The sequence below is a fragment of the Trematomus bernacchii genome, unplaced genomic scaffold (assembly GCF_902827165.1).
Source record: "Trematomus bernacchii unplaced genomic scaffold, fTreBer1.1, whole genome shotgun sequence".
Lineage (NCBI taxonomy): Eukaryota > Metazoa > Chordata > Actinopteri > Perciformes > Nototheniidae > Trematomus > Trematomus bernacchii.
Genome location: NW_022987547.1, coordinates 10177725 through 10249813, shown reverse-complemented (window position 1 = coordinate 10249813; position 72089 = coordinate 10177725). Strand labels below are relative to the sequence as shown.

At 39.7% G+C, this 72089-nt stretch overlaps 3 protein-coding genes across 4 annotated transcripts; all 3 read right to left on the bottom strand.

Annotated features, from left to right (window-relative positions):
* Positions 1-20412: 20412 nt before the first annotated feature.
* LOC117476319 (TNF receptor-associated factor 2-like) lies at positions 20413-29163 on the bottom strand. The gene is made up of 11 exons (XM_034122753.1): positions 28979-29163; positions 28279-28488; positions 27691-27769; positions 27080-27178; positions 26828-26989; positions 26626-26700; positions 25975-26049; positions 24958-25533; positions 24224-24401; positions 23950-24098; positions 20413-23374 (listed from the first exon to the last, which is right to left on the bottom strand). Exons 2-11 carry the CDS (start codon positions 28464-28466, stop codon positions 23156-23158), a joined length of 1800 nt encoding a protein of 599 aa, XP_033978644.1. The 5' UTR covers positions 28467-28488; positions 28979-29163; the 3' UTR covers positions 20413-23155.
* A 2537-nt stretch (positions 29164-31700) lies between these two features.
* LOC117476774 (GRAM domain-containing protein 2B-like) lies at positions 31701-42795 on the bottom strand. 2 transcript variants are annotated; one of them, XM_034123508.1, is made up of 14 exons: positions 42571-42795; positions 42107-42232; positions 37794-37881; positions 37632-37701; positions 37457-37560; positions 37284-37379; positions 37133-37204; positions 36472-36561; positions 36189-36312; positions 35693-35809; positions 34664-34736; positions 34416-34520; positions 34197-34281; positions 31701-32655 (listed from the first exon to the last, which is right to left on the bottom strand). In XM_034123508.1, exons 1-14 carry the CDS (start codon positions 42657-42659, stop codon positions 32617-32619), a joined length of 1278 nt encoding a protein of 425 aa, XP_033979399.1. In that variant the 5' UTR covers positions 42660-42795; the 3' UTR covers positions 31701-32616. The 2 variants fall into 2 exon arrangements, with proteins under 2 accessions (XP_033979399.1, XP_033979400.1); XM_034123509.1 differs by having other exon boundaries at positions 36472-36552; positions 42571-42794.
* Positions 42796-54225: 11430 nt separating this feature from the next.
* On the bottom strand, positions 54226-58653 carry LOC117476258 (zinc finger protein 703-like). The gene is made up of 2 exons (XM_034122653.1): positions 58083-58653; positions 54226-57179 (listed from the first exon to the last, which is right to left on the bottom strand). The coding sequence occupies exons 1-2, from the start codon at positions 58311-58313 to the stop codon at positions 55671-55673; spliced, it is 1740 nt and encodes a 579-aa protein (XP_033978544.1). The 5' UTR covers positions 58314-58653; the 3' UTR covers positions 54226-55670.
* Positions 58654-72089: the final 13436 nt, after the last annotated feature.

The window sequence follows — 72089 nt, the reverse complement described above, 5'->3', positions numbered from 1 at the left end:
ATATGTCCCTATGAGTATTTGAGATTTTAACCCACTATACTTTACGGGTTGTTTTTAGCATCAGATTCCGTTTGCCTCAAACTACAATGAATCTGGAGAACGTGACTGCTGTCTCTAGAACCATGGTGAGGAAAACACAAACATCTCAAACAGTCAGAGTGATGGGGCAAAGCTCAGCGGAGCGAGGGCCTCAACTGTGGATGTCGTCGCTCTAAACCAGATGTGCCGACAAGTCAGCCAGCTGCTGTTTTCAACAACTTCTAAACAAAAGTCAACGTTTCATTACAGCTGTGGGCTACTTGTCCCTTTCATTTTATACTTTTAGAAACTTAAAAAAAACGTGTTGTAAAAATTGTATTATTTGACTGGACATAGAGAATGGATATTGGCTCTTTTCCTTACGTTTTTTCTTCGTAACTGAATTTAAAAAGTCAAGTGTATACTGTAGATAAAATAATAAATGTTACAAGAAGGTTTACATCCACTCAAAAAAAACTCAAGTTTCCAACTATCCAAAAGCAAACAGTAGTGTCAGTTAATATTTGACTTTAATACAGAAGACATGTTGAAAAAAAGATGGTCCAGTTCAGAGTATACGATACAGTAATGTAGTGATCCATCAACATGTAGGTACGTATTACTGATCACTATCACTTACTATTACTATCACTGTTGCAGCTATTAAGGGAGGTACTCATTTCAAATGACTTTATATACTGCTAGATGGCATAATTTAAAACAATACATCCAAATATATGAGGTGATTCACATGTATAACCTGATGCTGCAAATTAGCTAACTTTTGCTGTCAAACGTAGAGGAACAGAACTAAAAAAGAATACCATGTTCTATACATAATATCATATTTGAGTAATATAGTTAGACTGGGGATATCCATACACTTTCTAGTTGGTACATCTTTTTTGACACAGCACTGACCACATTTATTCTCCCAGATCAATGGCATTACTACACATGCTAAATTAGACCAAAACATAAGCGAACAGCCAGTAATTTCTTAGCACTTACAGTTTAGAACGTGTGCCCCTTGTTAACTCCGAAACAACTGCAGGAGATGAAATGGGTCCTGTAGAAGAATCCACCATCAATAGGTGACCACAAAAAGCCCAAAGCAAGTGTAGAGTTAAATCCAAAAGCATCACTCATAATCCATAAAAACTGAGCATTCAGTAGCAAAAAGCAAAAAAAGATATTGAAGTAAACAATGAATTGATCTTAAGCAGAACAAATGTGTAGCGTTTGTTGGTGTAGCCAACAGTAGCTGATATGTGCATCTGCCTCACTGCAGGAAGTCTGTAAAAATAAAGGAGCCAAAATCAATACCGGTAATAAGCCATCAACTGAACAAAAGAGGTCAGTGCTTCCAGACAGAGAGGGATTAGAGCTGGCGTGCTCGTCTGGGACCGCCGTCTGAACGCTGCTGTCCTGCACTTGGATGGAAGTTTTACTACAAAATGTGTCTACTCTTCTGTATAATCTACTGTCTCCATGAGTTAACTGCAACGACTTTTAAAGGATAGGGAATTCACTTTATCTGTTTACTCGTTTTGAAATCTGTTTTTGCAGGTTGTCAAATACACACATAATAATAATAATAATGATAATAATAATAATAATAATAATAATAATAATAATAATAATAATAATAATAATAATAATAATAATAATAATAATAATAATACATTACATTTATAAAGCGCTTTTCCTGGTGCTCAAAGCGCTTAAAACACATTACACATGAAAGGTTAAGACCCATTTCAGGGCTGGTCAGTGAACAAGAGCATTTAAATTGATTTGATTTAATCTTCATTAAATCTGAAATGCTACACACAGAACATGTATTTGCCTTGCTTCTTTTTAATGGCATTTACAAAATCTATTTAGCTATAATAGACATGTTATCACATTTTTGAGTCAATTATGGTTTCATTATTACAGTAGCATATTGCTGCCACCATGACTAAGCATCATCTTGCATTGCATTAGTCATGAAATGAATAACCTGAATTTCAAATTATGAATTTTAACTGGAAACAATAAAAAACCTTCCTTGAAACATTTATACTTAGTTTTTTTCGACATTAAGACTAGGGTGAACATCAGCTAATAAAGGGTTGGGTTGAGTTTAAATGATTTATGGCAAAATAATTGAAAGAAAAAATGTTTTACAACACCAGCTGACCTTAGGTTTATTTACAACCTGCACAGTATGAAAACACATAACTCTTGTTTCTCTGAAGCGAAGTCATAGGAAGCACAAGGTCCTGTGTTAAAGGAATTCTGTTGTAAATATTCTGTGTTCGTGTTGTGAGCAGGTCGGAGGTAAATCAGACATGGATACCCTCTTATTGGTGCCTTTGATCCATGTGCTTACGAGTCAGCCTCAAAGGAATTCTTTGAAAGCAAATCTTTTACCGACTGATTTATATTTCTGGTCCTAACAAAACAACACAAAACTTTAGTAAATCCTCCATGCTGGTTGGACAGTGATAGACCCTTATGTAACCTCAAGGACCAAAACAACAGTTCCCGCTCTTTCACTGTAAATGTTGGTTGTGATTCCACCTCTGGGGTTATGTGGAGAAAGACAGTTTATAAGTGTATCAGGAAACTTTGACCAGTTTTCCTGTCTTTCTCTGAATCTGAGTGTTAAATGTTTCCTCAGAGTATCATTACTTTACTTCATATTCCTACAAGGAATACATGGACTATTTTAACTGTATTTCCATGCATTAGTCATGAGACAGATGTGTTTATCAGGCCCAAAATCAGAGACTGTATATATACAATTGCCCAAAATACTACCCCAGGGCTTTTTATAGAAAAATATAGTATGAGGCCACTAACGTCACTTCCGGACAACATTTCTAAAAATAATAGTTTCTTCTTGCCTAAAAGCTGCTGGGTCATATTTTGCACCTCAAACAACAAATAAAACTAGAGTTACGGTTACTTTGCTTCCTCTACAGAAAAAAGGACAGTAAAAGAAACGATCCAATTCAGAAATCCCAGTTTAAGTGTAAGCCTGCTGCCTGCCACTCGTCCATCGGCAGACCGACGGACATCGATCCCCTATTTATTCAGAGCTCCGTAAAAACAAAGCTGTCTCTGCCATCTGACGGTCCATTTGACACGAGTTTCATATTTTTTGAGTAATTATACAATTTTTGACAAACAGAAATATGGTTTTCTGGCATCACTTTTAAATATAAAGGGGAAAACCAGCATTTTGGTATGAGGGTGCATGCCGAAAGTCAGAGGGCGCGGCGCCCCTGTTACCCGGTTTAGACATGACCCTGCTACCCAATGATTTCTCCATCACTGCAGCTACAGTAATACTTAAGAGGCTTAAAAATGCACCAACAGCTTAGTCATATATTAATTGTATTGATCAATTAAGACACAATACTTGCTTTAATTTGACAAACATGCAATTGTTACGGCTTTTCAAAAGAAAACTATGCTGCCTACTCAACATAAAATGTTTGAAAATGCACAGTATAATGTATGTCACTTCATGACTGTAAGTTTGACAAAGCAAACTATTTGAAAATGTCATCTAACCAATTCTGACATTTTCAAATGTTTCAATTTTGGTAAGGCAGTGTGCATTAGTAATATGTAACTTCAGCAGTGACCCAATGCCAAGAAGAACTGGGATCTCCCCCGTGAGAGCAAATCATGAAATTGTCAAAACCGGTTGTGTTTGGCCTGATTTCACTGATGACTAGATACTGGGAACTGGAGACCAGAATGCATCATTTAGGCTAATATTCTCTATTTACACCAGACTTCTTTTCACTTGTAATCCAGTCAGTCATTTCTCGTCAAAGTCCTTTTGTCAATCAGATAGCCCCGAAGGCTGATGTCTGTATTTTCTTTAAATATTTGGTTTCCAGGGAAACCACTGACAGACCATCAGTATAAATGTGTTTTGAACAGACCTCTCACTCTGCACTTTTGGCTCATCAGTACATTGTGAGTCCAACAATAACACTTGTTTTGGTTGAAATTAGCAATATTTGACTAGATGATGCTAAGCTCTTAGTGCTGTTCCAATAAGTCATCCATGGCTGGAGCCAGCAGTAGCTGTTGTATTGCAGATGTTTATTTTGGCAAAGAACAACTGTAATTTATAACTTTACATGCAACACCAGAATTGTACTTTAAGAGCTAATAAACTAGTGCAGTCAAAGGCAGAAATGTAAGCAAGTTTTTAGAAAGGTGGCCGAGGCCAAAATAAACCTCATTATAAAAACAATCTTAGGAATCAGGTTGTTGTAGGATGAGAATGTCACTACGGGAAGATCAAGCGTGAGACAATTCTGATGCATTACTGGATAGTTTCTCTTTATTTGGGTTGCCAGGTTGTGTTAAACTCTCTTGGTGTTTATCCTCTCAATTATTAACAATTTCCGTAATGATGTAAATGCAGGTAGACTGATAATTATTACTCACTTTCTCATTAAGTCTTCAGTTATAAAAATGGAAAACTAAATGAAATATATTAGGTCTGCACAACACTTTTACCCTAAATAAATACATTCTAATTTAGAGAAATGTTAAGATTTAAAGAAAAGGATGTACACCAGTCGATGGATTTTCCCCAAACTAACAACCCAAAAGTTGATCTCATTAATGATTGATAATAATAAAGCAATAATACAATGTTTATTGATATGAAGGCTATTTTTCTTTTTACTATTTTTTACCCTAATACATTGGTTAGAATATTTAGGATGGAGGAAGTTATCTAAAATCCCTACTTGATTTAGTAATGTATTCCTCTTGAGGAATACACTGCAGTTAATAGACTGCAAACGTTTGTCGATATGATAAAGTTAACTAATATTGTAAAGCTTTTAATAAAAGGTACTGTTTTTCTACCAAGTCATGGACGGAAGGTTTTCTTGCCCACTGTAGACATTTACCAGGCTATCAATATATATCTCTTTGTCTGACTGTGGCAACCTGATTCATTATGTAATGGATATAAACATTTTCCTCTTGTCTCCAGGAGTCTTTCCAAAAAGAACAAAGAAGCCACAGGAGGCCCTGCAAGATCTCAGACCCTGTCAGGAAGTTGTTGAACAAGACTACTTCATCCAAGTGAACACTAATAAAACTATCTGTTCGCAGGATGTCACTTTTTTGAGAAGATGATGGCTTTTAAGATAATAATACTGCTAAATTGAACAACAACTATTAAAGTTTAGTATTGATCATATTCAATGATAATCAAATTGCTCGGTTATTTGATTCCTGACAAACATTATTGATTATAGGCTCAATCTGATTTAGCCTAGCAGTTAGCACATTATTTGACAGAGAGTGGAAAGCGGAAACAAGCACATCCAGTAGTGTCAATAGGTCCACTGGAGCCCAGCAAGATGAGTCATGTGGTGAAAAAAAGAAAAGAAACAGTAATGAAATGAAATGTGGAATTCTTGACTCATAGTATAGTAATAGTTGGCCATTTCTGTCAACTAAATATATCTACTTCAATTATTAAAGACACAGTAACTCAATTCCTGTGTTTTTTATGTTACTAATATAAATAGTGGCACTATACAAATGGCAAATACAGCTTACTTTAAGTCCTCAAAACTCCAATTTACTCAACAGTTCGACAAGTATCACCTCTTGGGAGAAAGCCAATCAGATTTGTACAAGTAAAACAAATATTAAAACTAAAACCGTTGGCTTAAATGTTAATTTACATGACTTTATCTAAACGGATAAGCCACTCTCTACCAAATGGTTGGGGCAAAAAAAAAATCAAAACACAAAAAGTGAAGTATTCAAAGTAGGATCATAAGAACAGGTTAATAGTGAGTTAGATTGATGAGTTATAGTTCCACAGCAAAACAGAGAGATGGACTGCAAGAGATAGTATTTAGAGAATGAGCTCACATACATCAGAAGTAATTATTTAGCTTTTTGTATTCCACTTTCATGAGTAATCATAACATATTTGTATGGCCTGAATGTCTTGAATACTTTGGAAAACATGTTTTTAGTTCAAGTTTACAATGACGCTTCTTTTACAAATGTCCTAAAAGATAAATAAATGTTTTAAACATACAGTAGGACTAATGAACTACCGTGCATGTTAGCACAGCCCCCTGACACCACAGTGGTTCATTTTGTGCAGTTAGCGTGACAGTATCCTCTCTTTTTAATTAGTATTGACAAGACCCCAGGGAGTGACCTGATTTCAATGCAAGCCAGCCAATCAGAGTTCTTGTTTACTGAGTATTTTCCGTGGTTGACTGAATGTTTTAACAATAAGGAAAAAAATCTGAATGACGTTTGTGATTTTTAAACATGAGACATTAAGGACGATTTTATATTCTTTATATAGTCCTCAAAAACGGTCAGTAGTCAACACACTTTGTTTGTCAAAGGATTAGCATTGCGATGTATGAGTATTGATTCACAATAATCTATGGTACCATTAAACACTGAAGTGTATATGTCATGATTCTTATATCTATAAATCATGAATAGCTGTTGATTTTCTCACAGAAACAAATAGCACAACAGCTGAGGTATTTTCATTGTCTTGAAACATGCTACAAAACTCTGACCGCAACTCACTTGGCTAAAACTCAAGCAATAAAAAGCATCCAGGACACGGAAAAGGAAACTGTGGCTCCTGTAAAGTCTATCTATAATTGTTTTCAGGTTTATCTCCCACCGCAAACTCCCAACATATGACCATTTGACTTGCTTTTATATTTGTTGACTCATCTACAGTGGTTGTTGGGTTTCTCTAGTCTAGATATCTTAATGTCCAGTGGGCCGTACAATAATTTAATATTGAGGCCATTTTACTTGAGTGCACTGCTTCCTGGCAACAACAGTGTCCAGTGCTTTAAAGACAAGGACTTGAAATATGACTTTCAAAAGTATGAAGACTAAATAAACAGAGGAATTGCAGGTGTTACTTCTAATCCGCCTTGACTAACTGCCAACAAAGATTTGAGACAAGGCATGCCATCACTATCGTCATTATGAAAATATGTCTTCATCTCAAGGGTGACGAGTGCAGCTTTTCATCAGCCATGAAAGTACAGGTAAATGTTTAGAGAACAGAGGACACTTAAAGCTGAAGTAAACAGTAATATTCGATTATAATTTTGGTTCGTATAGAGGTAATTTTGATCAATGCATCATTCATAAACAATAATGAATATAGCGCCCACCACTTGGTATTTTTTTATATAAACTCAACACAAAAAGTAAGGATATTTGTGTTTGGTAGATTATTTCTTTGTGGTAGCAATGCTTCTTGGCAATACATCTTAATAAAAAAATGCTGGTTGAAGAATGGGATGCCACCCAGCGTTACCGCCAGGCGGGCGTCTTGCCGTCATTTGAAAAAGAAAATTCGAAAAGATAGAGAGTTTTTATCGCTTGAAATGACGAAAAGGAAAAAGGACAAGGACATCCCTCTGTTGGAGGGGCAAAGGAGTCTGGAGGGATTATTTTCGCTGCCAGCAAAGCGTGTTCCTGTGACGGAACAAAAAAAAACACCGCCGCATTTTCCAAGGACCATGCCAGGAGGGGTGTCCGACGTATGGCACATTTCCACCGCAGGCCTCGCTCGACTTAGTACGGTTTTGTTAGGCCTTGTTAGGCCCAGCTCACTTTAATGCTGCGCTTCCATTACAGTTTAGGAACTGGGGCAGTAACTATAGTAGCGCAGTGTAGGCGGAGCCGTGACGTCATCTTCAATGAGCACCCCAGAAAAACAACATCAGCCGTTAGCTGTTAGCACTCAAGCTCACAGCTCCTCATATCTGTTCAGAAACTAGACAAAAGTTAAACAAGTACACACCACAGACTGCCTGTGTCATGGCGAATACAGTCGCTGGTTTATTTATGTCTGTAGGCCGTTGTTGTGAGTGTGGACGTTCGGAGCATATATTGCGTTAGCTTAGCCGATCTCCATTTAGACAACGCGCATTTTAAAAGGTTTTTCGCCTGCCGTCTGTCTGCAGACTTGTCAAAGCATTAATTCATGGTTTTTACTAACCGGTATCAGTATGTTGTTACTTCGCATCATTTTGAAACGTGTATTATAATTAAATCACGGTCAAATATGTTCATCTTGTTGTAGTTGTAGCCCCCTTGCCAGCGATTCTCTCTCTAGTTTAGCAAACTCAGCCCGACTCAGCCCTGTTTGTTGGCCCCGATAGAACCACGATTTTGTCGGGCCAGAAAAAAGGTGAAAAAGTAGCCCCGGGCCGGAACTAGGCATAGTGGAAACGCAACCAAAAACGGGCCCAGCACGACACGGCACGCTTAAACCGCGCTCCGCAACATGGTGGAAATGCGCCAGTAGAGAGATAGTATATATAAGGGATGGCGCAATTCAAAATTGTGTGTGTGTGCATACGTAAAGAGATAGTATCTATAAGGGAGGGCTCAATTCAAAATTCAAGTCACGTGACACGACGGGGTGGACACCCTCTCCGAGGTTGAGCACCACTTGCCTCTCAGCCCTGGTCTGGCGGAAACACTGATGCCACCCCACCCCACAACAGAGTGTGAGCAGGCTGGTGACAGCATGAGGAGGAGAGGCTGTGTGGCTGTGTTTGGTTCTTCCACACACTACTGAGGCTGCTTGTTAAATGAATAAATTGTTAATAAATAAATTGTTGACAATATGTCTTTATTTATCAGACTTCAATCATCCAATCCAGAATCCACCAAACAACACCAAACAAGAGTCAGCAGCAAAAAAAGCTGTTTGGCATTGGCAGAGGAGATTTGTCACATTTTTCATGGGCTCACCCCACATACTCAGCTCTGCTGCTCATCCCACAAATGCTTGTTCCACACAGATGTGGTACCATTAGAAAGGTAAGAAAACAGGCTTTCCAACAGTATAATATTGCCGAAAAGCATTGCTACAACATATCAAATCATGTACCAAACACACATTTCCCTACTTTTTGTGTTAAGTTTATATCGGCATATAATAAGGCAAAAGGAGGAAAAACTTGAAAAAGAACAGAGATAGTACCATCCAAATGCCAATCCATCTTTTGGATGATGTCGTCCTCTGGATGTTTGTACAAAAAATATGGCAATCCATTCAGAAATTGTTGAGATAATCCAGTTTGGACCAGAGTGGAAGACGAACACCCAACACATCATCCACAGTCCTCCACCCTCTTCCTTCCTGCAGACCACCTCATTTTAAATGAATGCACTTCATTAACTTTACAAGCACTCTCCAACCACAATCTTTCAAACAGCCACATATCTAGGAAATGAGCCCAGTGTCTCAGCTTCTCGCCTGGGTAAAGTTGCATTACACAAAGTATTTCAAATGGTGACGTCAGACATCAGCTGTTGCTAATGGATTTATTATTTGTTAGGTCAACTCCTGTCTGACCTTAGTGTCTGGAACAAAAAATGTGTTGTTGGGTAAAAAAAATGTTTGAGGGAAAGTTATCGAGACCTAAATCTAGACAGATTTTTTAATCATCAAGGAAATAGAGTGGTACAGTGACGAGTCCTAAAACCCGGAAGTGAGTTAGCATTTTACCACTACCGGTTCCCTCGTCAATGGGATTTCTCCATAGCATTTTGGAAAATAGCTTGACTGGTGATTTTTGAAGAGTTGACGTGTCTGAAAAACGATGGTTGTTAACAAGTGGCTGAATAGGACTACAGAAGTCGTCGAGGACGTTGTACGTCATTACGCCGAACACGTAAACACTCCCGCTAGGGCTGCACGATATATGGACGTGTGATTTTTTTTATTTTTTAGGACGTGCGATATTAAGTAGGCAAATGAACTCAAACACGTCATGTTACAATTATTTTGCTGCTTGCTACAAAAGGAAAACTCGCACGGCTCTCATATCAGGGGTACTTGAGTGCGTGACATGCAGGCTCTGCATGCACAGCAAACCACCAATCACAACCATTCTTGATCAGATCACAGCAGGATAACCGAGCTAGCTCAGCTTGTTTCTCTGATAACTTAAGATCCAGAAGTCCGTGACTAAAATCCTTCATCCGGTTAAATATTGTTAAAAAAATACCAATTGTATAGCATTAAAGTTCAAGAAAGGATGGTTTGCGGACAAAAAAAACGGTCTTTTCTTCAATTCCTGTATTTTTTCATATCGCAATATATATCGCAGGGGAAGAACTTATCGCAATGTCAGTTTTTTCCAATATCGTGCAGCACTAACTCCCGCTAAGTTTGTTTACCCCTGTTCTGCTTGAAAGCAAGTACCTGCCTCCTGCAAACTGTTAAAACAAACGCTTCAACTTGTACAATTTTGAATCTGTATTTTTGAATATGGATCTTAAGTTGGCGTGACGTTGAAGCAGCGACCCTGCTGTAGTTCGTTTATAGCATAACGTTAGCATTTTGCTTCTGGCGATTAGATTTATGATTCGAAAATTATAAAAGTAGGGTAGACATGTGGATATTATCCGGCTGAACAAAACGTGCATTTATCAAACAGGTTCGCTTTCCACAGACCTTATTTCGAGCTATTTTCCAAAATCCTATGGAGAAATCCCATTGCTTTTTTGTCGAGGGAACCCATGCGCAGCTTACTTCCGGGTAAATACGTCATCCCTGCACCACCACCTTATAGATATAAACAACAAATTTCATAATAAAATATAATTATTTTTCGTATTTTTCTCATACATTTGAAATAATGTATTCATTTCGGTAATTGATTATTAGCTGTTTATCCGTTGTATATCATTGTAAGCTAAATACCTCTGGGTTTGGAGAGTCGAAAAAACAAACAATTTCAAGTTGTCCCATTGGGATCTGAGAACCTGAATGACGTTTTCAATATGAAAATAAGAATTTGTTGCAAACCATCATTCACTTCAGATTCTGATTCTGCGATTAGAGTGTATTACACAGAGAACAAATTTGCCTTATCTTTATCCAAAACATTTTACGTGAGAGGGAAAAGATTGTGAATTCAAAATGACTATTTAAAATGTATAGAGAAATCAAATTCATGACTAAAAGCTGACCTCTTCAAAGAAAAAAGATGCACAATGCAAGTCTACAGTAAATAACTACACATATAGTTTGATAAATACTTCTGTACAGAATCGGGATAGAAATTCCTGTAACTCCACATGGGGACAAAGCCCAGTATGTTTCAATAAAACCAAACAACACATTCATTACTCTGGTTGTTTAGTCTGAAGAACACGCTGCCATTAGTGCTTAATGCAGAAGTAGTGAGGTTTCTTCAACCACTGTCTTTCTCAGAGTCTGCTTTCAAGTTTAATTTCTGTCTTGGGTTATTTTAAAGACATCAGATTGAGTGAGTCTGCATCAGGTCCAAAAAAACATTTCTGTGTATTACTGGAGGCCAAACACTACTGTTTCCATTTCCAAAGTGTTAGCTGAGAGAGGAAAACAGGAGGACAAGTGGAATTCCTCAGTCAGAAGTTCATTTAATCTCCATCTGGTTTCCTGTCAGCAGTCACCAGCAGAGAAACAGGTTTTCATGAGTACTAAGAGGAATTTCCACTTCTTGTTAGCAGCCCAGCTCCAAAAGAGGCCAGAACCCTGTCTTTTCTAAAAATATATGTATCAATGCAGGTGTGAGCTATAAAAATAAGCCACATAAATAAATGAACTAGGTTGTTCCAAACACTACAGTATTAGCCTAAGTTATTCATATATCTAAATAACACACAAGAACAACTGACTGAGTCCAACAACAGTTAAGTGTCCTCAAACAGAGAGGACAGCACTGGAACATCTCTGTGGAGATTCATTTATCAACAGATGGATGTGTGCAGCCGGAGTGTGTCATCTCTTCCACTCAGCAAGGGTCCATATTTGAGTGTTGGAAAGAGGATGCAAATGTTTATTCCATGCCTGCTCTACTGTGAGAGCCTACAAACATTTCAATCCTCCAAATAAAACAACAAAATACTTTCTTGATTTTCCGTGTGTTGGAAAACAGAAACACGTCAGCGTTTAATTACAAAACAGTTTTGATATTAAAACCTTGAACAAAATGGGGTTAAGGCACAACTGGAAAATAAAAACAATTCAATATTATAACAATTCAATAGAGGACCTAGCCACAGCCTCCAAAATGACCATAAAGGGGAATAATTAGCTCTGTGAAATAGCTGATGAAATATAACCTTATGAAAACAGTACTTACTCAAAATGGCCAACGTCCAAAAGTGACACCTTCACAATACTTGTGCTGTCCATTCAACCAACAAGACAAATCACAATGGTGTTTAAAGATTACTTGAAATACTTAAAGAATTACATTTTGAAAAGGCATCAAGTATTCACTCTGAAGAAATGTTGAGCACTTATGCACTGTTGGGTAGCTCAATTATGAACAAGACAAATTATTTTTAAACTCCTTAAATATTTGTAAAGCAACTAAAGCTGTCAAATAAAATGTAGTAAGGTAAAAAGTAGAACATTTCCTGATGAATTTTTGTTTAATATAAAGTAGTTTTATAGTAGGCCTATGCTCAAGATAAGCACCTCAAATGTACTTCAAGTTTGTATTGTTAATGCTGAAAAAGGACCCATGTAAAGTAACTAAAGCTGTCAGATAGAAGTATACAAGCAAAAAAATTGTGCTATCTGAAAAGCAGTGGAGTAGATGTATAATTTAGCATAGCATGGGAATAGTCAAGTAAAGTAGATACGTACTTAAGTAGAGTAATGTTATGAACTTAGCATAGGTAAAGTCACATGACAGGCAGCATCATGCTAGCTAGCTAATAGCCTGTCATGTTATGCTGGCACACAAACCCGAATAAACAGCTCAAACATGCTATTAATAAAATTAAATAAAAAATACTTATCTTGGTGAAGTGAAGCAGTGGTCTCCGTCTTTGTGAAGAATACACCTTCCCAGCCAAGTCACGATAGCGGCAATGAAACATTTTCCGCTAAAGTGCGTTTTTGAGGCAAAAGCTAACTAACTTTATGTTATGCTAATAGCCGACCAACCGACTTGGATAAACAGACGCCGGCCTATAAAGGCGGTTATAATATATTTTGTTAACTGTCCTTCGGGGATATTGAACTGTTGGCAACTAGTGAAGTTCTTGGGTAATATATTCAGGCCAGGGGAGCAGCAGTTTACTCTTAACGTGGGTAAAACGTCCTGCAACAGGTGAGACTCGATGACTAAATGAACCGCGCCAATGAGAAGGGTGCGTTCGATTTGTTGTAGTTCTAGTCTGTACGTGGAGTGAGGAGTCATGTGTGTGCACAGGAATTAGACATTATTAAACATAATTATTATCTAACAAAATGTAGCTACAATAAGGTTTCAAAAGTGAATTCTTTTTAAAAACCTTATAGAGAAAGTAGTAGTAGTAGTAGTAGTAGTAGTAGTAGTAGTAGTATTATGTAATGATGACTGTGTGGTGTATGGTGTATCAAAAGTTAGACTTTATTAAGCATCAGGACAATACATGTTATCAGCTTCAAGCCCGGGAAGAGAAGACCAGAGGGAAAACAGTACGTAAGGTTAATATAAATGTCCGTGCGGAACAATACACCCAACCCATATTTCCGTGGGTGAATTATGTCAATCACTACACAAGCCCCCCCCAGAATTCACCTATGGTCACAATCCTCGCGTCCGGGAGGAAGCACCACAGGGGCCGAGGCCGCAGGCGAGGGCCGGGGCCCCAACGAGGGCGAGGGCATCCCCACCGGGGGGTGGGGGGCGGTCCATGAGAGGACGGAGGACACCTGTCCCTGTGTCGCATGACCCTGAACAGGCCGTCGTAAGGGGGTCGCAGGCGAGGGCAGAGGCGAATGAGGACAACATCTGCCGACCGTAGTCCGGGGGACACCCGGAAAGCTGGGTTGCTGTGCTGCGACGTGGGGACGGGCGTGAATGTCCCGGATGTCTCCAGCAGGGAGGAGCGCTGCCCGGCCGCAGACCAGGGCACAGCGGCGGCGGGCACGAAGTCCCCGGGAGGAAGGAGCAGTATCCCCGGGAGGAAGGAGCAGTATCCCCGGGAGGAAGGAGCCGTGGTCAGAGGAGAGGCCAGACGGGGTCCCGAAGCACGCCACCCATGGGCCGATGAAAGCGTGGGCGACGTCCGAAGTCGCCGTCGAGGCGAAGCGTGAGCCGCGGTCCGAGGAGAGGCCAGGCAGGGTCCCGAAGCGCGCCACCCAGGCGCCGATGAAAGCGTGGGCGACGTCCGAAACTGCCGCCGAGGCGAGGGGAGACGGGGTCCCGAAGCGCGCCACCCACGGGCCGATGAAAGCGAGGGCGACGTCCGAAACCGCCGGCGAGGCGGTGAAACTGTGAGAGGGTCCACACGAGGCCGACCTAGACATGGTCGAACCTCCTCTCCGGCACCGCAAAAAGTTCGAAAGGGTCGTCCTGTCCACCGTCGTAAACAGGTAGGTGAAACTGTGAGAGGATCCACACGAGGTCGACCTAGACATGGTCGAACCTCCTCTCAGGCAACGCAAAAAAAGGGTTAACAGATGGATGTTAACAGATGGATGTCGTTAGCCGTTAGCTGCTAGCCGTTAGCTGTTAGTCGTCGTCGTTAGCCGTTAGCTGCTAGCCGTTAGCTGCCAGTCGTCGTCGTTAGCCGTTAGCTGTTAGTCGTCGTCGTTAGCCGTTAGCTGTAAGCCGTTAGCCGTTATTCGTTGTCGTCGGCCCCGGAGCCTCTGCTAGGTGGCGTGCCTCTACCAGGGAAGGTGCCGCTGCGTGTCGGGGCCAGCACCTCAGGGGTAAAACGCCAGGCGGCCAGGAAGAACCGGTCAGCTTCTTCGGCTAAAGCGCGGGGCTCTATAATAGCCGTGTTAGAGAGCGCTGGCTGGACATGCGGCCGCATGCGCCGAAGAAACAGTTCCATGAACAAAAAGACGGGTTCTTCCGTACCTAGCAGGTCGAGAATCATCTCCATGTGGTCGGAAGGCTTGCTGTCTCCCAGTGCCGAAACGATGTGGAAATAGCGTGCGTCGTCCTCAGTCATTCCGCAGAGGGTGAACTGAGCCTCAGTCTGTGCGAACGATGCAGCCGCAGACGTCTCCCAAAAACTCCGGCAGTTCGAGAAAAACTGCGTTATTTGCCGTGTTCGGTTCAGTCTCGGATACTTCTACGAGACTTATGTCGGGGTCACCAATGTGGTGCCGAGAGACGGGAGTCGGAGGTGGTGTATCAAAAGTACAAGTTAGACTTTATTAAGCATTAGGACAACACATGTTATCAGCTTCAAGCCCGGGAAGAGAAGACCGGAGGGAAAACAGTACGTAAGGTTAACATAAATGTCCGTGCGGAACAATACCCCCAACCCATAGTTCCGTGGGTGAATTATGTCAATCACTACAACTATATTATTATTTTTGCACTAGGATCTACACACAGTGGACCATCATAAACACATTCAAAGGGAAACTATTCTTACATGTTACACGTGTTAAAATATAAATGAATATATAGTGCACATAGTTTTGGATTGCATGTATAGTTGCAGAAACATAAAGAGAAACGTTTTTTTTCAATGTCAAAAGAAAGAGGTCATAAGGAAAACATATTCTGAATCGATGTCACCATGTTCTCATCAACCAAATCCTGTACAAGTTAACCATCATTTTGTCAGTTTTCTTCCTCTTCAATTCTCTGCACTTTACATCTGTGACTCACCAAGTCACATCCAATAATAAGACGAGGAACAGAGTTTTATCTTTTAGCCAATAGGCTCTGTTCATTTACTATACAATGTTTCCTTTGTACATGTAATACTTTGAAGGAAACACATTCATCTCTCTTTTAAAAATAGCATCCGGACAGCAACACAATGCACTGCATTGTTTGAGAGTAAAGCTTCCCACTTAATTCCCTTTTTAAAATAAGTTCGCTACCAGCAGGGACGTGCACAGACATTTTGGGGGGCGGGTGCTCAAGTGAGAAAAAGGGCACTTCCCATAATCATTTATAAAAAAATGTTTTAAAACAAAAAGTTAAATATAGTTGCACATCTCTGACTTACTGAGCAATTTATTTTTAATACCCTCACACTCACGCAATTGTTTAATACTCAACAGAATTCTACAAAAGAATCAGTTAACACAGAGACAATGGTCTTCTTTAGTATTCACTACGCACAAGAGCAGACAACAAACTAGTCAAATTAATAGTTATTAAATGAGCAGCCAACAATCAAAATTATGAAGTTACTGTTTAAGGACATTACAGGAAAAAAGATCGTTTTTTTCATGTAGCCTACTTGCTATTTTGGTCTATTTTGCTTCCATGTTTTCTTTCACTCTAATGGAAATAAAACTTCCAAGAAACACATATAAATGGTGTTCGTTTTACTGCCATGTCTGAATTCATCTATAGATTTAAAGCTAATCTGCATTTAAACATAACATTTCAGGGGAAAATACTGACTTGACGTAAGTAACGATCTGGGGAAGTTGTGAGGTGATGTGTTTTTTTGTTTTATCCTTTTCACCTGCAATGCCTTGGTAACTGCATGCAAATTAGGCCTAGTTAACGCCTAATTTGCATATCAATGTGGCGATTGTGATGACGTTATTAAGGTACGGACACACCAACCCGATTATCGGCGTTGGTGGGCGTCAGAGATGGGGTCGTTACTAAAAAAAAGTAATATATTACATATTACATATTACTTTTTAAAAAAGTAATATATTACACTACTCGTTACTTTACTCGTTACTTTACTCATTACTTTACTCGCAGGGCCGGCCCGCCCCTCCCTACAGGCAGATCACGCAGACTGCTAAAGTTTCAAATGTTCTCTTTAGTTCAATTTCCATTGTCGCATAAGACTGATCCAGATAGCTCTGACTATGGCTGTCCTCTGTCTCCTGCTATCTGTATTTTGCGCAGTATATCTCTGAACGATGCGATAGTGATTCCACTGTGCAAATGGGCAACATTTCCTCTACTATGAAGGATGCTACAAGCCTGTCCATCTCTGCTTTGGTTACCGGTCCTCCAAATTCAAAATTTAGCTGCTTCGGAGTCGGCGGCGGCGCACTCAAAACATCCTCACTCTGGGTTCGGGGTCCTTAGCTATTAGCTTCACCTTAGCATGTGTTCTTTGCAGGTGTTTGTTGAGGTTTGACGTGGTGTTTACAGCAGTGGATAACAGCTTCTGGCCTGGACACAGTTTGCACCTCACCGTCACATTCCTGTCTATTCTTCGGACGAACTCAAAATAATGGGCATACCTCCACCCCTCGAAAGTTATCGCTGACTCAGCCATGTTTATGCAGCACTGCACGTGGAGATGTGGACGCGCAAGTCGCGCAGATTACGTACATATAAACCTGGGGCGGAAACCCCTCTTGTCTGTCAGTGTGATTATGACTGATTTTATAAAAGTAACGAAGTAATGGGTGTCGGGGCAATGTTAGTAACTGTAGTGTGATTACTGAATTATAAAAGTAACGAGTTACACTACTCCGTTACCGACAAAAGTAATATTATTACTTTGTAACGCGTTACACCCAACTCTGGTGGGCGTCAGGCCGACGATGAGCGTCGACACGCCCTACTCGGATTGGTGTGTCCCGCACCGTCGGGTCTTTTCAGCCGACCCGACGCCTTTTCGGCCAAAGGCAGTCGGCGAAAGAAATCACTCTGATTAGCTGTTCAGCTAGCGAATCAGTGCATGAGAAGCGAAACGGAAGTGAGGGACCCAAGCAAACTATTAAGAAGGCAAATCTGAGATTTAATTTAACTCCAGCTCTCGACACAGGTTCGGGAAAGCCCCATGAGCTTCTCGTTGTAGAGTGAAAATGGAACGCACACGCTATTTGTTGTTTGTTTATATCACGCAGTCTGTTCTTCTTCTCTCGGTTATCACGCAGTCTGTCTTCCGGTTATTGCCTCTTTTGAATGACGAATACACACTACTGCCGCCTGCTGGTAAGGAGAGTTATTGCCACTCACGCATGCGCAGTTCGTACGTGCTTCTTGGCGGTCGGCTGAAGTCTTTGCGGTGTGTTTCAGTGCGACACATGGCCAAAACGCAGAGACGCGAGGCGACGCAACAGTCGGGGTCCGTCTGTGTCAGTTCTTTGTTGTCAGATTGGTGTGTCCGGGCCTTTAGATACACATTTTACTGTATTCACTTTAATGGCGCATTTCCACTACACGGCCTCGCTCGGCCTCGCTCGGTATGGCTAGGCCTCGTTAGGACTGGCTCACTTTATGGCGCATTTCCATTACAGTTTAGTAACTGGGGTAGTAACTATAGTAACGCAGTGTAGGAGGAGCCGTGACGTCATCTTCAATGAGAATCCCAGAAAAACAACACAGCCATTAGCTGTTAGCACTCAGAGCTCACAGCTCCTCATATCTGTTCAGAAACTAGACAAAAGTTAAACAAGTACAAACCACAGACTGTCTGTGTCATGGTGAATACAGTCGCTGGTTTATTTATGTCTGTATAGGCCGTTGTTGTGAGTGTGGACGGTCGGAGCATATATTGCGTTAGCTTAGCCAATCTCCATTTAGAAAACACACATTTTAAAAGGTTTTTCGCCTGCCGTCTGTCTGCAGACATGTCAAAGCATTAATTCATGGTTTTTACTAACCGGTATCAGTATGTTGTTACTTCGGCATCATTTTGAAACGTGTATTACAATTAAATCACGGTCAAATATGTTCATCTTGTTGTAGTTGTAGCCCCCTTGCCAGCGATTCTCTCTCTAGTTTAGCATACTCAGCCCGACTCAGCCTGGTTGTTCCTGGCCCTAGAACCACGATTTGATGGGGCAAGAAAAACTGTGAATTAGGACCCGCTAGCCGGTACTAGGCCAAGTGGAAACACAACCAAAGACGGGCCGCTGACGTCACAGCTCTCTTAAACGGGGCTCCGCGCTGTAGTGGAAACGCGCCATAAGTGTCTCCTCTTAAAGTGGACCTACCATGCTATATTTGAATAATATAGTGTAGGACCATACCTATATAAGGCATATTTATACTTTTTTTTTTTTTAAATACCAAACAGATCTTGCATTTTAGCCATGCCTCATTTCGCTGAATTTGAAAAATGTTAGCTCTGTTTTTGCAAGGGCTGATTCTGTGAGAACAGCACCATCTACAGGCCTGGCATATGTACTACAGCGTCTCCAGCGCTTTCGAACGGCAATGGCCGTGGCTGTCTCCTCCTGATTGGTGGAGTTGGCCCAATAGCCGTAGCGCCACTGTCCTGACATCAGGGCAGTGTTCAAATCTGGATCAGTTTTTATCAGATCCGTTGCAGCCCCTTTTTTAGAGATTTGGGTATGGAGGAAAATAGAGAGGGTTGTGTTTTCTGACACTTGGTGAGTTCCCTGGAACACCGGGGACACATATTCATGTATAAAAGACGTACAAAAGTGCATTTTGCATGATAGGTCCCCTTTAAGTAGGCCTAATACAGATTAGCCTGTATGCCCATGATAAATTGCCTTAGCTAAACCTTGAGCTAACTTATCCATTAGCTAGTAGCCTACCTTAGTTAACTATATTTGTTATTGTCTTTTAGCTAATTAGCTGTAAACTCGAGGCACTGGCAGTTTAGTAATTTGTTCATCACCACTCACCTTCAAACAAGCCAAGAAAAGCCGGCATAACATGGGACAGTAAAGTGGGAGGTGCTGCTACCTGTCTGTCTGAAGGGACTGCGGATGTCTGCACCGCTGTGCAGGAGACGTGGACCGACCGACGTGGAGGGGGTGGAGAGCTACGGAACTTCACAGTCTAATCTCCCGACCTGATATTTTTAAATTTGTATTCAATCAATATATTGTTGGAAAGGGAAACTGTGAGCAAACAGCAGTAGATATATATTCATTTATAAAAAAATCCAAAAAAAGGGGGAAAAAAGGGCACTTTCTCTGGAGGAAGAAAAAGGGCAGGGGCAGGGGCTCAAGCCCACTTTGATGTCTGTGTGTGCACGTGCTTGGCTACCAGTAATGGAAGGTCTTTTTTGGTTTTTCTGGAAATACAAATTACTCTAAATTGACCATTTATTACAATTATCCCTGTTTTCCTTGTCTTCAGTTTTCTGTGTAACTAAATTCAGAGAAGGGCCATTCATTGAGGGATTATAGCGCCCTCTAGTGAGCTAAGGCCGGAAGTAATTTACTCAAGTACTTTACAATTTGGAAGTACTTGTACTTCACTCAGAAGGTTGATTACAAAATACAATTTCACAAAAACAGCATATTTTAGAGAAAAAGGCCCCAAATATTAATATACATTTATGAAGAAGAGATGTTTTTCCCTTCCAAATATCTTATTTACTTATGATACTTGAAGTACATTTTGCTTTCTCACACATACTTTAGTAGGATTTTGAATACAGTACTGAATACTAAACAAAACATTGGATTACAAATTATTACCAAGCTGAAACCAGCTAACTTTATTTCTTACTGCATGTCCTTTGTAGCATAATACATCAATATTATCAACATCAGAATATATATATGGCTCTGAATTTTAAAGATACACAAATCACTCAATGAAATACCCTGTTTAGACAAACAACCAATACAAAGTGCACAAATAAAGTTGGTTAAAGTCCACTGCATCACATTTACAGAACTGCTATTTTGTTTTTTAGAAAAAATAAACAAATGAAAGCTTACATTCAGAAAACCTTGAGAGGGTTTGTATCATGGGACAGTACTCATTATCTCCTCTGGTGTATACAGAAGTAGTGACCCATGCATCATATTAAAATGGCACACATCCAACGCAGTACAAACTGGAACATAAACATATTTGGCACCATATTTTAGCATAGAACATAAAAAATAACTTGCAAATACAACATTGTTAGTATGCGGAGGTAATGTTGGATTTTGGCACATAACTAGAAAACTTCATGTTCATCCATGCTCAGTCTTTATTGAAACGGTTTTTTCAAAGTTAGTAATAAAAACCCACTAATAGCATGAAATATTCAACATTAAAATGGTCTTTCTGAACCCTCATGTAGCCAGCTTCATGAATAGCTCCTGGCTACAGATTCTCATGTTAGTGATATTATTATGCTAAATGATGAGGAAAGCACCATTCTTTGCACCTACAAATTCAAAATGAGTTGCAGTTCTTCAGCGCCATAGTGAGTAATGTAAACAAATAAGTCGAGTATGACCTCTGTAAACCCTTTAAGCCGAGATGTCATCAAATCTATCAGACATAATCATATATTGCACTCTAGAAGGAATCATAGGTCCTTACTGCACAAAGGGCTCGTCCTGGCCTGTTCAAACCATCTTGACAAAGAAAAAGTTGGTATATAGATATAGAATTAATAAGGTATTCAGTAATACTATGTTTATTATAACATCTCGTGTATATTAACATTGTTATATAGATTATTTTAAGATTATGATATGAACAATACATATTTATAAATTGCTATGAATATAGGCGGCAGCTTCTGTTGAACAGACGCAGCACCAGGTATAACATAATATCTATTCTATGATTATTTTCTTTCAAACAAGTACAAATAAACGCTTTCACACGTGGCTCACAGAGTAAACCAAGGTGAAACTCCATAGTGAAAATGAATTGAAGCCTCCCATGCACAGAGAGGTTTCAATACAGGTCGAGACTGGTTTTCAAACAGGCCAGCGTGAACCTTAAAAACCTCAGCATGCATGCTAAGTAAGTAGAACAGCAATCTCTGGTGGACACGTAGCAGAACTACATGTTAAAACGGATATAATGTCGATTTTTATGGTGCCCTATTGGAAATCAGTGAGAGCACATTTAAAATCTTAGTTATCCGGGGCTGCACTGAACATCAATCTGCATTAAATAATGTCAATAATGTCCTACAACAACATATTAACAGTCTCTGGCTTTAATTTCTTATTTCAGCCTCCACATACATTTACCTCGTGTATATTTGCACCAACATATATATTAGTTTCACATCAGTATTCTATCTTAAGAGCAGCAGAAAAACATATGCACTGTATACTTGTATGGACAGAAAACAAGGAACGAACAATTCCTTCATTTCGTGGAATCTGTGTTGACCTCAGTCTGTGGTGGGGGCACAGTACTATGTGTTGAGATGTGAGCTAGTGAGCATATCCTGCGGGAAAACTCCAGCTATGTATGTTTGTCAGAGTTGTATGCCTCAGGCTTGACTGGCAAGCTGCCCTGACTCCTTGGTAACTCCACTGTATCTTCCACAGATGTACCAAACCACCAATCAGAACCACCAACCCCTAATAGGAACAAATACGCAACACTAACTTTACATGTAAATAGCCTGGTTCCAAAGACATGCAGGCAATGTCCACCATCACGGATGGCTAATTCACTAACAAGTTTAACAACAAACGAGGAACCTTTCATAAAGCTCAGTCCAAATTAGGAGCCATTATATACTTAAAACGCCAGCGGCATGCACTTTAGCGCAAAAAAAAGGCAAAAAAATGCCTGTAATCTTATTCATAACATAACTCCACGTTTGTCTATGCAAATTCACTCGACACTGGAATTGAGAAGCTCACAATATCCACAATCTGCAAGAAAAAGCAAAAACTGCACCAAGCCATGCTCTAACTCTATTATAAATCATCAGAATGATCACATCAACTGTCTATAATCTACAATCTTCAAAGGTTCAAACACTGCATGTTCTCTAACACCTCTTCAAACGTAGGAGATCAAAAAATATGTTTTTAACTCCATCAAAAACTGTTCACTGACATCTCCGCTTCTTCTCAGCACTGCACTGACCAACCTGCACTGGCGCTCGCTCCTGTGTCCTTACTGTGTGTTACTGAAAACATATGTGCACAACTGAAGTGACATTTTATCCACTAAGGGACAGGTGTTGTGACGTAAAAAGAAAAAAGGTTTTGCACCTGAAATGTACAGCAATGACAGTGGTTCTCTCATAGAGATCACAAGGATATGATAATGCCAGCGCCGTCTGTACGGAGCAAACTGCAGCCGCATGCAGTTGCAAGCATGTGTCTCCCTAAAGCTGCAGGGGACAGTAAGATGCCTGAACAGAGCCCTAAAGGGACCACGATTGAGCCAAAATAAAGCCTTAATGGTCAAAGAGCTGCCTGGTTGCCAAACTGTAGCACCCTGCGGGCCGCCTAGAGGCCGGTGAGGTCCACGATGGCCTTGATGAAGATGGTGTCGTCGCGGATGTAGGAATTCTTGGCATCGAGCTTGGAGAGCGGGCAGAAGAGCGGACAGCCGCTGGCGATGTTCATCTCGCTCACCGGTCGCTGGAAGGAAGATGAAGTGACATCAGGGCGAAAGGCGTCGATGATGTGCTCCCTGTTGCTCTGGTCCAGCAGCATCAGAGTCACCTGCAAATAAGACACATGAGAGAGGCCTTCAAGCTACAAAGAGTATTTTTTTTACCATTTATAACATTGTTGGATATAAATTAAGACTGTGTTTAGACCTAATGGCCAATCAAATAAATTGAAGCACACATTTCTGGTAAATAACTTTATCACAGGAAAGGTGCTTTTCTATAGATTTCCTCAAAATGAACGAAATATAAAGTAAAATCCAGTTTGAGTGTATTATAAATCATTGTGCAATGTGTTTGAACACTTTTCATATTTTATTCAAGACGAACTTCCTGGACCATATTTAATGAATAACAGGTACTATAAACAACAGTTAAGCACCCAGTATTTAGCAAATTACTGTTGAGATGATTGGAAGTAGTAATAGAATGGGTGGCTGCATATTGAACTGGATATGAGCGTTTAAAATGTAGTTCAAACAGGACGCCAAAAATGGGAAACGGGTATAATTGTGAAGGTTGTTGCATTGCTAGGTTTTGATCCTGTCTGCTAGTTGTGATCAAAGAGCTCTGGTAAACTCATTTTATTATGCATATTTAGTATTGATCTGTCTGTAGGACTTTTACCTTCTGATTGAAAGGCCATTTGAGCAGAGCGTCACTCAGTCCCCTCATCACCACAAAGAACAGGGACAAGTGGCTGCCACGCCCCGTCCCATCTCCATTCAGATAGATCCGCAGACACATCTTATATCCGTACTTACTGGTGTAAAAGGCTGAAAGGAAAAGGGAATTCATCTTTACACATTTGTAAATAATGAAACTTCTGTAATAGAAGTCTAAACGGATTCAGATTGGGTTCAAAATGTTGTCTTTTCATCTGTAATATGGACAAAGTTACCTGGTGAAAACATTGCAGGGGCCCGACCAGCGATGGCATCTTGTCTTTTTTTGGCGAAATCAGAGATCCTCCAGACGAAGACGCCATCAAAGGTTGTGGCAGACATTTCCCTCAGCCGGCCCTCCATCTCAGCCACCGTGAGGTCCTTCAGCCCCACCGTCCTCTCCAGCTGTCGCACCTGGAACACACACACGCTGTGATCAAACATATACTGTGCTGTTATTTCAAGAATACGTTGGGTTACTCAGAAAGGCCATCATTCTGGGGGTCATTCTCTTTATGGAGAATACATTACAATATTGAGTTGTCAATATGTTTAGAGGTTTTCAACACAATACAATTGTATGTTTATAAATGGAAGGAATAGCCCTATGTTGATGATCCTGATTCAGTGAGTAATGATATGTGCTATATGGGAATCCTGTGTTTTAGCCCATTTTAGGAATGGTACATTTAAAGTTTAGCGAAAAATAGCTTTTAGCAGTTTACAATGTACAGACAACTATCACCTTATTGTCATACTGAATAAAGCTTAAAATCATGATGATTCTCAGGCATTTCGGAGGTTATAAGGGGGTCTTTTTCTATGCTTTATGGACTTTTGTTTGCAACGGACATAAGAGATACTGTGTAAGTCACATTGGATCAGTGTATGATGTCTGTGTGTTCAGAATTGAGTCATTACTCCCAGAAGACAAAGTGTAGTGTAGAATGTGGAGCAGGGCCAGTCCTACCTTGTTACTCAGAGCCTCGATCTTGTCCTGGTCCAGTTTGTGCTGACGGTTGCTGGCCTCCATGGTGGTGGCAAACCGCTCCACCTCTCTGTTCAGGACACACACCACATTTTCAAACGTGCCGGATTTAACCTCGAGCTCCGTACACCTGCGACCCAGCTCCACCACTTTGGTCTTCTCGCTGTGGAGCTGGAGCTCCAGCGCCGCACCCACCGAGCTGGGCAGGGGGGTGAAGGAGGTAGAGACGGAGAGAGTGGGAGCCAGGGTGGGAGGGGGAGGGAGAGGAGCTAAAGTGGGTGGACCAGGGGGGCCGGAGCTGGAGGATGAGGTGGAGGCAGTGGCGGCGGCTGCTCCCTGCACGGGAGGCCCAGAGGAGGTGGTGCTGAGCTGGGAGACTCTGGCCTCCAGCTCCCTGAGGGACTGTTGGAGCTCCAGCAGCTTGTGTCCAGCTACTTCCAGTCCCTGGGGCTGCAGGCCCTCCATGCTCACCTTCATGCCCATAATGTAGTGCAGTAGCAGGTTGAGGTGCTCGTAGGCATAGGTGCGCTCATGGTCATGAATCTTTTCCTTTTCCACCTACAAAAAAAGGAGGCAACAGGAGGAAAATTAAACAAACATACAGGGAGTCTGATCAGCTGTACAAGGAACTGTGTGAAAGTCTCGAGGTGTAGAGGGGTGTTAGCTCTCTTATTAAACTTTTTTTTTTAAAAGCAAGATTTCCACAAACTATGGCTGCAACTGACGATTACTTTTAACTTGATTACATCTCAGAAAACAAAATGAAAGCCATCTTTGTGACGTAAATATTAATTTTTTTTTATCTCAGAAGGGATAACAATATCAGATGAGGAAGAAATTGGAATAGACTCTTCCAAAACAGATTCAGACAACCAAATCCACTCCATCATCTGACCTCTTTCGCCCACATGATATTTTTCATACAGTCCCAAAACTGAATGTGTGTGTTTGAAAATATATATTTATATTTCTCATTGAGAAGACAGGCATGTTACTTACAGACATATCACATCCCACGACATGAAATCGACACGGTGTTCTGAATTTGCTGCAGAACTTAATGTGGTCCACGTACTGAAAAATAAAGAATAAAAGTCCATTCATTATTAGGAGCTAACTTAGCATAGCAGCTACCAGTAGCAGTGTGTGCATCTCATGTATTCATCTTACATCAGTGTTAACAAAGCTGCCTGGCAATCTTTGAAGAACCAAGAGAGTGAATTAACAACATTTATAGCTAGTAACAGAGTTAAAAGGACTAAGATAACAAATATAATAAATATATATATATATAATCCTCCATCTTTGCAAAGACAGGAGCCTATCAAAGCAGTTTTCTTTATTTTCATTAAAAAATACCAACCTTTAAATAGCAGAGACATTTTTTTCATTATCTTAAAACCTTTATATCTTGACAGATTATTTGTATTTCCAGATGCCTTCAAGAGACTCTGCTGTTGCTGAGGATCCTGGAAATACCTTCAAAGATGTCCAAATAACATACTGTGCAAGTGTTTAGATAAACATAATATTAAGCTCTGTGACTAACACACACGAGGCACAAACTGGTAATAAGTAGCTACATGGGGCTGTGACCTTTATCCTGCAACAACATGTTTCCATGTGCTCTGCATGTGTTACCAGTCTCACCTTCTCTCTGGGTATTTTCTTCTTGGCACAGCCTTCACAGATCATCGGGTACTTGGGACAGATCTCATCATGTGCCTGGAACAAAACAAAACAACAAAGCTGACAATGTTTCCTTTAAATAACACAAAGAGCTGCTGTGATGTGCTGCACCGACTCAGACGAGCCCAGCATCTTAGCTAAGTCTAAATAAATTATTTCATACCTTGATGTTTTTGAAGTGAAATGGCTCCTTGCAGTACTTGCAGTTGAGTGTTCTCTCCGGGCACTCTCGCTCATTATGGCGCTCCTGTTCATTGAAGCGGATTCGTTCTTTACAGGAGGGGCAGGGGAGGATCATGAACTCACACTTTCCCTCGTGGTTCAGCTGTAAAAAGTAAAGTCTTCATGCACAGCTCAAAAACACCTCACATTTTGTTTGTTAAAAATCCTGAAAGTAGGTCAAACGTCACCTTACCTCATAGTCTTTAATGCTGCCTTTCCAAGTGCAATTTTCATGGATACAAACAGCTGAAAGGTTTTCGACCTCCCTCCGAACTGCGTTGTCAGGAAAAGCCTGAACAAAAATGGACATGCTGTCACACTGCGATGTTTCTCCACCGTCCCTGTTCCACTTAATGGATCATTCATGTTCAGGAAAGCTGTATATTCACAACTTCTTCAGCCCTGTATGTTAACATGTGTTTCTAGGAGTGCATTGAGAAAAGTAAAGACATTTGTCCTGCATATCTGCTCAGTAATAAAGCATGAGGCAGCTTTCTTCCAGCTCCTAGTCTGAAAAAACCCTCAGAGCTACAGAACTGTCATGTGTGGATTCAGGTCAGTGAGCTGTTTGAAGTATTATTTGAGTACATTTTCCAATGATAATGATTTCTATTGAACATTTGGGGGGTTTTGATCAACTTTGGGAAACCGTAACAGGCGTCACTATAATCTGACCTTACTTTTACGATACGATTATGAATCAATAATAGAGATAAGAAACCCTAATTCTGAGTTCATAGTATAGGTTATATTAAGAAATTCACTAACTCAAAAAGTAAAATGTTCTGATATGTTAATACTTACACATCCTTGTTTCAAAAGCGATGTAGGTTCTTCAAAAATATCCTCTTTAATACAGGCACTGCACTTCTGGGGTCCATTACTGCAATACAAATACATTATACTCACTAAAAAGCAAATCCAAAAATATTGAAAAATTAGATACCCAGTGATAAAAATTACATTATTTTTCTGATTCATTTTTAAATAAAGAACATAATCAATAAATATATGAACGTGTATTATTAAAGATTAGACTGCTCAGCACTTGAAAAAAAGGTTAAGTTATATTTTGAATGCAGGAATTTTACATGCAATAGAATATTCATACTCTGTCTACATTACACTCTGCAGATACCCTAACATTACAATAATAACATGTATATTTCTTTATTATTCTGAAATGAGCCATTCTGCATATATTTCTGCAATTCCGGTGTTTTCTGATGCTAATTATCTGCGCTTTTATTCAAGTCAATTTGTAAATGCATGACTTATATTTCTGCAACTTCAGTGTTTTCTAATGCTAATATTTCGGTACTTTTATGTAGGTACATTTGTAAATGCAGGACTTTTACTTGCAGCCTTTTAGTTGTGCTTCTCTGCCCTCACCTGACAGTCCTGTTGAAGCAGTAGGAACAGAAGCGATGTCCACACTGGGCTTGAAAGGGCCGTCGCAGGATGTTGTGGCAGCAGTTGCACAGGTGCTTGTCCTCCAGCTTGTTGCCCAGGATCTTCTTGGGGAAGCCGGGTTTATTGCTCTCCATGGAGGAGGGGGGGGACGGCTCCTGTGTGGCCATGGTGTCTGTTCACACGTCACACCTGGAGGGGGGGGGGGGGGGAAGAAGACTTGCAATAGTTATAGAGAAGAGCTGTGGTGTATCATTTCCTGTGTATCAGTCTTTGAAACAGGAGAGTGAAATCCTATCCTGCCTTAATACCCAACATGGTTCCTGATCACAGGCCAGCTGAGAGGCCCACACCCTTTGTTTACATTTCGAGTCTGCATTCATGGCTGCTTCTTGTGGTTGACTTGGCACAAAGTGATGCTGCTGCCTCTCTTTACACTCACACAATACACGCTCTGCTCATCCTACCCAGTAACGATGCTGACAAATCGCACATCCATTGTCTCTGCTCTGCTTCCTTGTCGCTGTTGCTAAGCTATCAGCATCCTTTTAGTCAGAAGTGGTACCCAGCACGCCGCCACGCCCCTTTGAAATCTGAAGCTTGCAAGCCTGAAAGCGACCATTAAGCAACTGGAAATGGCTTATTTGCAAATCCTGTTGCAATCACCAGACTTTGCACTTACCAGCGTTTTTTTTGTTTTAGTCTAAACTGTCATCGCGTGCAGAGGATGTGAAATCTCCTCTCCTGGTCGCGGGTCGTCGCTCGTGCACCGTGCCGATATTATTAGTGGTTTTGCAGCTAGTTTTCTTCAAAATTAGCCACATAATAAAGATGTGGTCCCCCGAAAGCGATGGCTGTTATTGTCCAATATCGCCATTGCACTTTCAGACTGGGTGTTACGTCATGCAGTGGGCTGCACGCGGGTTGATAGGCAGAAGGGAGGTGGAGGCGCGCGTGTCATTGGTTCAAAACTCACGAGGGGGCGGGTCTTCTTTGTTGTGAAATAAACACCCAGAAAGCAGATTTTGTAAATGCACATTACATAGGTTTATTTTGAATGTTACTGCTTTTGTAATCCGTCTATTTATATGTGATATTGTTATCTTTTGTTTGCAGCTTCTTGTATGAAATGTGCTGATATATCTAAACAGAATACCTGCCTACAGTGCATTTATTTAAGTATATTTATATATTAACATCTAAAGGTTACAAAAAGGAAGATATTATAGATATATCCAGTATGACAGGCAGTTGCACTGTAAAATGAAATTATTATGCTTAGCTCTCCACATCTAAATATTAAGAAACTATACAAACAAACAAACATATAAGATATATAAGCATATAAAAAAAATGTAAAAATATAAGCTGACGTACATTAAAAAAATTCTGTTCCATAATTGAAGTGCATGATGTTCTGCATGATAAAACTAAAAGCAAATAAGATGCACAAACAGCAGGGTAAAGTATAGTGTGTAAATACAGTGGTAGAAGACGTATTAAGTACACATACTTTACTAAAATAGTACATGTATAAAGTACATCATTGGATATTCCCTCAAAAGGGCAACTTCTCTTCATTTATTTGGATATTTAAAGTGGACCTATCATGCTATATTTAAATGATATATTGTAGGGCCATACCTATATAAGGTATATTTATACGTTTCTGTTTTCAAAATACCAAACAGATCATGCATTTTAGCCATGCCTTATTTCGCTCTATGTGCTGTTTGCTGTCTACGGGTCTGATTCTGCTGACCACGCCCCCCTGCAGGAGAGGTGAGCCGTGCTCTGATCAGCTGCTGGGCTGTCAGAAGAGGGAGAGAAAAAGAGATCTCCGTCCTCCGTGTTTTATTATATAGAGTCGTTATTCATTTGTTTTAAAGCTCAATAAATAACAAAGAAGACCTTTGACCGGCACTTTTCTAATTTTGTCCGGAAGATTTAAACTTTAACGGACATCTTGACCGGCGAAAGTAACTGAAATTGAAACTCTGCCGCACGGTCCCCTCGTTCCTTGGAAGAGACGGAGAGGTGGGTGTTTGTCATCTGCTGGTGGACTAACCGGAGAGAATTACAGTGCTTGCCTCGACGGGGAGGGATTGCATTGAGCAATCCCTCCCCGCAAGCGTTTGCAGCGGGAGCAAACGCTTGCCTCGGGGAGGGAGAAAAAGAGCCACAGCGGAGAATAAACAGAAGGGTAACCATGGTAACCATGCGCGGGAAGTCTTCTTCGCTGCTTTTGTGGCAGACTACAGCGCCACTTACAGGCCTGGCATATGTACTACAGCGTCTCCAGCACTTTCGAGCGGCAATGGCCGGCCGTGGCCCAACCCCACATTCCCCTGATAGGTGGAGAGTTGGCCCAATAGCCGTAGCGCCACTTCTGTGACGTCATAGAAGTGTTCAAATCTGGATCAGTTTTGATCAGATCCGTTGCAGCCCCTTTTTTAGAGATTTGGGTATGGAGGAAAATAGAGAGGGTTGTGTTTTCTGACACTTGGTGAGTTCCCTGGAACACCGGGGACACATATTCATGTATAAAAGACGTACAAAAGTGCATTTTGCATGATAGGTCCCCTTTAAATTGTTTTTTCTTGATAATACTTACATTCACAATAGAAGACTTGTAGCCTACTTGTTATGGAGTATCTTGAATGTACAATATCTCCCTGTAATACCAGTAAAGTGGTGTGTAAAAAGTACAAGTAACTCTTATTCGTACAGTACTTGAATAAATGTCACCCTCTCAGGTGTTCTCAATCACTCTGGCTGATAAGCCTTTTAACCAGGTTTAAGTTGGGCGAGGTTAATGCTGGAAATATATGATGTCACCTGTACTAATAAGAAAAAATTCAAGGCAAGATATCCCGCCCTAACAGGTATAAAACCAACAGACCAGAAATAGATGTCACATGTCACAGTGAGTAAACTGAATACTTGTTAGACCACTGCTAACTAGCATCAGTACTTGAGATCAGGTTACATGAAAATTGTAAATAAGCTATGAAAATTGTAAATAAGCCATCTGTATGTAAAAAACCACCTGTATGTAAATTGTAAATAAGCCATCTGTATGTCAAATATGTCTTATATGTCTTAAATGATATGATGAATTGGAAATGGGGGACCCTGATGTAAACAAGACGAAAGTCTTTCTCTGGTCTGCATCCCCTTAACAATTGTATGTTTTGAGCTGTACTGTACTGTACCCAATATACAAGCTGTTAATAAACTTTTCAATCAATCAATCAATCAATCAATCAATCAATCAATCAATCAAACATCATAGTTATATGAGAGTTTGCATTCATTTGTTTATGCTCTGCGTGTGCGTCACCGTGTGGTCAGACATGTGAGACACTCGCTGCTCCAAAAAAAATACAAATTCAGTTGTACAGAAATTCTATGAGAGACATTTATTTCAGGACTTAATAGTTAATACACAACACAATAGTTTAAAGCAGAGTCTGTGATCTAAATGCAAACAAACCACCAGTTTATTAAAACACAAGCTCACTCTATTCTATTGCCCCTGAAATGAAAGAAAGGTCTATAAACACAACCACTCAACAGCAACCATGAAGAAAGTTTCTATGGAAATGTGCAGGACTGTTTTTCTATAAGCTGAGAATGTATCTATTAACCTGAATAAACCTGCAATTTACATGGTTAAAAAGTACAGATTGGGACTAATTTACAATAAAAATGTATATCAAACTTTTCACTTGGCAAACTTCTATTCACATAAGCCCTTACAGACACATTTTAATCTTTTGCTACTACTATAAGAGGAAGTTGCCTATAAATGTCATTAAAATATATTTTACTAACATCCCTATCTAAGTTATTTATATACATGACATACATACAATTAATCTGCAATTCAATTCTAACATAAACAATCTAAATAGCACAAGTTGACCTCTTAAGAAATGTTTAAAAGACATTGAAATATGACCTTTGGACCTTTAAAAATACCTTTCTATTGTGAAATGCAAATTAAAAGCTCTGATAAATACTGCATCAATGCCTAAGCTTTCTTTTCACTAACACACTGCTTCCATTTACCCTCCAGCACAAGATTTTCTAAAGAAATAGTAATAAAATAGTCCTGAGTGCAAAGTGGAAAGAAGCTATTATTGCACAATTTAAGTTAAAGTTCACACAGTTTTAAGAAAGCTTTGTGTATGATCCGTCTGTGCTTTGGCAACAAATCTATAACCAAATGTGATCACTGCTGATCTTCAGTGATAAACCAACCTTTTTTTAACAGAGAAAGTAAAGCTTCTGTCTGGACAGACAAAAAGTCTTCTTTTAAGTCTCTTCAAGTAGCTTCCGCAGGCTCCTCTGAATCTAGGATATAAAAGATGAAGGACAACATGCTCAGATAGAAAATAATAAACCACAATTAAGTATATATAACTTCAGATACCTCCATAGAATCTTTCAAAAACAGCATTGACGAAATTAGGAAGAGAAGATCAATAACACTATTATATCTGTCCTTTAAATTTGAAGCTACAGCCAGCACATGGTTAGCTTAGCTTAGCATAAACAATGAAAATGTAGGGAAACAGCTAGACTGGCTCTGTCCAAATTAATCCAAACCTGCCTACTAGCAACTCTAAAGCTCAATGTTTACCATGTTATATCTTATTTGTTTAACCCTCTAATGCTACCCTGGACTATATTACAACACACCAAAGTCCTGCTGGGATATTCTGGGTACTAAAGCGTAAGATCGAAGCCAAAACACCTGGCATTGATAGCGAAAAGTGTGTATAAGCATAGACAACAGTCATCCCAGACAATGCAACTGGAAAACAGGTATGAACTATTAATAAACGTCAATGAGATAAAGGGTGGAGATGACTACTGATGAGTCTTGGCATGGCATACACTGCAAAAACTAGGAACACATTGACCGCTTATCGTCGGCTTGGTGTGTCAGGGCCTTCTTATCAGCAGAAAAAAGCTAAATTTAACGCTGTAACTCTGGTTGTGTGATACCATTATCAAAAACATTAAAGAGCAACAGATAAATAAAAACTCCCAAAGTAATTAAGTTATGCTACATGTCATGCTTTTTTTATTGGTGGATCACTGCCAACAGTGAACAGCGGGATCATAGTTCGGCAGAACTCTTATCACTGAACACACGACTCAGCAAAACCTGCCGTCTAACACACAGCAGCCTCGGCAACACAGAGGCAAAACATCACAGCTTCCATGTCAGCATATTGATAACCAGATCATCGATAAATTCCTCCCCCCCCCCTCCAATCTCCCATCTGCCGAACCCTTTTGAGAGTCACTGATAAAAAGGAAGCTCTGGTTATTGCTTGTGTTACATGTGTCTGCCTCAACCACAGCTACGCACAATTTGCAACATGAACTTTTCTAATAAAGAGAGACAACAGAAAAAGGGCTGACTGCAATGTCCTCCTCTGTTAATGATTGTTCTAACAAATACATTGTAGACTTTGTTCTGGATAAAAAAACTAGATTTAACTTGATAACTAGTAGGTTTAAGAGCTGGTGGTTAGTAAATTGTTTGTTGCCATTGATAAGAGCCAGCTGGCTGTTTCCACTCTTTATGCTAAGCTATTCTAATCGTCTCCTGGCTTTAGCTTTGTTGTACAGAAAATAACTCACAAGAGCCCAGATAATAATATAACCTTCACACTACTGTTACAAAAATTAACATGTTTTTTTATGGAATTTGGCACTACGCATTTTTTTTTGTTGCACTACTTTAAATGTTAGTTAATATGACACTTGGAAAATGGAAATCAATTCATAACATTTTGATATATGATATGACAAATATTAAAACTAGAGAACTTTAGATTTCAGTGACCATATGTTGCTGTGTTCACAAAAAGGGGACAAACCTTTTCCAGCTTGAATAAGTTCGAAGAAAGTTCTCCAAAAATCTCAGCATTCACTTCATCCTGGGGTCTGCGGCTCACAGCATTTCTGCAACAACATTTGCACTTATATCATAAACAAACTTAACTACCAAAATAAATCAAATAGTATGAGTAATTGTTTTACTGTTTGGTAACTCTAACACCAATACCACGTCAGTAACATGTGAATCTATCTCTTACTCATTACGGATGTGTTCCCCCATGGACACCAAGGAGCTCAAACGATGCTCAAGAGCCACAATTTTGAAAGCCATGTAACAGGAGGACAGGACGAGGACACTAACTCTGTGAGGAGACACACACACACAGTGACAGATCAAACATTAAACACACAGAACAATGACCAACATGCCCAAGTGATGAATATGAATCAATAAATCAATTGCCTTGTCAGAGTCTCGTATGCCACATAATGAAAGGTTACTCACAGAAACAAATAGATGAGGAGGATGGTGTGTAACGACATGGGCTGTGAGGATTTGCCTTTGAGCTTAGTACCCCCTACAAGGAAAAACAGAACGATAGATATTATTACAATTATATAACAATACCACTCTCCAATCTATACCATAAATATCATACAACAACTATTACAGGGTTAGCATAGTGTTCACATTTAATTATTATTTTCGAATATATCCAAACACAATGCAGAGTAAACTATATATTTAAATAACTTGCATATAAACTTTTTAGAACATATTAATAATAAACACATACATTTGTATACATTATTTGAATTGTTTTAATTCTTCTTATTGCCATGTCTGTATGGTAATATTATAATTATTTTAACTTTATTGTTATTATTATTTTAATGATTTAGTGGTTATTATTTCCCATCTTAGGTTTTGCATTCTATGAATTCTATAATATTATCTTTTTTTTCTCTTTACCCCCCCCCCCTCCCTATCTTATTTTAATTAATAATGTAATTCTCTACCGGTTTTTTATTCTATTATATGTATATGTTCCCTTTTTTTAAAGCTTTTTATGCTGCATGTATAAGGTACCAGTAATATACAAATATAATGTATTATTATTATTATTTTAAAAAGGGGGAAACAGCTAGCCAGGCTTTTTCCAAAGGTTGAACAAATCCCCTTAATGAACCTCTCAACTCATTACTTAAGACATTATATGTTGTTATGTAACTGTAACAACAGCCCCTAGTAGTTTACCAGGGGGATTATACATCTTTGAGAAAGTCAGGCGTTCTCCTGTTTCCAGTGTTAGTGCTAAGCTAAGCTAACCAGTTGATGGTGGTGGCTTTATTTTTTACTATGAAGCCATGAGAGTGGTATGGATCTTTGTCATGTAACTCTCAGCAAAATGGCAAACCAGAGTATTTGTCAAACTATTCCTTTAAATAAACATTGATTGCTTTAATTGAATTTATTTTGGGATACACTAACTCCTTAAAGCTTCTTTTAATTAAAGATGTATTTTCAAACTACCGTTATTCAGGGCAGCTCCGTGTTTTTGGCTTGGAGTCTGGAGGTGAACGTCTGCGTGGACTGAAACCTCCCCGCTCTTCACGGCACTCAGAAATGTGTCCGGGAGGCTGGTGAAGTCTGCTCGAACAAACACAAAAGAACTTGTGTCTGAGTAAATATTATTAATAGACACAACAACGTCTTTTCAGATCTACAAGCGCTCTATGTTTGCTTGACAGATGAAAAAAGAAGCTAACAATAAAATCTAAAGATGTTATTATCACTCAATGGGATCATCACCATGCCAACTGGCTTTGCTATAACACAAAGCAAAGCCTCGACGGCTCAAATTTCTCTTGGCTTCCCTTCAGCTATTTGCAAACTAAAGGCTGTCTGGGCCACAGTGAAACCCAACACCCTAAGCACATACAATAGTGTATCCACCAGATTAAAGTAAGTGTACAGTAGCTTGTAAAGGGCAGACGTAGACATAGAGGGAGGAGGATGGAGCACGCACCATTTATTTTGTCGTAATCTGGAGTTTGAGACCCGGAGCTGCTGCTCTCCATCATCTCGTGACGCCTTCGTTGCACAACCCCATCGAGGTCGGAGAAGTCTGCAGAAAAGTCTGCAGAAAAGTCCTGCAGTGCACATACATACATATAATACACAATGGGACCACATACAGAGAGGGTGTTGTATAACATGAGAACAAGGCATTTCTGTAGATCTTTTATCCCAGTAGAAAATAAATACATCCTGTAAAAAAACATCACATGAAATTGGAGAACCAGACTGACCAGAGGAAGAGAGGATGGGCATTTCACCCTGAAGCTGTTTTCACTGGAGGAAATAACAGGGCTGCTACACGGCTTTTCCACCTGCAACGACAGAATACATATACATTCATGTGTATTTTAAAGACATTTTAGCCACTTTTCAGCAGTAGCTGTCAATCACTCAATCCATTTAATTAGTCTCATGTAATCACAAAATCCAGTTTATAAAGATATGTGAAAAGATCTGTAAATCAACTCTAAATTATTATCATCATCCATTTACACATCCAGCAGACACGTTGCAAAATTGGCAAATATTTGAAGTGGTGTTTGTGTAACATCATAAATATAAGTCTAATATTAACTATATGTTAGCTCCCATTTTGGTCTCCACCACCTCCAAAAGGAAAAGATAAGCATAGTTCCCCAGAGAAAGAATTCAAGGTTAAAATCTTTTGGTTTTCATTCGTGTTTAGACCGTAATAAACTGTATTTCTGTCTAGCCTGAACCGGCAAAAGTTTAATATTTGGGCATAAAATATTTGATGAAGTAGTTGTATGAATTTTGAGTTTATCCATTCATCTCTCATCTTCACCAAATGTTCATACTAGAATTGTTCTTTATAAAATCAAAAGCATTTCATTATATCAGGACACATATGTGTTCATTAGAAATATTTACCTCCAACTGAATGCAGATGGACTTCAGAAGTGTGTAGGTGGTGTTTCGGGAGAGGAGTGACACAAAAACATGCTGGAAAACATTATATTATTTTAGAATCACGTTCATGTTTATGACAAAAAGGGTTAAAAAAATGATTTTCTTTTCTTACCTGATCACAGGTCGTTTCAATCACAAGGGCGTTTGGCACTAACAATGCAGTTTTAGCTTTTTTGATAAACGTCACAGTCACCGCAGGGATAGAAATCTGGAGAAAACACAGCCATGTTATACAAGGGACTTCAGCCATAAAACATGAACTTCATAACACTTGCAGTATCGTACCTTTGTATCTCGACCGAAGACTTTGGAGTGGAAGCAGATCCAGTTATCAGAGATGAACATTTTGCCCTGATACAAAATGTCCTTCTGCAGGGCGCAAGTGTAGCCTGTGTGAAAACAAACAGCACTAAGTAACATGGCTTTGCTTCTTTACGGGAAAAGAGAGTCTGAAACTTACTTTGTTTGAGGAGCTCATCTTTGCTGACATCCTTGAATAGCTTATGATAATGGAGGGTTGTCTTTGAAATCTGAAAGAACACAGAGTATTATTGTGTTAAGAAACTGCAAAAAGGTGTCCATTTTGTTAGGAGTTTGATGATTAGATAAGAATTATACATACGTGGGTAGGCTGGGACTTTTTCCGTTCAATCTTTGTTTCACATTCACTGGGAGTCAGCAGTGGTGAAAGCTGCTCCACAGGTTTCAATCTGACAGATAAAGGTCAGTGTTAATGTTAAAGTGACACCTTAGCAGGAAGGCTGATATACCAGCGTTATAACTCCTGATACAAACATGATGTGTGATCTCACGCTCACAGAATGTTTCTTTAAAGGGGACCTATCATGCAAAATGCACTTTTGTACGTCTTTTATACATGAATATGTGTCCCCGGTGTTCCAGGGAACTCACCAAGTGTCAGAAAACACAACCCTCTCTATTTTCCACCATACCAACATCTCTAAAAAAGGGGCTGCAACAGATCTGATAAAAACTGATCCAGATTTGAACACTGTCCTGACGTCAGGACGGTGGCGCTACGGCTATTGGGCCAACTCTCCACCTATCAGGGGAATGTAGGGTTGGGCCACGGCCGGCCCTTGCCGCTCGAAAGCGCTGGAGACGCTGTAGTACATATGCCAGGCCTGTAAGTGGCGCTGTAGTCTGCCACAAAAGCAGCGAAGAAGACTTCCCGCGCATGGTTACCCTTCTGTTTATTATCCGCTGTGGCTTTTTTTCTCCCTCCCCGAGGCAAGCGTTTGCTCCTGCTGCTTTAATTCAATGCAATCCCTCCCCGAAGGCAAGCACTGTAATTCTCTCCGGTTAGTCCACCAGCAGATGACAAACACCCACCTCTCCGCCTCTTCCAAGGAACGAGGGGACCGTGCGGCAGAGTTTCAGTTAGGTTTTCTTTCGCCGGTCAAGATGTCCGTTAAAGTTTAAATCTTCCGGACAAAATTAGAAAAGTGCCGGTCAAAGGTCTTCTTTGTTATTTATTGAGCTTTAAAACAAATGAATAGAGTGGCGAAGTCCCTCCCCTTCCGGTGGACCTCCATGGGACCTTATTTCGGAAAAATTATGTATTGAAGTCAATGGAGAGAGAAAGATTATCTTTCGATCCCGTTTGAATTGTGCCACGAATTACACATATGATGTTTGTCAATTTAAAAGATAATTTTGCAAGTCAAAAAAAAAAAATGTGTCGTAAAATTGTGAAGTAACACATTTGTTTGTGTGAAACGCTCAATGAACTACATCTCTGGTCTCACAGAACAACACACGTCACCAAGATGGCCGTCACTACTGTCAACAAAACGATTGGCTACCCTCACTATCACCACAATGAAACACGTCCTGAAGAATGTCATGCAAAGCTGCCTGCCTTCCTTTGATTCTCTCTGAACTGCCTGGTCGTTTTAATGTTTAATGTCAACCATTTGTGCAGATAGCATGAAGTAGAGAAGATCGCTAGCGTTAGCATTTCTCCCCCGGGCTTAAATTGTGTATTATAGAATGATCACACCGGTGTGACAGTACTATTCAAAGGGTTCACGAAATATGACTACTACTCTTACTGTTTAACATGTTGGGTTACTTCATGTTACTTCATGTTAAGGCTAATAAAAATGACACGGCTGTAATGCTAACTAATGTGCTAGCTACTAGCTAGCTTGATCCAGACACTCCTAGTCCTTTCATCAGACGGGAAGCGAAAGAATGAGCAAGACCCATTGCTGGTATGATAACAACCTGGTACTAAGCACACAGGCATCTTGTTAAAGTTATCTTATCTTAGCCAGCGCCATATAGATAATTATATCTATATGGCGCTGATCTTAGCTATTGTGACATCACTTACGCGACTCTGGAATTTGTAGTCTTTCTAGTTGCATATTTTTCAAAGTCTTATATTTCAACAGTTTTAAGACAAACTGTGACCTTAACATGAAGTAACATGAAGTAACCCAACATGTTAAACAGTAAGAGTAGTAGTCATATTTCGTGAACCCTTTGAATAGTACTGTCACCGGTGTGATCATTCTATAATACACAATTTAAGCCCGGGGGAGAAATGCTAACGCTAACGCTAGCGATCTTCTCTACTTCATGCTATCTGCACAAATGGTTGACATTAAACATTAAAACGACCAGGCAGTGCAGAGAGAATCAAAGAAAGGCAGGCAGCTTTGCATGACATTCTTCAGGACGTGTTTCATTGTGGTGATAGTGAGGGTAGCCAATCGTTTTGTTGACAGTAGTGACGGCCATCTTGGTGACGTGTGTTGTTCTGTGAGACCAGAGATGTAGTTCATTGAGCGTTTCACACAAACAAATGTGTTACTTCACAATTTTACGACACATTTTTTTTTTTTTGACTTGCAAAATTATCTTTTAAATTGACAAACATCATATGTGTAATTCGTGGCACAATTCAAACGGGATCGAAAGATAAGTTTTCTCTCCCCATTGACTTCAATGCATAATTTTTCCGAAATAAGGTCCCATTACCCGGAAGTATGTGGGCGTGACTTCGCCACTCTATAACGACTCTATATAATAATAGGCTATAATAAAACACGGAGGACGGAGATCTATTTTTCTCCCCCTCTTCTGACTTGATCAGAGCGGCTCCCCTCTCCTGCAGGGGGGCGTGGTCAGCTGCAGCTCACAGAATCAGCCCGCTGCAAAAACAGGGCTGGAGAACAGCAAATAGAGCGAAATGAGGCATGGCTAAAATGCATGATGTTTGGTATTTTGAAAACAGAAACGTATAAATATACCTTATATAGGTATGGCCCTACAATATATCATTTAAATATAGCATGATAGGTCCACTTTAAGTAAAGGTGTTCTTTATTTGGCTTTGCTGTCAGCTGTGGTTACATAAAGACTGCTTACACAGCAACAGCAGTATGTAAACACCACTTTTGCAGGTTGACAGTAACTGGTGCATTAACAGTGCTGTTTTCACAACGTTAGTGGAATAGATCCTGTTTAATCAGAGAAATAATTGATATTCCTTGTTTTTCTTTAGGGTATTACAAATGAACAATTACACATTTCAATATAGCACTGATAATTCATATACAATAGCATGTTTGCCGTAGAGGCCACATTTTCTATTTATGCAACAATCCAGTTAATGGCAATCCAAAATGTGAACGTTTAGATGTAATCTACACTCAAGGAATCTAGATTAAGTTGTTTAATATTCAACAATATGTATATACAGTAGCTGTTTTAGGGATAGAATAAACAATGTCCTTTATTATCAATCAATTGTAAAAGCCTACATTGACAAAAGTGCAAATCCAATTGTAATTGCTTCTCTTAATAAGAAAATAATGTTTAAATTGTGTTTTTCTGCCCATACTTAAACTGTGTGTTTAAAGGTCCCATGTCATGGCCATTTCTACTGATCATAATTCCATTGTTGAGGTCTACTAGAATAGATTTATATTGTGCAATTTGCCAAACTCACATAGGTTTCTCATACAGCATCTCTGAATGGTATGTGTATTCACTCTCTGTCCTAAACGGCTTGTTGGAGCTCCTGCCCCCCCCCTCCCTATGAGCCCAGTGGCCGTCTGCGAGACAGCGAAACCATCCCGAACACACACACACACACCCTAGCTGGGAGTTTGTGTGTGTGCTCACACACCGACTCACAGCGTCCCGCCGTCGTTGGCGGAGCTGCAGCTGAGAAAAGATTGAGTGTGTGTGTGTGTGAGGAACGGCTCCGCGGTCGTAACGTAACGGCTCCACGGATTGGTCCATTTTGACCAATCCACGGAGGGGTTGTCGTTACGTCACTTGGTTCCCGGAAGAAAAAAATTGAAAAAGAAAATCTCCAACGAGGCGTTCTGGGGCAGCATAGACAGGTCTTTTCTGAGTTTTACTCGCTACAGGGTGTACTTTGAGGATTTGTGACTTTGCAGACCGTTTACATGCAGAAAAACCTTCATAACACACAAGGGGATGGGTAATAACCAGAAAAGCATGACATGGGCCCTTTAAGATAAGATAAGATGGGCCTTTAATAGTCCCCATAGGGAAATTCACTTGTCAAGGCAGCAACAGAATAGAAGAAACACAGATATTATACATGGAATATAAACGGGAATTAAAATAATAAAAGTAAAATAAGAGTAAACATGTATTAAGTATAAATAGCAACAGGAGTTAAGCTATGATCCGGTTATTACATTTGTATAGCTACATGCTTACAGTGGGACTACCTGTTGAAATAAAGGACCTAACAAATAGATAACAACTTAAAATGTATTGATTGATTTTTCATGAGAAAAAAAAATGTAAACAGAGAAGAATCATCCAATCCTGTACTGCTTGAATATGCAATAAAAATGAATTAAACAGCAATACGTTGTCCGATTCATTCAGCTATACTAGTTTGTATCAATAAGAGCACCTCACCTCATGCCTGCTGCTTTCTTCCTGCTCTCTGAGGGGTCTGCCTCTGGGTCCCCACCCACCTGGGGGTCTGCAGGGGACCCTCCATGCTTCCTCTGTCTCCTCTCCCCCCCATGATCCACATCAGACCTGGAGACATCACACAGGACACTATTCTCTATGTTTCTGCACATAAATCACCTACACAAGACTGTCAAACGTGTACCAACACATTAAGTATGCAGTACATCTGTAAGTAATGCATTGTGGAGCAGAGCAGACCATTGTTATAATTCAAAACTAGCATATTACGTAAAGTATTGTCGCTTACATGCGAGTTATTTGCTTATTCCGTGCCACGTATGCATTCATACAAAAGTGAGCACGGTGTTTCATATAACAACTACAGGATATGAATGCAAATAACCACAATGCATTAGGCCTGGAAGGCAGCCCGGGCCCTTCCTCTCCATCTTATCCAGACTTACGTCGTCCGATTCCCGCGGGAGTAGAGAAGTTGCTCCGGTGTGGAGGCCGGGGTCAGAGGTCTGTCCGCCTGCTCGGTCATCAGTACCATGGTTCTTTATTTCTCATTTCTTACGCTTCCCCTTCCATAAGTTGCACAGAAGTTTCAGGAAGCCGGCACGGAAAGTTTTTTTTTTGTTGGAGGATCTGCTCGGTGGAGCGAGAAGCCCTGGCCTACAGAGGAGGAGCCGGGAAAGGGGAGGGAGCAGCAGGGAGCAGCAGGGAACAACAATTGGGAACAAGAGGGGACAAGAGGCTCCCGCTGCTGGGGGACAGACAATGCTGGGACAACTCCTGCAGAAGGAGCCTGCATTACCTGTCCATAATATAACAGTGCCATATAACTTCTCACAAGGAACCAGTAAAAGAGTCCCACTTACTTTGTGAGGCTGGTTCCAAACATTCTTTCAGTTAGTCAACTTCCTGCAACTTTTAAACTGTTATAACTTTGATGTTGTAACAGAGTGTATTTGAGAGGGACTTCCAGCAGGGGGCAGCAGAGTCTAGGTGATATCATGTCTCTACTTCAGGTGAGTTTTTTCCCCTCAGGTGACCCTGCAGACTGAGGACGTGGAAGCAGTATTCAAAAGGAAAGGAAAGGCCTGCATTCAAAGTATTCCTACATCTGCTGATTTACTTTGCTTAAATAGTACTTTTCATTTGTGCACTTTATTTGAGTATAATTTTTTGCTGTACTTTAAATGTCCACTCTACTACTAAGAGGCAAACATAGTACCTTTACTGCACAATAGCTATAGTTAACTACACCTTTACTAGATGCAACATTGACATGATGTACACATTTTGCATCAACAATGATAATCCATTAAATCCAATAATATGATCAATTTGATTGTGAAAAGGGCCGTTATACCTAATGACCATTAATGCTAATACTGTACATGCTTACCTTTTTAATGCAGGACTTTTACTTATACTGTGGTATTGCTACTTCATGTTTTGTTATATTATGACCAAACTTTTATGTCTTATTTTTTAAACGTTTTGCTTATTTTATTGTTTTTCTGCATCTCATCTTGTTGTGTTAAGCACTTTGAGCTGCATCCTTGCATGAAAGGTGCATTACAAATAAAGCTATTATTATTACATTTGTTTCTACTTGAATACAGTATTGAAGTATTTGTAGTTTAATTTAGTATTTCCATTGCTTTTTTTATAACATTTAATATTTATATATATATATATATATATATATACAGCCATACAGGTATATACCTGTGCTGGACTATGGTGATCTGATCTATATGAATGCACCTGCCCATTACCTGAACAAGTTAGAATAACTTCGGTTAGGTTAATTAGTAGGTCTGAGTAATTTGCCGGAATAAATTATCAGCTCCTCCCGACTCTTACACCGCCTATCACAGTGCGCTGAGATTTGTTACTAACTGTAAAGTACTTACTCATCACTGTACCCTGTATGGAGGCTCAGTCATTGGTACATGTTCATCTACAAAGCCATGTTGGGTAAACTACCAGCTTACATCTGCTCTCTGATCTCACAGAGAGTTGCAAGTAGCTATTGCCTAAGATCTCAGGATGTGTTTTTGTTACATGTGCCAAGTGCTAGGACTGATTTAGGTACGAAAGCTTTTATGTGCGCAGCTCCTCTAGCTTGGAACACTCTGCAAAAAGAACTGAAACTGAGCATCTTGGTTCCCCTGCATCATTTTAAAGCACAGCTAGATGCAATGCAATATGATAATCTTGGTACCTGTCAATGTCAATAGGTTTGTCAATTGTACCCCTGTAATTATGTTTTGTATGATGTCCTTTTTGTTTTCTGTTGTCTTTATGTTTTCATGTGTAACCAACTGTGCAGGTCTCCCTTGAAAAAGAGATCGTTTGATCTCAATGGGATTTTACCTGGTTAAATAAAGGCAAACAATATAATATTATAAAATAAACTGTATTGTTGGAGTTTAAATCAGTGCTTTACATTCTTCTGTTGCACATCACTTCTGATAAAAAACAGTGTCTGCTTGTCAGATGTTATCGGGAGACTCACTTGCTCTGTAAAAAATGTTTCTTGATTAAACAATACCAAAGGTGGGTAATGTACTCAGATCTTTTACTTAAGTAAAAGTAGAAGAACCAGAGTGTAGCAATACTCTGTTACAAGTAAGTCCTGCAATCAAAATGTTACTCAAGTAAAAGTAGAAAAGTATTGCCATCAAAATATACTTAAAGTACCAAAAGTAAAAGTACTCATTAAGCAGATTGCCCCAATTCAGAATAATATATATTTTATGTGTTGATTATAATTATTGATCATTAAAGTGTTCTCAAAGCTGGTAAAGGTGCAGCTAGTTTTAATGACTTTGTATACTGCAGGGTAGCTTGTAAATTTACTCCAGGTGTAACTAAAGTCTTATTTAATTGTTGATTATATTTCACATTATTAATTCAAATCTGTAAAGTAACTAAAGATATTCAATAAATGTAGTGGAGTAAAAGTACACAATTTTCCTCTGAATTGTAGTGGAGGTACAAAGTAGATTTCTTTTTAAATCAAGTACAAGCACCTCAAAGTTCCACTTAAGTAGAGTACTTGAGTAAATGTACTTAGTTACTTTACAACACTGCACAATACATATTGCACAACTGCAACATATGTTCAATAAAAGACATCTGATATACAAATAAGTAGTACATGTCTAAACCATGTACACCTATTATATGTCATAAAACACTTAAATATTAAATACAATTGTCTTAAAGTTAAATATTTAGTTGTCTGTATTTTCTTTCATCGGCCTCCCGGCGTCGCTGTTGCAGCGTTTAATGAACACATCAGTTGGGGAAAAGACCTGTCAGAGTTTATTAAGTATCCAGAGGACACCGCCGGCAATGCAAGCTAGCAGCTAGGTAGCATTTAGCCTGCCATTAATCATGGCTGACAGGGAACAAGGGGTTAAAGGTTGGGAAGCTGCCAGAGACTGTTATAAACTGACTGCTTATTCAGGAAAGGAGAGCTGTGAAACCCAGACAGTGTTTACTGGTTCACTTTCCAAATAAACGGGGCAGGGTGGATGTAGTAACATAATAGAAAACAAATACACATTATTCTTAATTAGTTGAATTCACAGAGTAGGCTAAGTAGCCTACAGTCAAAACAGATATTACAATAATTGTTTCAATTATATATGGTTGTCCACTTAATCATGACATAATGAATGACAAAATAAAAGTTGAAATGCTTTATAACCATTATCTTCTAATTATGCAGTCAGGCACATCATTTGTTTTATCATTACAGACACTAAAGTGTAAAAGCCAGAGATGACGATAATCATTCTAGGAACTTATTAGGAAAATACCAAACATTTACATCTGTTAAGTAACTATAGGTGTCAAATAAATGAGATGGAATAAAATCTAGTGGAGTTTTATTTTGGAAGTATATATTTGAATGAATTTGAATTGTTGGATGAGTTTAGTTTTTAGTTTGTTTTGTTTTGACAGATTAAGGTTATAATCAGATCTTTATGCTAAACTAACCCTCTCCTTTCTGCAGCTTTAAATTTAGCGTACAGAAATGAGATCAGCCATTCTTCTCTATCTCTGCAAGAAAACTAACATTTTGTGTAATTTCCTCAAAAGCCTGGTACGAAAAGGGTTTTGTCATTAGATTAAATGTGAACGATGGTGGCACTTTCTGCTGCTTTCTCAGAAATATCTCCTTTTGGAAGGCAGAAGCCCTTTTCAGTGCCTGTCAGATATTCCAGCACAGAACGACAGAGAACAAGGCCGGCATAGAGAAAGGAGGTGCTGTGTGCCCAGAGAGAGAGAGAGTGCAAAAATGGTAGTCGTGACGGGGGAAGATTGAAGTCCTGTTAAGTGCTCTGCTTGAAAGCATGTCTGGCCTCATTAGCTGTCAGTTGTAACAATACTGAACTGGCAGTGAAGACAGGTTGGAGTCTAGTGGTCATAAATCACTCCTCGACAGCTGCCTGACAAGCTGGGAACCAGTACACAGGCACGGCTCCCCCCCAGCCTTTCAGACGCTGCACAGGCACACTGTAATCTAAGAAATTATCGCCCTGAAATGACAGAGCCTGGACCAAAATGGGTCGTTTTGTAAGCAGGAAATTGCTTTCATTTCACATGTATGTGCACTCGTATGAAACCCCTGCATGGCTGTGTCCATTAGCTAAAGGAGCAGTGGCTGCAGTCAGAGGAGGAGGACGGGGGGGTAAAGTGTCAGGCCTGCAGGTCATTAATCACGGCCTGTGACATGCAGAGCAGGAGGCCAAGGCTCCCCTATGCATACAGCTGCTGGGCCACACTCAGTGCACAGGCGATGTGTTGACCCTCGGACCCCCCCACCCCTTCTTCTCCCAGTGCCTGTGGCTCTCATCTGTCCAACTCCCTCACTACTTGTGTCAGTCATTTGTGCTGTCAGACACCACTTCCTCCTCCTGACCAACCGCAACGTTGCTCATGCAGGCTCTCACTTTCACCTGAGTCAGTGAATACGAGTTGGATGTTGATAAAGACTTTCAGCCTCACTAGCTTATAGTACCAGTTAGTATAGATTACGACAAACAACTTTCTTATGGATTGCCATTAAGTTTGGTACAGACATTCATGTTCCCCAGAAGATGAACCCTCATGACCTTTTCTTCTAGTGCCACAATGAGGTTGAAAATGTTGTTTTTTGCGTGGAATATCTAAATAACTATATCTTTAAGGTGATGGACAAGTTTTTAGCTTTCACTTGCAATGTTGATTGCATAATGTAATGGCTGAAGCATAATGACACCACAGAATTTTAAATTAGTTCCCTTTAAGGCTCACTTTCACTAGGACAGGTCTGCCACCTATTACGTTCTTGCTGGTCAATTAAGGCTTGATTTATTAAACTAAATACATGCGTCCTCTACATTTTTGCCAACTCTTTTCCAATGACGCTACATAGCACTAGCCTCAAAAGTCTCTTAGTCTGGTATGTGACCAAATATCTGGAAAACTAATGCTTTCCCATCAGTCTCTGTACTGCACTATGTGTTGAGTGCTAATTTGTGAACGCTAGTACAACATGGTAAACATTTTACCTGCCTAAGAAGAATAGATTTATTGTCAATTTAGCTACATAGAAAGAATAAAAAGTAAGTTGAAAAACATATTAAGAATAAGTAAGAATACACTTTAAAACCCCACTAATTTACATACAATCTCTTCAGTCATTAATCGTCCATGCAGCCAATATGACCTGACTCAGTATTCCTGCTGTTATCCTTAAATTATATATAACAAAACATTTTATTCTAATAATCCTTGTGTGGTGTGAACTCTGTTGGTCCTCTCCTGTGTTTTAAATGTATTGCTGTCGCTGCTCTGACACCTGAAAAGTGTTTTTAATCTAAATGTGTCTTCCTCGTTAAATAAAGTTATACATATCTATACTCTCTAAATACCACCTCCTATTTTTATTAAACACTTAAAGTAAACCTAGGGGGCAGAGGACATATTTTGCAGTGAAATATATATGTCAAAGTTCTCTGGGTGTTGTTGGAGGTGAGGGTCTGAGGGTCCTGGGTGAAGCCTGACAGCGGCGGTGATTAATGACGACAGACTGTGAAGCGGCTCCTTCTGCACATGACAAGCCTTTAAGCTCTCAATCAGCCTAAACCGGCGCCAAAAAAAGCCCAAAGAAAAGATAGAGGAATCTCAGAGATAATGGTTTTGATGCAAAAAACTTTTCGCTAAGCCACAAATTACAAACATCTGCCTTTATACTTTGTCTGTGAGTTACAGATAGCAGACTGCTGCTTCCCAGAAATAAACTCCTCCGCTTTCATTTTAGCTTCTCTCCAACTTTATCACTTCATCCATCATCCTACGATGAGGGCTTTTTCAAGTGGTCCAAAAATAAAGAGGACACAGATGTCAGCCAATGCTATACTGATGTTTCTAAAAAAGAACACCATAAACCCATAACTTACATCCACCCACAGACTGGGAGAACCTTTTGGAAATACACTTTTCTCACTTACAGAAAAACACTTTTAGACTAAGCTGCGCACAACACAATGAAAAGGTATTATTTGTTGTATCTCACTTCTCTAACCCAGTGCTGGAAATGACCTAAGTACATTCATTGAAGTACTGTCCTTTTGTATGCCACTTTATACCTCCACTACTTTTCTCAAGAAAAATATTTCACTTTAACTCCAATACATTTATTTAACAGCTTAAGTTACTTAGTTACCTTGCAGATTAGTAATACAACATATTACATTATTCAACAAATGTATTATAATGTTTTATTATAGATTAAGCAACAAGGCGGAAAATAAATATGTTAAAAAGTGTCCCACATTTAACAGCGGTAACGTCGAGGAAATTCTGAGTAGTATACTTTTACTTTACTTTTGGTACTTTTGAAAGCAGGACTTTTACTTGTTACTTGAAAAAAGAAAATCCCACACTGTAAACACTTGTAGTGTGCTTTATGTACCTTTTGTAGATAAATAGTAATGGAAAGTAACTAAATACATTTAACCTTTAAACTTTAAGGTATTGTGATTTACTTCAGTTTTTCCAGTTTTGGCTACTTTACACTTCAACTCCACATATACATTGTACTTTTTACATCACTGCCTGTATTGGATAACTGATGCTTACACATACATAATTATAATCTGAAAATTAAATATATCCTGTTGATATATGAAGTGGCTATTGTGCATGATGTGTACTTTAACTTTTGGTACTTTTAAGTTTGCTTTGATACTTATATTACTGTACTTATAAGTTAATTTGCAAATGTAGGACTTTTACTAGTAACAGAGTATTTATCAACAGTTAGTTGTATTGCTACTTTTACTTAAGTTAAAGATCTGAGTATGTCTTCTAGCACCTCGTTTTCCTCATGTCTGTTTTTTGAAAAAGAAAATGTGGACAGAGGGAGTTTAGCGGTGTACAAGAGGGCAAACGCAATTATGGTTTCTTTGCTAATGTGCATGTCCCCAGCTGGTTCTGATCTGGCTGAGCTCTGAAGGGTTCCGAGCTCAGTTGTCAGCTCTCATGCATCACAGACCTGGAGCTTAACGGAAAAACGTGCTTTGGCAGCGACCAGCGGAGGCCTGGAGGCCAGCGGGTGCTGCTGGGTTAGCCACATGCGGGGGGAGGAGGGGTGACACCATCCTCTGCCTTCCGCATCTGGATCCTCACGGTCACATTCCCTCATTTCTTCTGGTTTTTCACCCTCTTCATGAATGTAATTGGCCAGCGTGACCCAGAGCAGATGCCACGCCACAGACTTGGGAGGTCAGAAGAAGAAAAAGACTCCAAAATACACATACACACGTGGACGGCAACAGAAAGAAAATGCAAACCAGAATGAGAAAGAGATGCTTGTATGGAAATAAGCAGACATGATTACTCAAATACAGTCATTAAGGAGGAAATGTTGTTTTTCAGGCTGTCAGGATGATTAATGAGGGACAGAAAATCCACTCAAATGCTGTTGTTTAGTCTAACCAGCAGACCTGATCTCTGCCACTAACGTAGAACAGACAGGATGTGTGTGTATGTGTGTCTACGTATGTGTGTGTGTATTAAATTAAAACATTTGAAAGAGTAAAAGAACATTTACGGAGGAAAGCGGGAGAAGTAAAGTTTGTGTGTGACACAAAACTCGAAAACACAATTAACTGTTCACTAAAATCTCGAAAAGTAGGTGCATTTTGTGTTTTGTCTGTTTATTTAGCCAGTCTGAAGTCGAGAAAAACAAAGATGAAAGTGTAGAGAATGACTGTGAGTGATGTTGCTGTGAATCACTTTCTTAATTTGTATGTCTTTTTGTTTTGGTGTTATTGTTCTGACAGTCACCACAGACACAACTAGAGTTTATTAAAGGATAAATAAACAAACTAACCAACTTCAAATGCAAAAAATGCAAAACACAAGCTGAAGTTGTTAGCACATCTAGCTAACTAGCTTACAGTAGCAATACTCTCTCTGAGTCCAGCACTTCACAAACTACAATTTCGGGGGCTTACGTAGGGGCAAAAGTCACAAAAAAAACAATTGCGGCCGCGGATAGCTTCGTAAATTGCGCATTACTTAACTGCGAATTGGATTCACAAAAGATATTGCTAAAGATATTATAGCGCAAACAAGGGCGTTAAGTTTTACAGCTGAGTGCAATTTGTCCTCTTTTTTTATGTCTGATTGCAATTATCCACGTGGCAAAGTATAACTGGAGGCACAACTTTGGCATTGAGAAAAGAAAGAAAGTTCAGACCACAAGCTGCAGCTCCTGCCGGACGAGGTGCAGAGGCAGTGCTCAAAACCTTAGACAAAGAATTAATAAGTGATGGAAGGAAACTGGATTTAAGATTTTATATGAAAAACTATGGCTAGTAAAATCGATTTTTGGGGGGGAATTTGACTTTTTGGGCATTTTTTTCTTTTCCATCTTTTTCAATGGCTTTTGTGGAATAAATTATATTTATTTTTGTCTTATTTGTGCAGGTTTAATGGGCCACTGGATTAAAAAGCTAAAGTCTTCTCAAAGGCTTTTAGAAGGCTTCTGATGAAAAAAAGAACAATAGGCATTACTCTAACCTCTGTATGCTAACGCTGAAGCCGCCAAATTATGATGAAATAAAGGAGAAATAGTTACCATTATTAAAATACTACTAACTAGCTATACACAGCAAAGCAAGATATATAATGTTTTTTTATTTTATGTTCATGTCTTTTTCATTAACTTGTCAAATTGCTTACTTTTTGCCTGTAGGATGTTAGCTTTGGCTAGTGTTTTAGCTTATACATAGACATCAAATATGGAAGACCCTTTTGTTGCTGCTAAATGTAGCCTCGTTAGCTTGATCTAAAAACAATGACCCATTGTTTTAAACAATAGTAAGAATTTCAGGCGTTAGACGTGTCTTTTTTTGTGAAGAGCGTATTTGCTTTGATTGACAGGTGTAGCAACTGTAACTAATGTGGGTCATGTTAGTTTAACTTACATGCTCATTTTAGGTAATAATGAAAAATGTTTCCAGTCATTTTTTTTATATGTCAGTTTTTGATGAAAATCAATCGAAGACACCTTTTTCTCGTTTCCTACATTATCACCAAATTCATACGAAAACACATTTTATGCTGCAATAGATCACCTGGCCGACAGTAAGCTGTCAACACCTTCTTGAAATTAGCCTTCTTTGTGAGCTTTCCAGCCCGTACTGTGCCAGAGTCTTCAGAAACTCCAGATGTTCCCTAAAATGATGCTGGAAGGCTGATAAGGATTCAGCTTTCAACAGATGCCTTAGCCTCAGGACTGTGATTTAGTAACTGTGAATGATTAAACAGTGTTTCAGTGTCTCTCAGCCTCATGGCTTTTATCACAATGTAAGCAGCTGCAGATTCAGGTGACGTCATGTCAGCGTATGGGAACAGGAAATGAGATGGTACATTACTTTGGGGATTTTTTTCATGCCTTTGGATATTTGTGCATGTTTGTCAGAGCATGACGTACAATCACTGGAATTAAATGATGCACAAAGGAAGTTGGGCTGAAGATTATTACTATTTTAATGAAGGTTACAGTCCATTCTTATTAAATTCTTAACTCATGACCGTTTTCTAACTTCTTCTGAAACGTGAAATCAAGTTGAAGCCCCAGGAAGAACAGAGTTAGTGACACTTTTTAAAAGTTTTCTATTGATTCACTTGATGATCAATCAACTATTCAGCAGTAACAGACTTATGGTTGCCACATAACTGCATAACATTACATTACATTGCATTTAGTTGACGCTTTTATCCAAAGCGACTTACAATAAGTGCATTCGACCAAGAAGATACAAACTTGAAGAAAACAGAATCATCAGGTTTCATAGAGCCAAAACATTTTAAGTGCTGCTCAACTGGCTTTAGATAAGCCAGTCCTTTATTAGTATAGAAGTGCCTTGATAGTAATTCTATTGCTCGAAGTGAAGTCGAAAGAGATGAGTTTTCAGTCTGCGCCGGAAGATGTGTAAGCTATCTGCTGTCCTGATGTCAATGGGGAGCTCATTCCACCATTTTGGAGCCAGGATAGCAAACCCACGTGTTTTTGCTGATGGGAACTTGGGTCCCCCTCGCAGTAACACAGTTGCTGATCAGAGTGTAAACAATGCCTGTAAACAATGCCTGGGTCACGGAAGAGAAAGGTGGCATTTTTTCACGATACTTAAAGTCTCCCAAGCACAACTGTGACCGTGGTTTGATAAAAACCCACTCAAATTGAATTCATTAGATTAATTTAAAACGTTTACTAACCTATAGAAAAAGGTGGAAATAAATAAGCCTCTCTCCCCTTTTATTGACTTTACTCTACATGTTCTTTATCAGGGACAACACGATTAACATCAATATGATGAAAAAGTGTCAGATTGATCCAACACGCTCATCTTCATTAGCAGGTTGACGTAATAGATAATAGAAACCATAACGATGTTCCCTCATGATTTAACTCAAATGGTTTTGTTGGTCGCCAATAGGTGGCATCCCAGTCCAACACTATACTCCCCACTATACCTTAAGTGCAGTAGATACATTTTCTTTTATCCAGCTAATAAACAAAACCATTTCTCTCATAAATATCCTCAACGTTCAACTCAAGGATTTTCTTAAATAGCCAACACATTTCTTACACTTATTAAACTTAAGTGTGTCTGTTTTCTGGGAGATGTATGGCAACGTGAACCCTTCAGAGTGGGCCTACAGGAGGATCTCATGCCCTCCTGGTTAACTCAGACACCCCGCTACAGCATCTCTGAAACAGGAGCGCTTTCTCTTGTTACCGAGGGGCCCGGCTGTGTGACCCCGGTGGGTCCCTTGTCAGAGTCATGAGTGACCAGAGTGGGTCATCTATACTTCGCCAAGGGTGTCACAGTGTCATGTTGCTAGGAAATGGCATATTACCGCTGCCAATCATGGGGTAACTTGAGCGGCTGTCTGGACTTCATCTGGGCTCCGATGCTTATCAGGATCCTACAGAATGTATACATTACATCCTGATAGGTTGGACTTTTTAGCCATTTTTGTAAAACACACCGTTAGACTCAATCCATGAGCATTAAATAAGGATGTTGTTGCTTTTAGGTGAGACTGCATTTACTGAAGAACACAGGAATGTGAGCTGTGCTCTGCTTATAAGCTACACTGTCAACACGGAAAGTAAAGCACACCTAAAGTCATCAATCATGTGATTACTTCCACGGTAAAAATAGCAACTGGTACAAATCCACCCAAAGCCAGGCTGACGTGTGTACTGAAAAAAGTTCACACCTTCCTTTCACTTCTTCACCTCTTTATAACCCTTAGGTTAGAGGTATACATGTGTGAAGAACAAAAAAGAGAACTAGGGAGATGTGGTGAAATGTAAATATTACTGTACCCATTGTGTGCAACTACAACAGGGAACCTCCTATGTATACGATGGGAAAAGGGCAAATTAAAGTAAAGAATTGCAAGAGATTGACCACATCGAAGCTGAAATTACTAACACAATTTACATTTTAAATTGTGATTTTAAATGTATGAAACACAAGACCATCTTCAGACCAGAAGCATTAAAATGATGACAATAGAATATATATCTTCAGTGTGATTTATTTATCAAAATATGACCACCCCTTTAACTGAACACCACCACAGGGTGTTCCAATTTATACATAAAAAATATCACATCTCATTTTTATTGACTTGCTGTGGAAATCAAAAAAAAGAAAGCAAAAAGCTGAGGAGTTCAGAAAGAGAGAGAGAGAGAGCGAGAGAGAGAGAGAGAGAGAGAGAGAGAGAGAGAGAGAGAGAGAGAGAGAGAGAGAGAGAGAGAGAGAGAGAGAGAGAGAGAGAGAGAGAGAGAGATGTGATTTCAACATTCATTTTTAAAGAAGATTTTAAGACATATTAGACATCTGTCATCTGGGCTTCCATCATGTCTGCGGAGAGGATTGTAAAACGAGAATAGATTTATATGGTAAACATGAAAGCCAGATTCTCGATATAAAATAAATACAACTTCTCAGTAGGAATAAACAAAACATAAGGAACCAAAACAAATCATCACAAACCATGAGGCTGAATAAACCGTGTATGCTTTGTCCAGCTTACATGCATGTGTTGCAGGCAGAAAGACTTCAGCCCACGGCGGCAGCTTATTGCCGTCCCTGCCACACTACATGTTCCCGCACTAAATCATCATCATTTGCAGCAGGAACCCTGAACATCCAAGAGTTATTACACCGCATCGAACCATCAATTTGCCGAGCCCATGGGGCGGCAAAAGTCATCCAAGGGCAGTCATTTCTGTTGCAAAGTCTCCGAGCAATGTGCAGACATGCAAGGGCCACATATGTCCTTTGATGTTAAAGAAAGGAGCCTGATTCAAAACACCAAATCTCATATATAACGTATAAAGAAAAGTGTGAAAATGCACTCAAGTCAAAATCCAGAACTCGCCCTCCCACATCTTAGTTCCACTTGATTACACTCTTAAATCAGAGGAAGCGGCAACTTGCCGCAATTAAGTAATAGCTCAAAGTAGCAGTTAAACCTTTTTGGAAAATATCTATCTTGTTGGCTTTCTGGCAGCAATGCAGGATAACAATAATGAACCCACTCTTATATTTGTCTGTTAAACATGAAGCTATACGTAGCAGCTGGTTAGCTTAGCTTAGCACAATGACTTTGAAACAGGGGAAAACAGCTAGCCTGGCTCTGTCAATTGTAAGTATTGTTGTGCTAGGAGCCAAAACTTAAAATGTATTATCAATTTACACTTACACTTTTGTAAATATGAATAAAAAAACAAAACAATATTTGATTCTGGTAGTTGCTACTTTTTTTAAATTGAGGCTAGCTGTTCCCTTCTGCTTCTAGTCTTTGTGCTAAGCTAACCTAACATGGCTTAAGTTCCACATTTATGAGAAATATTTGATAGTGGTATCAGTATACCCATCTCATTTGTTCACCAGAAAGCGATTAAGCATATTTCCCACAAAGTCAAAGCACCCCTTTAAACATGCGAGTGGATGGAGTCTCACTGGTAGCCCAGAGCGGATGCTGATCCAAGTCTTTGACTGTAGAGAGCGTAATGAGGGTAGTACGGGCCTGTGGTGGGCATAGAGTGCAGGGCGATGGGGGAGGGTCCAGGGGGCAGATGCACCTTACTGTAGGGGTGATAGCGAGCTAATCCCATGCTGTGGGGCGCCCTGAGGGAGAGGGAGCTGGGCATGGAGCCGGGACTGCTCTGGTGGGGGAGGTGGAGGTGGCAGTTAGCGGGTCCAGAGGAGGAAACAGAGAGCAGCTTACTGTCCATCCCCATGGGCAGGGCAGTGTGTGTGCGGAGGTGAGCCAGGAGCTCGTCGGACGAGGAGAAGCGTTTGTCGCACGGCCCCCCGGCGGAGACCCAGTTACAGGCGTGGGGCTGGGGGTCATTTGGGAGCATGAAGCCATACGCATAGAGGGGATGTGAGAGGGAGGAAGACATGCTGGACGACATGGAGCCTTGGTGGAGGGAGTGCAGCGGGTGGGAGGGGTACACCAAGGGGTAGTTTGATTTGAGACTGGAGGAAGGGTCATGGACGCAGGAGTTGCAGTTGCTTCCACCAAGATGGGATACACTGGGATAGCTTAGACAGTAGGGGTCCCTGCATAAACTCTGCATGAAAGAGGGAGGGGAGGCCCCTGTGAGAGGGCTGGAGCCTGGGTGCTTTCCCATGCCGAGGCCCGACTTTGTTGGGTCCATCCCATGAACAAACTGGGATGGGTAGCCAGCGTAAGCCCCCACTACAGATCCATGGTAGCCCATATTAGAGGAAGGCAGGGGGAAGGGCGGCTGGCTTGTCTTATAAGGAGAAATGGGTGTAATGCGTCCAGGGCCGAGGTTAGGGTGGGCAGACTCCGCTTTACCCCCCTCATGGTGGGAACCTCCGTCAGAGCTGCTGTTGCTGCAGTTCGTGCTGGCTCGAACCTGGCTGGAGTTTGCATCCTGAGGACTGTCTGGGTTGGTCTTGTCGCCGTCTTTTTTGGGATTATTGCTGCTGCTCGTGCTGGTGGGACTGCCCTGCTCACGGGCAGTGTCTCCACTAGGAGTCCGGGACTGAGCACCAGGAGACTGGCTCAGTTTGGTGGGCTGCTGGGAGTGTCCTGGCGGGGTGCTGCTGCTGGCTCTAGAGCTGGGTGAAGCAGCATGGGGTGGGTGCGACTGCTGGCCATTTGTTGAGTTTCCATTAGTGGTGACATTATTACTGGGTACCCTAAACCCCACTTTATCGCTGCTGCTGCTGCTGCTGCTGGAGCTGCTGCTGGTGACTCCCTCCCTGTGAGAGTCTCCACTGCCTTTGTTGTAGGGCTTGAAGCTACACTTGTCCTCCAGAGAGGGGCGGTGCTCCCTGTGCTTATGGCTGGAGCCGGATGAGCGACTGCTGGGCTCCTTGTCCCCCTGGCTGCTGGAGGAGCTCAGTTTGGAGGAAGACGGAGGGTCCGGTTTACCAATCTGAGAGCAGGTCTGTGCCAGCAGGGCCAGTGGGCTCTTCTTGGCATCCAGCTACAACAAAAACACAGATTCTGATTAGCTCTGTGAATTTTTTTCCTTACTGTATTCTGCCCAGAGACAATTAGGTTTTCATGCAAAGGGAAAGAGAGCAACAACATGAACCAAACAGTAAGTCCTCTGTTTGTTTGTAGGCGTGTTAACTGTTGACATTTACATAACTTGAAGTGAGGCTGCAACAATTGATCACCTTAATTAGCGAATATAAAAAATCCCTTTAGGATTGCCAAGAACTATTAGTGTATTGGGGAAAAAATGATCGCAAACTGTTTTCATAATGGATAAAATGATTTTCTAAGCAAATATATATGCAAAAATGCCAACGCTTCTTGAATAAAGGATATTCTTTGTCATCTGTGAGATTTTGAACATTTGGTTCAACAAAAAAATACTTTCTTTGACAACATATTTGCCTCAGGGCAGTTGTGGGTGTCATATGGTATTTACATACACAAAACGATTAATCTCAAAGAAAATAATCGTTATTCCATCCTTAAATTGTTTTTTTTGTGTCCGATTATCAGTCTAAACTACACAAAAATCATATTTATCAATAATGTTTGAAAAACAAGAAGAAACCCTAACATTAAAGAATCTAAAACCAGAGGAACAACGTCCTGATTAACAAAAAGTTTCTTATTATTAAATATTCAGTTAATCGACTTATCTCTGCAGCTCTAATTAAAAGATAAAACTAAGTTGCGATTACTTTTATTATCTCTTAACCTATGTAATTTAACACACTTAGGCATGGAAATATGATAAGCGTCAGCATTTGTGTTTCTATAGAATTATTTAAGCGAGACATTTACATTTTATAATTACAGTGATTCCGAATGAAAGTTCAATACATTTCCACCTTTTCATATGATAGTGTTTTAAAAGACAAATAAATACCTCAATGCTCACGGGTGCGGGGGTCAGAGGCTGTAAATATTCCGGGTGTAGCAAGTGTCCGGTGTGCGCACTCAACATCTTGAGGACTCGGATGGGGAGCCGCTTTGCCTGCCGGAGAGGGTCCAGAGGGGCCAGCAGAGAGCCCGCAGCGCCGGGGAGAGACTTCGGACTGTCGCGGGTATCACGGAGCTCGAAACGCTTACTTACTGATCCTGGAGGCAGATATTTCATCGGTAATAGGGCGCTGCTGCTTGAGTCGGATGAGCGTTACTTTTCACTTTTTTTTTTACAGGTTATTAATCCATTCAGTCACGTCCCATAATAAAAAAAACACAGCTGGACGTCCTTAATGTCCCGAAGGACGGAGAAACCTCTCAGTTCGTTTGAAGCATCCTCCGACTCGATTACTTTACTCCAAATTCAAAGCAAAAAACAAAAAAGAAGTCCACTGTGGGAATTGCAGTACGCAGAATGTACACTGTCGCTTCTCTAAATGCATTAAAGACCAGAGTTTAGGTTTTATATTCCACAGTTTGAGAGGAAACGTCCCACTGCGTGTTTTCGGTCCAGACTTCAGCGGCGCACTGATCTCAACGGGCAGGACTTCAAAGTGTCCGCTGGGTGGCTGCATCACAGGGGGCGGGGCCACCGCGTGCTCACAGAGAGACAGTCCCTCTGATCCAGTGCATGGTGGAGGGAGAAAGGTAAAAGTAGAAATACAACAGTATAAACACACTCTGTTACAACTATAAGTCCCAAATTCATAAGGTTACTTAAAGAAAAGTAGTCCCTTTCTATAATCATGAATATTTGCACAAACTGTAGTTACATATTGTAGCTACTTACACTACCTCACAGTGTACTTTTAATAAAAAAGCTTCTGTTTCAAATGTATTCTGTATATTTTATCAGTTTTTTTCTATTTGTTCTATGTTTAATTCTTGTACAATGACTGTCAACTGTTATGACAAAACCATTTCTCTACTAGAAAGTATCTATCTATCTATTTATCCCTCCATCCATCCATCTAACATGTGTGTAAAGTATCAAAACTGCTCCTTTCACATTGTTACCAATTATAATGTTTAGAGTTCTACAGAATCATACCATATGGCTGTTGAATAAGTAATAGTAACTATAAAAATTGTAGTCCATTAAAAAGAAACGTCGTACATTCGAAGTTTAAAACACCTAGTGGAGTCAAAGTATAACATAAAATTAAAGAGATGAGATATTCAAGTAAAGTACCTCAACAAGTACAACATTTGAGTAAATGTATTTGGTGACGTTTCACCATTGTATTTACTTTAGCCTTAGTAAGAGTTTGCATTTTGAGATATATAAAAGTTCAGTCTCAACTAAGTGTGGTTTATCTTCCACTCATAAAGAATGGGTCATCATTTTAGCATTACATGTCTTTGTACTTTATTTCCATCATAAATCATCTGTCATCCTGCTCTCAGTACTTAATCATTAGGTAGAGCAAGGAGACGCTTGTTTATCTCATACAACCATCAATTGTCCCTGAAAAGTTAACCCATTTAATTAAATTTCATCCAAAGACCAGAGCGGGCAAAAATAATCATCACCCGTCTTTTGTGTATTTATAAACTGGACAATTAAATGGTTTGAAATTCTGGAAAGATATATCTGTAACCGAGGGTTGTCCTAGATGTTGTGGTTGATCAGGAGATGCACACACAAAAAAGCATAACAATTGATGGACCTTTGCACATCATTTTGTCAACCATGACAAGACAAGATCTGATCTCACACGAGTTTTCAGACCAAACCATGAGTGTTAAATCATGAGGTTCAATGCCAGAGTATCTCAAAAATATTTGATAGATGACTCTAAATCTAAACTCAGAGGTTCTTAAATGGAAAACTAAACTTTGCTGAACATGCAGATGGTATCATTTCCAGCTCATGAAACATAGATCTAAGAGTGCACTAGGAAGTGGTGAATAAACCCCATATTAAAACTAAAAATGCACTTTTGTGAGAGTAATGGTGCCGAGAACAAAGTCAGAGAGCAGTGGAAATAAGTCATATAGTCACATGAGTCATCTTGGTAGTCAACAAGAACATGAGTACAGTGCAAACACCACAAGGGTTTACCGGTTTAGATGTTGTGTGTCAAAGCAAAGAGCAATTTGCATCCAAATGTGTTGTTCTTTTGAGAGTCATAACTAAGTCCATTCTGAACACAGTGACACGATTCACATACTTTTAGATTCAGTGGGATATACTGTACACTTCACAAATATATCATTATCACCAATTGGATGCAACGCGGATCAATAGATCCACTTTAAAATCTTAGGGAAAAATGGCAACATTTCTCACTAGGGCCTCAAGCGCCTAAATGATGGGAATTTTAGCTCCAAAACGTAGAGCACAATTATCTTCATGTATACATATTTCAATGTACAGCTACTGTGTGACAAATGGAGTTCAGCAGCAGAACATTTGAAACAGATATCACAATTATGTTTGGCATACAGTAAATGATCCAAGCTATTGCAACATAACATACATTTACTGTACAGCATTAAGTAGTGTAAGTCACATATCAAATGAAAAAAAAACATGCATGCAGGACGGTTCAATATTTCCTAAATCCTTCATTCTAAACACACTGAAGTTCAACCACCTGTTTGCAAAGTGCTTTGTGTCATGTTGATTTATTATTAACATCATGACTGACATCTGTCACTGAGATGATGGACTTACTTAAATGCTTAATCCATATTTGAACATATGTAGTTATGTTATTACATTTTAAGACACTACATGCATTTTCCTTTTAGTTAAAAAGGTTCTGATATGCTTTCATACTTGACAAGTGGAGTGATGGATAATTTGTCTTCTGGCTTTTGCTGAGCATTACACAAAACAAATCTATAAAGTATACAGAACAAGTCACTTGTCTTTTATTAATTTATGGCATTTATACCAGGGAAGAAAAATGTGAAAAAGACAGATCACCTTTATATTAATGGTTCTATAAATCTGGAATGTTAATAACTTTATTGCATTACCGCCTGCTGACTGACTTTGCAATGAGCTAATTTTGTTAACCTAATTATACAATGAATTGGTTAAAGTACTTAAAAATTACGGCTGACAAGAACTATTAGCAGCAGCCCAGAAATAGTCCCAGTCTGAGGGGCTTTGATTCTCTGGATCCTTTGCCGCCTCAATTGAGTGCGAAATCATTCCTAATCCCTCATAACCTGTGGGCAAACGGCTGCATAATGTGAATTAGCTCACGGATATTTGTTCATCTGCTGCGAGGTGTTCCTTAATCTTCAAAAGCAGTGGTTCACATGTAAATATAAGGAAAGGGTAATACTTATGTTAAACGACATGCCGTTTATTTAGAGAATTCCCCTTGTGCAATCCTTACAGGCCTCGTTAACGTTTTGAAATCAGCACTCTGTTAGAAAAGAAAAAGGTTAAAGTAAGTGTCGCCTTGACCTCATGCCCTAAACCGCAGAAACAGCCACTCTCAGCCATCCATCAATGTCCCATTTGTGATAAGAAGCAGAGTGGAGCACCATCTCATCAGGACACAAGGTCACAGGCCCGCTGCAGAGGAGAGCTCTGTGGCTTCAGGGGGAACAGAACCAGCAGGAGAGCTGCTTTGCCTTATTTACTGCTGGCACAGGACAGGAGTAGTTATGCAGGCATGGATCTATAAGGGCACAAAACAACTTTAAAAAAAAAAACACATTTAAGTAATCAAAACATCTGTAAATGACAGCATTTACCAGTGCTTTACTTTCAGATGTGTACATTACATTACATTGCATTTAGCTGACGCTGACAATAAGTGCATTCGACCAGGAAGATACAAACTTGAAGAAAACAGAATCATATAAGTACATCAGGTTTCATAGAGCCAAACCATTTTAAGTGCTGCTCAACTGGCTTTAGATAAGCCAGTCCTTTGTTAGTATATAAGTGCTTTGTTAGTAATTCTATCGCTCGAAGTGGAGTTGAAAGAGATGAGTTTTCAGTCTGCGCCGGAAGATGTGTAAGCTATCTGCTGTCCTGATTTCAATGGGGAGCTCATTCCACCATTTTGGAGCCAGGATAGCAAACCCACGTGTTTTTGCTGATGGGAACTTGGGTCCCCCTCGCAGTGCGGGTGCAGCGAGCCGTTTGGCTGATGCAGAGCGGAGTGCACGTGCTGGGGTGTACAGTTTAAAGTGTAAAGTCATAGCATGTTTCCTTCGTTACAAGAAAGTGCAGATCTTGATGAGATAAGATATTTTCAAACCCTAAAGATGCACTCACGAAAAAAATTAAATGAGCTGAAAGATGCAATGCAGAGTCAAATCCAACTGTAGTGAGGTGATACAAATCTGTAGGTCTGTCATTAAACACTATTTCTCCTGCAACTCTTACCATTTTCATTGTCTTTAAGTGTTAAATGAAGGTTAAATTATATATTTCTGTTCTCTCTTATAGTCCCTTTACTAAGCAAGACATGGTTCCGAGTGTTATAAGTCACATCTTAAGGTTGCATTTTGTAAAGTCATGCTTTTATAGCAAGGTTTGAACGTGTTGCACACATCAAATCAGCTGTTAGAACTCATATTACACAGCTCTTTCCTAAAGAGGTAAACAGGTGTGGATCTCTTTTGGGTTAAGGGTAGGGTAGGTAAGTTTGAGAAACCGGCTCGAGATACACTTTTTGTTATATTCCATGGAATGCTCTTAACATCCCGATAGCAATGAATATCTTAAGTGCTTTGACAAAAAATCCATAAAAAAATGTCATCTGTGGAAGCCGTAGTACTGTAAAATAACTGGATGGCCTACCTGCCTGTCAGCCTTCCATCTGTGCACAAACTTATCTCGTGCCCTCATTGGTCATGTGCGCGTTTGTGTGTGTTGGAGGAGGGGCTCTATAAGGAAGTGGCAGATTTTCTCCGGTTGTGTATTTTCAAATTCTAGCGATCTCGAGCCGGTTTCTCAAATGTACCTACCCCACCTTTAATGGGAATTATCTGAAGTAATGTCTATTGTGCAAGAGGAAATTCAAAAAAGTCAAACACTGAGAAGAGAGAAACAATAGAGCTCTTTTCTTTAACTTCTCGTGACTTGCCTTGAAGTTGGTCATTAACAAGCATTTGCTCAGTGTCTGTGAGTAATTACTGTTTCCTGTTGTTGCCTAATTTGAGACGGGTTTCCTCTTGTTGCGTTATCTTAAAAAACATAATCAATGTGGCAACACATGAAAAAACAATGTACTTAACACAAATGTTGAGGTACTTTGAGTATTTCCATTGTATGCTACTTTGTACTTCTACATCTATTTTGTTCCTTTAGTTACTTTACAGATTTGGATTAATGATGTGAAATATAATCAACACTTAAATCAGACATTAGTTACATCTGGAGTAAATTCACAAGCTACCCTGCAGGATACAAAGTCATTAAAACTATCTGCACCTTTACCATAACCACCTTTGATAACACTTTAATGATCAATAATTATAAAACACATCATATATATTATTCTGAAATGGATCAATCTGCACAACTACTTTTGCTTTTGGTACTTTAAGTATATTCTGATGCCAATACATTTTGAATGCAGGACTTTTACTTGTAACAGAGTATTCCTACACTCTGGTACTTCTACTTTTACTCAAGTACAAGATCTGAGTACTTCTCCCACCTCTGCATATAATACAACGGTGGAAATTGATAGTTAGACATTTACAGAGCCATAAACAGCATATGTGTCCTAACACTGTTTGTTCTTTTATTGAACGATGAGACTGGAAGCAGCTTCCAAAAAACTATTTTCTATTATAAGTATAATGACTTTCCATTATATCATGATGAATATGCAGTTTACAACAACAACTGTCAGTTTGGCAAATGTTGCATTAGCACAATATTTGAATAAGGATCCGTTTGATTTCACACTAAAGTAGAGAATAGCTACTTTTTTAGCTGACAACCTAAAATGATGTTGGCTGAACAGACAGCTGTAGCTAGCAGATTTTAGCAGCTTTACCTAGCTAATTACGCTACCATCTACAGCTGCTTACTTTAAATCTTCCAGCATATTTTATTCAGAATAAGGATACTATAAATGCATCCTAAATATTTACTGGAATGCTAAAAAACAACTGGAAAGCAGCAAAAAAAGCATTAACATTGTTTATGAAACACAGGTTAGACTTATTAAGCTCTAAATGGCACAGCATTATAAATACCGTCAAATGAATTATGAACTTGGATTGAATGCGCCTGCCAAAAGTAAAGCTACAGTTTGAATTAATTTCTCTCCAAAATGTCATCAATTTATCATTTAATCCTATTAGACATTGGCCTACAATTGTCACAATTAGCGTGTGAATTATTGAGGTATGGTCCAAAACGTGTTTAATGACGTCACAGTGACCTTGACCTTTGACAACCAAAACTCAATCAGTCTATCCTTGAGTCCAAGTCAACGTTTTTGGAAACAATGCTAGGTTACTAATGTAAAAAGTAACTTGTGCTTTCAGGACATCTTAATATTTGCACCAAATTGAGAATAATAAGCAGACTGTGTAATACATTCTTTACAGATACAAGCAGATAGTAATGATCCTGCATGCAGAAATCTTAAATCACTTCATATACTTGCCTATAGATACAGTAGAGTTTATAACAGAACATCAAAAGGCTGAGTCTGATGCCTAGAATTTGTTCAATGATTCAGTTTCTCCACCTGTCCAATCAACTTTCCCTCAAACATTCAGATCATTACCCATCCAGCACACACACAAACACACACACCAGAACCGCACACTTTCACAGTAGCACAGATGCATGTTGCATGTCCTGTGGGTGGAACGATCGGGGGGGATCAGCCTGCCAGAAGACGACAGCCTGCAATCAGATTGTACTGTGCTTTTCACTGAAATGTCTTCTGACATCAAAGATAGTTTTTCACACCCCTCTAGATTTGGCTTTTTGTAGAAGATCTTATTCCAAAAACTCAGAGCTGCCTGCTGGCTCCTGGGTAAAAAATAAACAGGCTTCTTGTATTTGACTGCTTTTAAAGGAGACATTTCCAAGGTTTTGATGCCCATTTTTATTCAAATACATTTGATTATCCACAGCAACACTCTACATTTAAAGGGTTGTGTCTTCTTTTATGTATTAGCCTATAAATACTCTGAATAACAATGAATGATAAGGATTGTGTTTGTCTGGTCTAACACAAGCTTTAAAAGTTAACATATCCGGCTAACAAGCTTATTAGCATTAACCTAGCATTACTACAAAGGCCAAGTACCATCACTAGCACTACAAACAGTAACATTACATCACATTAGAAAACGTGTAAAGTGCACTCAGTAAAATGCAGATCTTCAGCAGGTGTGTCTCCCTCTTTTCTCCCAAACAAAGAAGAGTTACATCTCACTCTAGGCTTCCTTACAGTCAACATGAATGCATAAGACAAAAACAACAAGACATTTATTCATCTTTTCTTGTCTCATAACTTTAGTGTATCGTAAAATATGTGTAAATAAAATGAATCCTCGGATAATTTGGTTCTAAATGAGGAATAGAAATGATATTGATGTCCCATTTTGACCCACGATAAAGGTCAAATGTGGCCTGCAACAGACTAGGTTAGAGTTGATTTTGACTGAGCTTATTGCCAGAAATGCCTCTTTTGAAGAAGCCCTAACTGGGTGTTTAAGAAGAGTGAAGAATCAGTAGTCAATAAAGGTAAAAACGGGCATCTAAATAGTTATTTTTTTAATCGGAATGACAGCAACCACAAAGGTTTCATTTTTAAATGAGTGAGATTAGCTGAGGACAGACAGACAGATCCACACACACAGGGCCGAACACATGATTTCCCCACAGGCGGAGAAAATTAAAAATATTGTCCTCGGCTGGTACATACACTGTTCGGGGGCAAAATACTACTATATCAGAGTTTAGAGCAACGTTAGCATCTCTGTAAACGGACGCTGATGAATAGCTTATCATGAATTGAAAGCAACACTTCAGCACAAAACTAAACAATTGTTGATACCTAGAAAGGAGAAGCCTGACATGTGGTGAACATTTTACATTTTACGGTGTTATTTTGGAAGTAAAAGTGCAGTGTATCCCTGTAAACTGCATACGTGTCGTGCTACGATGAAAAGCTTGACAGGCATTTTGATTAAATTCCAAAAACAGTTTTTTACACACATCACTTCTCACTACTTTTACTTGTTTTCAGGGTGTGTGAGAGATGTAGTGGACCTTTGCCTGACTGCTGCAGGGAAATTGATTGTGACTGCACGGCCCTGGAGGCGCTAAACAAACCTTTCCACTGCTCCCTGTGGCCTTCACTCCACACAGTAGCTCGGCAATCATTTACCATTGATTTCCCCTCGGTTTGAAACACTTGGACAGATGCAAAGCGGAGGCCAGGCTTATCACATTTGTCAGGGCTTATGCCATGGATTTATCTAAAGCTGATGTCCATCTTACTCACATGGTAAAGGAGAACCAAAAGGGGTTTATGAAAGGGTTATAATAAACTAAACAATACATAGTTATTTGGAACATAAGCCCATAACATTTTCTAATAGAGATGCCTGTCTAATAAAGAGTAAATGAAGGGATTAAGAATAGGTTTGAGGTTAAAGGTCAATGTTACCAAACAAAGTAATAATGTTTCTATAATATGAATTGTTTCCTTAGCCTAGATGCTCATTGAGATACCCCTAGGAATTATCTTAATTTGAGGAAATTACCATTTTGTATGTTGGAAAATGGTTATTGATCCAATGCAGTGCTGTTAAGCTTCAATTTTGCATATGATACAGATGTAAAATGGATACGTTTACTGATTCTTTGGTTAAAGTAAACATGTTAGGAGGAAAATAAAAACTTAAAAGCAGACATTTAGTTTTAAGACAGTATTTAGGGGAACTACAATGCCTATAGGATGTTATCAACGCGTATCAAAGCATTTTCATAAGAGAAAACAATTGAACATGTGAGAAAATGAGAGAAGAAGCTCTTTAAAACTGCAACATGTAGCCTGGAAATCTACTGTGTGTCAGATTGCAAAAGGACACACATGATACATAAAAAATGCAACCAATGCAAGTATAAAAACAGAATATATCATTGCTGAGGTTTTTGCATTAATGTAAACATATGTGTACTACTATACATGGTGCACTCATCAACATGCTAATATGATCTTAACCTTTTTTCACAGCACTGATAAAGGAGTACCAGCGATGTCACACAGTCTGTTGAGTGTTAGATGTGTCCTTTTAGAGCCATTTTGTATTTGGTGCCAGTGTTGATAATGAGAAAAATGGCGACAAAGAAGTCGATTGCTCTCAAAATGGATCTCCATTAATCCTGAACCTGTCTATAAAATCAAAGCAGAAGCGGTTAGCCGTATCAGAGCAATGGAGCAGGAACTATGTCACGCATTGATTCCCCCTGTTCAATACGCTGCATTGATAGAAAGCCCTGTGGGTTATTTAAACAGAGCAACAGAGGGGAGGCAGTGAAGGCGACTCTCTTCCACTTTGATGGCTTTATTTACTCAACCCTCAGCACAACCCTCATTCGTAAATGTCAGGAATGAATCCACGCACCATTTAGAAACCAAAATGTGAACAACACCAAACATAGACTGTGTTCCTGCCTGCAAACAGCTGCATAATCACCGGTCAGCAGCAACCACTTCTACCCCAAAAACACACCATTACACAAGGAGAAGATGCATTTCAGCGTTCGTCCCACATCTGTCATCGCTCAGCACACACCACACGCCTCCTCGCGCTCCCTCAAGACATGCCAGCAGAGCATACAAAGTCTGTCATAACACTTGACTCGTGGTTTAACAGACTATGGCAACACTGGAAGGTGGTAAATGAGATTGCTTTCTTTATTTGTATTTCTGTCTTTGCAGATAAATCAGCCCAAGAGCAACACATTTTGCACTGAATAAAACTGCCCTGAAGTAAATGTGTGTTTTCTGAAGGGATAACCACTTTAATTTCTAATTCTGTCAGAAATAGGATATGTCCCTCAGGCCAAAGGTGTCCCGGTCCAATCCTGTGTGCAGTCGTGACAGTTGAAGGAAGCTGAGAGGGATGAGGCAGCCATTTTGTGCCTGTCAGTCACACAAGGGGAAGGAAAAAGGGCTGTTGTCAAACCACTTGTCAGCCTTTGATGTTACAAAGGACGGAAGAGCTCAATTAAAAGGCCATTATTGTGAAAGTAAATCAACGCCCATCAGCCGTGTCACTTCAAACAAACGATCCTCACCCGGCTGCACCAGCCTCATTTATATAATGCATGATATTCGACTGCAGAGATCAAGATAAAGGAGGCAGTTTCTGCTCAGCTGCATTGTTTAAAAGAGTTGGAGGAGATGAGGAATTATTTCAAATTAAAGCAGTATTTTCTCTTCTTGTTGCGTACGGTGATTATTTACTGTATGTTTTACGGCTATTTCTGAAGATCACCTTGTGTCTAATGCTCAAAAAGTCATGAATTATTCTGTTGATCACCCAACATGCCTCTCCTTTAGTTTGTGATGACAAAGTGCTCTATTTAGGAAGTTAGATTGAAATGTCTGGGGTCTAATTTATCGCTCCAGGATGAATACATGAATGTGAAGTAGCGCCATATTTCACACACACCGCCCTCCAACTCCCGCCCTCCAACGGAATATTATTACCGCTGCCCCAGAAAGTTGCAGAGGGAACCGTTTTTCACCTGAACAAGCATTACGGTGTCATGTTGAACATTATTCACCGTGTGCCGAGTGGTCTGACACGCCGTGAAATATTTCCTGCGCTGACCTCAGATTTCTGCTGAAGTAGGACAGTTTCCCCTCCAGCTCCAAATGAACAACGAACTTTAGGCGGTGAGATAATGACATGATTTTCCACAGAATCATAAATACAGATTTACTTCTTATATCCTTAAAGCATGGATTACTCTTTTTCCACTGGTCACCTCCTGCTATTTTACTCCCACTTGCTCTCTGTAACTCATATCCGTATAGGATGTTGACTCAGAGGCATTGATAACTGCTGCTCAGAGAAACATCTGGGAAAAAGATCACACTTTAATGTGTTTTTCAGCGAGTAAATAACATAAATAAATCTAATATTATCACCATTACATCAATTTAGCTTTTTTCTAAGCTATCCCCACTACACCACTCACTGCAATAGACCTATTTTTGCTTTTTTAAGGAAGGAAAATGGATCTTTAGGGAGGGATAAAAGGTCAACCGTTTATGCGATATAAAAGTAATATATGTCAACTGAAAGCTGGGAAGCTGAAGATTGATCTGTAATAAATATTGTCTTTTGGTGGGGTGCCTATTTTAATGTTAAGAGTGGCCATACCAATGCTCAATTTTATATTGCAAGTTTTGGGGTTAATACCTTTGTGACATAGATTTGGTGCAAGATTTAAACATTTTAACCACCCAATAATTGATCAAAATGACACCACAATACCACAATAATACGAAAATCAGAGAAAAAAATATGCTGTGATTTGATTTCCAAAAACGTTCAATATTTTTGCAAGAAATTATTTTTCTCATTTGGATGGTGAGCATTTCTGTTCTGGAAATTGCTCCAAAATATATTCAGAATTATGAGCTTTAGTTCTTCTAACAGACAATCTACTGTAACATGACATGGTACCAATAAACAACTACGTTTTTTAATGTATCTTCACTCTTACATTTAAACTAAGCCTGCTAAGGCCTCCAACATAGTTATAGTAGAGTTAGCCGAGGACGCAGATACACTAGCTGGGTAAAAGAGGTTAATCAGCAATACACCTTTGGTACTGGCTTCAATGTAACACAAAGCTAAATTAGACCATTTAAAATATGTAACTATACAAGCATAAGGTGTTACCATCTCTGGAATACATGAACCCTCCTGAATCAGAATAATGTTATAGGTTATTATGTCATTTATATTAAATGACTGCATCAATAGACATGCCACGTTAGCATACGGCTATATGCAATCCCCTGCTTGGCCATTGAGCATGACTAGCTTTACATGACACTATTTTGTGAAGTTAGGTTGCATTACAAACTGGACTGGCAAATCCACTGTGTGGAAGCCATGTGTGTTTTTAAGACTCTTTAATGGGGTTCTAATTTGAAAACTAGTCAGCCTGAGATGCAATAGCCCTAGCCTTAAAGCTAGCTACAGCTGACAAAACTCCTAGCTCCATATTAGCAGGAAGAAAATCAAAGGTTGCTTCCTAGAAATGAGAAGCCTGCCACATGTGGTAAAAACCTATGGTAAAAACACTTAAACTAAGGTGTTATTTTGTGGGTAAAAGTGCAAGTTTTCACCTCTCTTCCTGCCAAATGGTGCTGTAAATTACTAACAGCGTGGCCACATCCAGCCTCAGTTTTCAGTGTCTCATGTATCCATGTGAATTTGTGTATACATGTGTGTAGTGTCGGTGAGAGGTTACCGCAGATTATCACGAGAATAACAAAACTAAAAGCACTTTCCTCCGCTGTCATTCATGATAAATGGGTTTCAGGATAAGACTCGGCATATTTTATATCACCTGTAAGGTATACACACTGCTGAGACCATAACTCTACTTCTTGTAAGAAAGTATGGCATTGTATATTTCCCCACTCGACACATTTACAAGCCCTCCCTGTTGTATAAACTCAGTGATTGGTATTTCAAAGCAACATGTCAGGCCGAGCACTGAGCACTGCCAGCTGCCTCGGCTACCTCAGCAAACAGTGGGAGGCATTTCCAGAAAGAGAGAAAGTAAGACTGAGAGAGTTATTGCCTTTGCAAAGTCGAGTGCCCATTAAAAAACTCTCTCTTGTGAGTGTACATTTATAGTGTTTGTGCTTGCTGCTGTTAAAATCAAAACCGATGCCTGGCCAGGGCGGTTCATTCCTCGTAATCCAGTTGGGAAAGATTTCTGCGTTATTACAGGAAAGCCCTGAATGTCGGAAAACAGTGGCTCAACAGGCCAAAACTATAACATTGTCCCAGATAAAGGGCCTTTTTCTGTATCAACATGGACAGATGAGATTAATCAAGTCAAAACTGAGGCTGAGAGTGAGTTTTTGGCCTCATATCTCCAACTTCTTTCTTCTTTATGTTCATCTTTCACTGGACGCCTTGTCACAGTCTGTTAAAGTCTATCTGGACACTTGCATAATATTTTTATTAAAGCCAAGGAGAAGTATTGTTGTATAAATCTTTAGAGTATTTCATAGTTCAAGGTTCTTCACAGATTAACATGCTCAATAACATTATAAAGACAACATGGAGGCAAGACAGGAAAGTTTTGTATCAATGAGTCCAACCGTAATACGTCTTATATGTTAATTATGGAAGCCAATATCCACCCGGGAAAATAAGTAAACAGTTGATGCGTGCTAAAAATATAAAACCCTCATGGTTAGAGTCAGAATTATGCAAAAGGAAGTTAAAATGTTGACATCATTAGCTAGTCAAAGAATGGATCACATCCACAATTTGCTTATTTATTTTTATTTTTTTATAAATATACATTTTAAAGTTAGACTCCAGATAAATTAACAGAAACTTTGTCACTTTGTTCTTTTACCATTTTTTCTTTTTTGTATTTCTTGCTTTCTTTTCTTGGCAGTAATGGGCTTCTACAGTTCGATAATATCTCTACTCTGACCACTCACTACAGTATGACACAAACTTTTATTATTCATTATCTTTCTTTTCTTTTTTTATTATAGTTTTTGTCATGTAGTAAAACAGAGCAGGAGGGGGGTCCAGACATTACCGTCAGCTTAGAACAACATGTAAATGACTACAATCATCAAATGAAGTTTTTAAATTAGGTTGCCACCCAGAGCACACAGAGGAATATTATTTTGACACTTCGTCACCCTCGGGGGAGAAAACGGACCCTTTTTGATGTGTGATCCGCCAAGGCTTGCATCGGCTGGCAGATTTT

Excerpts from the sequence above, each read along its gene's own strand:
- LOC117476319 (XM_034122753.1), bottom strand. The coding sequence starts at position 28,466 with ATGGCCACACAGGAGCCGTCCCCCCCCTCCTCCATGGAGAGCAATAAA. Across the intron at positions 27,770-28,278 it reads TGCTTCAACAGGACTGTCAG|TAATGGACCCCAGAAGTGCA; the intron begins GTGAGGGCAGAG and ends TTTGTATTGCAG. Across the intron at positions 26,990-27,079 it reads GCAGCATTAAAGACTATGAG|CTGAACCACGAGGGAAAGTG; the intron begins GTAAGGTGACGT and ends TACTTTTTACAG.
- LOC117476774 (XM_034123508.1), bottom strand. The coding sequence starts at position 42,659 with ATGGTACTGATGACCGAGCAGGCGGACAGACCTCTGACCCCGGCCTCC. Across the intron at positions 37,882-42,106 it reads AAGAAAGCAGCAGGCATGAG|ATTGAAACCTGTGGAGCAGC; the intron begins GTGAGGTGCTCT and ends TTTATCTGTCAG. Across the intron at positions 35,810-36,188 it reads AGATTACGACAAAATAAATG|ACTTCACCAGCCTCCCGGAC; the intron begins GTGCGTGCTCCA and ends TTGTTCGAGCAG.
- LOC117476258 (XM_034122653.1), bottom strand. The coding sequence starts at position 58,313 with ATGAAATATCTGCCTCCAGGATCAGTAAGTAAGCGTTTCGAGCTCCGT. Across the intron at positions 57,180-58,082 it reads CCGCACCCGTGAGCATTGAG|CTGGATGCCAAGAAGAGCCC; the intron begins GTATTTATTTGT and ends TTTTTGTTGTAG.